Source organism: Jatropha curcas, chromosome 9 (assembly GCF_041381405.1).
Source record: "Jatropha curcas cultivar XTBG-Jc1 chromosome 9, XTBG_Jcur_1.0, whole genome shotgun sequence".
Classification (NCBI taxonomy): Eukaryota; Viridiplantae; Streptophyta; class Magnoliopsida; order Malpighiales; family Euphorbiaceae; genus Jatropha; species Jatropha curcas.
The window spans coordinates 9,872,509-9,944,597 of NC_143159.1; the positions used below are offsets into that span (position 1 = coordinate 9,872,509).

Sequence of the window (72,089 nt, forward strand, 5' to 3'; positions counted from 1 at the left end):
TATAATTCAATGGCAGTTTCTACGACTAGATTCATTAATTAGTTACTAATTTGCTTGGTTGAGTGAAATTTTAGGCTAGAAATAATTAAAAACACACAAGCTTAATCCATGATAGCTTGCTCTAGTGGTTGAAGTGCATTAAATTTCACCTGATGATCGCATTATCGAGTTGTGGAGTAAACTCCTTAGAGAGTTAGATTCACTTAAGACATGACAATTTAATGTATTATAATCTTAACAAGATAAGAAAAATAAAGCTCAATCAATTTAAGCAACATACTATTTGCTCAAAAATCACTTTTTATACCATTTATTAAAGCTTATCTTTTTTTTTAAAATAATTTTTAAGAACGTATTTAAGAACTTTAAAATTAGGAAAGAAAAATTATTTAAAAATAAATAATAATTATAACAAATTATAATGGATTGTCTTTGATTTAAAAAATAAATTAAAGAAATATGTGGTTTAAAAAATTGTAAAATTAGGAAAATCTTTTATATTGAATAATCAAAAAATATTTATTTTTTTGTTTAATTACTTTCAATTAAATATTTGATTTAAATCAAATGTTTTAATTATTTTTTATTTAAATCAAATTTTTATTTTTTTAGTAAAAAGTTGGTTTTTCTTTCTCTTTTTTTTTTTTTTTGGCAAGTTCATACATAAATTATGTAAAAAATTAATTTTTGGGCAAATTATATACTATTACTTTTAAGTTTAATGGAAAATTGAGTTTGATTTCAGTAATATATAAAGAAAGCTGACTGTGTAATGTTCTATCTGCCGTATATTTTACCATTTTGAAGTGTTATTATTTATTATGAAGTTCAAAAAAAATTGAAGTTACTGCATAACTATTTTTGAAGAAGTCATCATTTGAGGTTATTTTGGAATATCAACAACAATATAAACTTATAAATCTCATGATTAACTTTTGAAAAAAAAAAAAATTACGCTCCCTTTATCTTTAATTATATTCCTGCTCTGCGGCTGAATCTATGTTTGAATCTCCCTCCCAATATTTAAAACAGAAAAAATTACAGCAGTTTATTTATCAAATGATTAATTTAATCATGCTAGACTCTATCACTTTGGATTAAAAACTTAACAAGAGTAAATAATTATTTAGTCTCTAGATTTCGTTATAAGTACAATCTTGTCTCTTTTATTTGAAAAATGCATTGATTAGTTCATTTTATTATCAATATCATTCACGTTAGAATTAAATATTACTGATATTAGAATTGAATTGAGAAATTTATGGGAAAAAAAATCTACTTTATAATTTAATTTAAATAAATTTTAATTTTAATCAATAAATTAGATAAAAAAAAACCTCATAAAACATCTACTTCAATCTCGTTACTCTTTTATCTCCATGTCATTTCCTGGTAACTTCTCACCAGTCACCGTAAAAAATTTAAGGTGAATTTGACGAAAGGATAAATTTTTTTACAAGCGTTCACATGTCGGTTTAATTATGAGGTAAGAGAATTCATTAACGAGCTTTGCCTTCTCGTGAAAGGAACACCTTTTTTGTATACTACCACAAAAATCTTACAAAATGGTCCCACAAATTTATGTTATCAAATAGCAGAGCTTCCTGTAATTTTCGTACCTGAACCTGATCATCTTCTTGGGTACCAAGTTCCAAAAAGTCTTTGGATAATGCCTAGTCTTTTCGTTTCTTTTTTATTTTGAAAAAAAGAAAAACTTAATATAATTCCTTCAAATCTTTAAATTGTTTGTTATTGATTCTTGTAATTAAAATATTTAACTTTTAAATTTTATTTCATATCTTGTAATTAAGTAATCGAGTGTTTGTATTAAAATGTATGGTGTTATGAATTTTAATTTTGATAACCACTATTTTTATAATTCACAATATATATATATATATCAGTATATAACAATCTGCATCGTATTGTTCTTTCTAATTGTAAGTACTTATTATTTAATTTATAATTATTTTATTATTTATCAAGAATAATTTTCATTATTATTTTGTTTTCAATAAAAAAACAATTGAACACGATAAATTAATAAAAAAATAAATATAAATTAAAAATAATTGATAAATAGATAAAATATTTATCTAAATGTACTTATAAATCTAGAAGCTGGGGAGGGGGAGCCTGAGCCTCCCAAACTCAAAAATTTTAAACATTATACTCGTAACTAGTGCAAAGAAATTGTTTTTCTTTGATATGGCCCCTTAATTAAAATTTTCTTTTGGCCCAATTTTGAAATCTAGCTCCTCCCTGCATAAATCTAAACATAGAAAGAAGATTCATAATAATTTATAAAATTTTAATTTTATTATAAAACAAAAAAATATTATTCAATAATATAAAATAATAATAATAATGATTTTTTATTAAAAATGTACAATAGTAATTAAAAATTCATAATATATGACAACTTCTACAATTATAATTTCTTTTTTTTATATAAAAAAAATCAAACTATAAATTTCATTATGAGAGAACTAAGAGGAAACTGTATATAGATGTGGGGCACAAATTAATATATTTCTATATTTTTGTACAGAAAATCTAGTAATAAATTCCTTATACAAATAATAAAAAAAACACAATTTTGATTTGGAGTATCTGATCGAGTTGACATAACATAATATTTGTGGGCAATTGCTTGCTCCACTTAATAGCTATTTATGACCACTGTTCGACTTCATGATCTTTTAACAAGTTTGATCTGATCACTTTCAAATTTCTTCATTCTATTAGAGAGGAGATATGCACTTCTTTTTACATAACTGCCCAAATATCAAAATACCTTAGGCAAAATCATCATATTGGTGACAACAATAACTCAAAACTAAATCTGAGAATAAAATTTTAAGATATAAGCAAAGACAAATCCCTATATTTGGACAACGATAAATCCCTATATTTGGACAACAATAACTCCGAACTATATCAAAATACAAATCTGAGGATTATTTAAACAAAATAACAAAAAAAAGAAAAAATATGACCATAGGTGAAAGCTTAGCTGTGGCTGTCCATAGAAGAAGAAAATAAACAAGAAAGTGTTTTTAGGTTTTGTGAGAGGTAGAATAATAATTTTACGTAATCCTTCTTTATTAACAATAATAATTTCTAATTAGTATAAAAATTTTCAATTAGTGTTTTACCGATAGAATTTAAATTTGAATAAAAAAATAAAATGACCAATTCAATGAAATTACTTTTATTTTTTAACCAATAAATTAAAACTTTTAAAGATATTATTAATCTATAAATCTAATTTAGTAGGTTTTTTTTTTCCTATCCCAATATATATATAGCTATTCTTTTATATAATAGCTATGTTACATAATTAAGTTCCATTTGTTCATGAGAAACACAAATATTTATCTATTTTGAACTTTTTTGATGTTTGAACTTACGAAAAATAATTTTTTCATATCAAAAGAAAACAAATCATTCCCCTTTTTCATAGGGAAAATATTTTCTATCATCGTTAGTAACGAACAGCATCGATTACCGGATAGTGCCAATCACCATAACAGGTTATTGATCATCATCGGCTATTATTGTCAGTCAGTGACGATTATCATACGATTATCATTTTTTAATTATTTTTTTCATATTTAATAATAAAATTTTAAAATATGAAATTAATGTAATTCTAAATATTCTTATGATTTTATAAATTAAAAAATTTTAGTATCTTTTAACTAATTTTTGATATGACAATCTAATAATAAAAAATTAATTTTTTGGAAAATATTTTTGCAAAGATATTTTTTTTACACGAATAGAACCTAATTCCATTCCTATAAAAATCAATGGATTGGAGAATTTAATAAAGAGATGGACTTATCCTTTTGATAGCATTTGTATGACTTTTAACCATTTGTCTTGTCATGCAAGATGATAGAGATGTGAGCACGCGTTTGCTCACGCGCTTTTTTCCTTGCTACTTTATGTCGTTTCATTTAGAAAACAAGATTCATCTAACTAACATAAATTTTCAAAAAAAAAAAAAAAAAAAAAAAAAAAAAAAATTCTAACATAAAAGTGTTTTTAGTAATTCAAATATTTAATCGTAAATTTTTGTATTTAATGTGAAAATATAAAAAATTTAGATATTACAAATATAATTAGCCAAATTAATTGATTTTCTTGTTAGCTCAAAATTTATTAACTTATAATTTAGAGGGTAGTATATGGGTACACATTTTTGCACCTCATAGGAAGGGGAAAATTTTTATTTGACAATTATAATTTTATTTCCTTTTCATAATTCATTGGAACAAAATTAATTTCATTTATTTATTATTTATTTTAAGGTTTCCAAAATCATAAAAAGTAATATTTTTCCCCCTTATTTCCATCATCTTTTTTTCTGATAAATAAACTTTTCACCTTATTCACTGTAGCACTTATGCCCAAGCTACTGTGTTTCAAAAATTCAACTATTCCCCAAAGTCAATAGTTATGCATTATTTTTGTGTGAAATAATAAAAGACTAAGCAATTGACACTTTCAAAAGCAAAAATTACATGTGGGGTTATAAATACACATCCTTCTAATCTCCTCAAGCCACAAAACCAAACCAGTCATGGCTACCAAAAAGTCCTCCACTTCTCTGCTTTTGATGCTTTCTTTCTTTGTTGGTTCTTTCTTTTGTGCCATCAAAGCACAAAGCTCATCACCTCCTATAGCAAATGGTCTCGCATGGACATTCTACAAGTCTAGCTGTCCCAAAGTTGAATCCATCATCAGAAAACAACTCAAGAAAGTGTTCAAGAATGACATTGGCCAAGCTGCTGGCTTGCTCCGTCTCCACTTCCATGATTGCTTTGTTCAGGTAGCTATACGGATATGTTAACTGACAAAGCTAGACTTGTAGTTGAGCTAATTAAAGATTATTACTTTGTTTTTTTTTTTTTTGTTTTTTTTTTTTTTTTGTTTTTTTGAGCAAATGAAGGATAAATCGAATTGGTTCAGTTAAGCTCAGTTCAACCAAGTTTTAACATATTCAGTTTTATAGTGATTGTGTGTTTGTGTTGGATTGTGGCAGGGGTGCGATGCGTCAGTGTTGCTAGATGGATCGACGAGTGGACCGAGCGAGCAGGATGCGCCTCCCAACTTGACCTTGAGAAAGAAGGCATTTGAGATCATTGATGACTTGCGCGAGCGGGTGCAGGACCAATGTGGCCGTGTTGTTTCTTGTGCTGATATTGTCGCCATTGCTGCTCGCGATTCCGTTGTCTTGGTAATCAACCTTCTCTCTTCTCATTTTCTTTTCTTTTCTTATATTTTCTGCTCAATCAAATTAGTACCGTGTGCTATTTCTTATTCAGACTAATTTTTTTTAGAGCGAATAGAAAAATACTTGCTCCGTCCTATTTTGTTTGCATAATTCGACAAAATATATATTGTTAAGAATTTAATCAACAAAAATTATTTTGTCCTTTTTTATCATTAACTCATTATTAAGATATTAATAAAAATAATTCATTTAATGAATAATAATCATAAAAGTTATCATGAAAAAAAAAAAAATAGATATACAAATTTAGAAATCTTACAAACATAAAAAAAAAAAAGAAATAACAAACAAAAGCAGTGGCATTAAATTCTCAGCTGATGAACTATTAAGTCTTTAGATTATTCGTTACGTTTATGACTTTTTTGCTACTGCTAAAAGCGGTGACATTGAACAGGTGATCAACATCTTACCGTTAGGTTTAATAAGTCACGTAATATGATATAATTAGATGCATTTCTAGTATAATAGTATTATACTACAAATATATTACGTTCCATTATAGTAACTGAATTTTGTTAATTGCCAACTAACTTAATTTTGGTGGTAATTAGGGTGTGAAAATTAAGTATATTTGACTTGTGACCTGCTGGTGAAAGCTACAGAACTTTCAAAGCGGTTGCCAAACATTCAAAGCTCAGCTTTTAGGAGCCAGTAGTTTCAAGTTTGAACATTTATTAGCAGGAAAATCGCGTTCGCATCCTCTTGAATTTTGTCCATTTTGGTAATTCAACGGTTACAAGTATAGTTTTCCATATCGGGAACTTTTTGTTTTTTTTTTTTAAACAATACTACTAAGGACTTAGTTGACACCCATACCCTTAGTTGCCGGAGTTAAAATCTAGTTTGGCAATGCATTTTTTCCTTACTAGTATTAGCAATATCCCAATTCATGGCCATGATTTAAAAATAGGCAACAACATAAATTTATACTTTTGAATTTTGCAATTTTACCTCTATGATATTTTAAACTTTATGAATGATCGATCATCCACTTAAATCTGTAAATTGTATTTTTCACCTTTTTACACTAACAATGATAGTCTTTAGGATTTTTAGCTTTTATATGCAAAATATTGATTTGATATTTAGTTAGCATAATTTTTACATTTTTCAATTATTTGATATGTTTAATTGATCTAATTTTGCAAGTTGAAGTGTTTAATATGTGTTATATTATAAAAGTGTTTCATTGGTCAAAATACAAATTCAAAGTCTCATAAAATTAAAATTAATAGAGTTGTTGGGCGAATTAATGTATTCGCGTCTAAAGATGATTTAATTCACATTCATTTTACTGTGTTCTGCACCACATGGTATTCACCTAATCAAAGACTTTTTGGCAATGGCAGTACAAAATAAATTTTCTATTAAATCTTGACTGACTACAAATTTTATATCATCACAAGTCATGAATAGACTATTCTAATTGACATTCAGTTGTGCAAATGGTTGCATATTTTACCTAGAATATATAATATATCGTTTATTTGTTTTTCTAATTTTTGTAATAAAAGAGAATAGCATTTCCAATAAAAGTAACAAAACTGTCAAAATGTCCAATCCATGCTTTCAAATAACAAAACTGTATTTTTCTCAAAGTTCAAAGTTATATTTAAGGTCAACTTTATGGTCTAGTAGGACTTCTCCTTAATGTAAGAAATGGAAGTCTGGAGTGTTTTCGACTTGTGAGTTAAGGGAAAAACTACTCGTCTTATATAGTCCATCAAGTTATATTCAAGACTTGTTAAAGAACAAATGAATAGATAACCCTAAGCTCACCAACCTAACAGCCACCAAACAATTAGACTCAACAACAATCTTATAGAAATCACGGTCCCAAGCAAGAATAAGCCCTGTCCGAATAGAGGACAACTCACCAACTAAAATAGTAGAGTGACCAATATTAAGAGAATAGCCTCTAAGCTACCTCTCCCAAGAATCATGGAACACACCACCACCACTAGTCAACCTCGGATTAGTAAGACTACTACCATCACAATTTAACTTCACCCAACTCTCTTGAGGCTTAACCTAAGCCACACAAAATTGCCTACTAACTCTAGCTGAAGCAACAAAAGGAGTAGAAGAATTCACAATATCCAAAGGTACTTTAAAAACACAACGGTTTAAAGTAGAAACAACAACAAGTTCATTCTGAAAAACATACAAGTTCCTCGCTTTCTAAACCCACCACATAGCCGCTAAAAACTAATGATGCTAGGAGATACCGAAGGGACCAGACATATACAAGAATAAATTTAAACGCAACCACAACACAACATCATCCACCTCAAAAAAATTAGGAGGCAAACTCCACTGCTGCCACCATGCCTGCACCACAACACAATCACCAAAAAGATGCAACAGAGACTCCTCCTTCATAGAACATAAACTACATAAACTAGAAAGAGTCACATCTCTCTGAAACCGAAAAGAATTAGTCGGCAAACGGCTATGTAAAACCAGCCAAATGAAATGTCTCAATTTAAGCAAACCATCAACACCGAATCCATGAGAAAGAAACAAAATCAATACCAACATGCACCTCCTCCAATAATAAATATAAATAGGCTGCTTTAATAGAAAACTTACCATTAAAAGTAAAATTTCACAAAAATGGAATCATGAACAAAAGCAACCAAAGGAAGAGCAACCGCATAAATTAAGCACTTAATATCATAAGAAAGATAGGTACGTAACACAGAAAGATTTCAAGAACCATTATGAATAAGATTGCCCACCCGAAGATGCTCCTTATCCCTAGAAATAAATAGACCCTATTGAATCCACCAAAGGACCCACAAGCAACAAGGAATCATACCATAACTAATTAGTCGACCATCCCCTACCTGCCAAGAAACATGAGACTGACGATGCTGGAAACTACGAACAATCCCCTACCAAGTACAAGAATCACAACCCCGTAAGACCAGAGGAAAAGAGTGACCATGACAATATTATGAGTCAAAACCTGGACCCAAAGAGCCGAATCATGCATAAAAACCTTCCAACCCAACTTACCCAACATAGCAAAATTAAACAATCGGGCACTTCGGAAACCTAAGCCCCCAAACTTCTTAGGCTTAATAAGCCAATTCCACCTAACCAAATTCATCTTACGACACTCCACCGTAAACCCAAATAAAAATTATGAGACAACTTATCAATAGTCCCATAAATAGAAGAAGGTAACCACACAGTTTGCGTAGTATAAACAGGTAAAGGAATGATTCTTTTACCACACACACACACACACACACACACACACACACACACACACACACACACACACACATATATATATATATATATATATATATAAAGCAAGCTTTTTTTCCCAAGAAGTTGACATGTGACACTTCTTAAATGAATGTTTTTTCCTTACTCTTGCCACATAAGATTCTTGGTGATGACACATGGGATTATAATGTCACATAGGACTCTTAAATTTTGATAGTGCCACATAGAATTTAATTAATTTAATTATTAGTTATTTTGTTATATAAATATTGATATTAATTATCAGTCAATTATCATAATTAATACATATTAGTAAATAATTATAATGTTGTAATTTATCTTTCTCAATTAAAATTACATAATATTGGTCTTAATTGTTATTCAATAATTCAATTACTTATACAATTTCAGTAAGATCAATTTTTTTTTTTTTTTGTGATTTCAATAATTCTTATACAATTTCTTTTCGACATGATATATTGTTTTCTCTTCTAATTCTATTACTCTATCAAATTAGGAAAAATTATGATTTATTAGGAAAAATTTGATAAATCATAAGAGAAAGTGGTTTATATGAAATTATCATTAAGAATAATATATTTATGTCTATGATTGAATTTTTATTGCCATTTTATTTTATTATTTTTAATATCATCTAAGAAAGTTTATTAATTCAAAAATAAATTAAAATCAATGATTTTTAATATATATTTCCTTTTCTTTCAATTTTATTATAGACATTAATTTTTATATAATTAATCTAATGTTTTGAATTTGAAATAGATGTTCTTTAATTTAAGTAATTTTCAACAAAATTAACAAATATAAAATTAAAAATAATTTAAATTAAATATTTTTTCTTAATTAAATCTTATATTTAAAATATTATCACAATATCTCTAAGATTATAAATACAGATATTTATTGTGCATAGCACATGCATGTTGCTAGTTATTAATAAGGGTGAGCAATATTTAGAAAAAGATCGATTGAGTTTTTATTAAACTGAAAAAACAAATATAAGTTTTGCCAAGGTAATTAAAATTTAATTAAAAAATCAATTTGGTTCAATTTTGATTTAATTTTAGATATTATTTGATTTGTTTTATCTGATATTATTTAGTCTATTTAGTTCAGTCTAGTAGAGTGATTTATTTCAATTTAATTAAAAAATTTTAAGATAAAAATTTATAACTCTTTTTTTGGTTTTGACCATCTGGTGTCCAAGTCCACTGGCCCGACTAATCCGAATTCGTGCCAGACAGATCTGTAAAGGGAGCAAAGCGCTCCCTCCCAAGTCATATTCACAGAATTTATAAGTCTTTTTTTACTTATGTAACCTCAGTTAGGCCATTCTGTTTCTAGATGAGATTTTACTTACACTTTATTATTATTACCTTTTTTTTTTGGAAAAGGAGATTTTAATTACACTTAACATTCTATAATATTCTGTAAAAAGAAAAATGCTATAATATATTTTTATGCTAACATTTTTTATTTTTTATTTTTTGATTTATTTAGTCAGGAGGCCCTGATTATGATGTCCCATTAGGGAGGCGAGACGGACTAACCTTCGCAACTCTAAATGTAACCTTAGCCAACTTGCCAGCCCCTACTTCTAACACTACTACACTTCTTACTTCACTAGCCACCAAAAACTTCGATCCCACCGACGTTGTAGCTCTCTCCGGCGGCCATACTATCGGTCTTGGCCACTGCACTTCTTTCACAGAACGCCTTTATCCAACCCAAGATCCTACCATGGATAAAACATTTGCTAATAATCTCAAAGAAATCTGTCCCACATCAAATTCCACAAACACTACTGTGTTGGATATTCGATCTCCCGATACATTTGACAATAAATATTACGTTGATCTTATGAATCGCCAAGGTTTATTTACCTCGGACCAAGATTTGTACACAGACAAAAGGACAAGAGACATTGTTAAGAGCTTCGCTGTTAATGAATCTTTGTTCTTTGAGCAGTTTGTGCTTTCAATGATAAAAATGGGGCAGCTGAATGTGTTGACAGGTAATCAAGGGGAAATTCGTGCGAATTGCTCGGTGAGAAACTCAGATAATCAGTATTTGGTGACTGTTGTTGAAGAAGATTTGGAGACATTAGCTGAATTAAGATAATTCTGAATTAGTATTTGGCAAATTCAAGTTTGGGTTATTAAGGTTTTACGTGAACCCTTTTTTTTTTTTTTTTTTTTTTGAGTATTGGGGAATGTTATCGGAACTTCATTTATTACCAGGTCATATATGTATTTTTCACTACGCTATGTGTTGATATGCAAGTTCAATAGGTTATGTGTTGGTGTGCAAGTTTAGGTAAGTGTGCTTTGCTCGTTTTGTCACTTCTTTTACGTGCACTAACTTTCTTTAGAGTTTGCTGTGCCTTTGGCTAATAAATCAATAGTCTCTTGGTTTTGTTTTGATAGGAGTTTGTATAATTTGTACGTGGATTCATAGTTTATATTAATTAAATTCTTAATTTAAATTTTATATTTTAAATAACAAGAAAGGAGATGAGACACTGGATGAATACTAGGATTAACTTTACGGTAAGATTCAATGTCAGTAAAATGATTAGAACCGGTCAATTGAACAGTTACCATCCGACACTTATTTCTCCTTAATAATCTACTGTTTATAATTTATATTATTGTAATTTTTTTAGAAGAATTTTATATTATTATAATCTATCTATATCTATAATAATATATATAAATATGAGAATGAGGATAAATAATGAGGTCTTCTAAAATATCCTTAGCAAATATGTGAGGACGATGATAAATAATGGGGTTTTCTAAAAAGATAAATTTTATATATAGCTCACAATATCTTTAATTATGACTAATTAAAAATTCTAAAAAAATAGTAATAATAGTAATGATAATAGTAGTCATAACAAAAATTAGCTATAACACATATTAAAATGGGACTGACTTAAATACCAATATTACATTCAAAGATGGACAAATATATCTTCATGGGTTTTGAATTTTATTTTTTGAAAAATAAAGAAACAACATTCCTTAATTGAATAAACTATTAATTGAATAGGAAATATAATTTTAATATTTTTAGTAAATTTATTTTTATTATATGCACGCTTTATCTAAAAAAGAAATTATGAATATTAAACCCATAGTCCAAATACTAACATGCCGCATGATACAAAAGATTTCCTCATCATGTTTTTCTCAAAATTTAATGAAATAACCTCTAGAAAAAGAAAATTCCTTTTTCTTTTAAAAACTTATTAACAGTAATAGATGCAAAAATTTCATATGGACAGATTTCTAAAGCATTAACTATAGATCCTTTAGCCCCCTTTTTGCACAAAAGTACTTTTTTGAGTCCTAAAATTTGTCTGCCATCATTATTACATCATTATTACTTATCCTGTAATTCACCTCCACATTGGCTTATAGCCTACAACTATATTTTTATGACTTTTCACTATCACTCCATTAGCTCCTTTAGATTGAAACTATTCATTTCCTTTCTCAATTTCTTCTTTCCTAGTCACCATTCATGAATTTCTAATTTCATTTTATCATTAATATATGATCAGCAAAGACGTACCTAAATTAAAAAATAACCGTTCTTTTCAAACAATTCAATTTCTCCAATTACCTTATAAACATCTAATCAATTGTTTTACTTTATTTATCTCCATACAATTAATATTTCACTCCAATAATCCTATTCTTTCTCTTTTTTTTTTTTTTTTTTTTTTTTTTTTTTTTTTTTGTATATATTCATATATAATACCTATTGTTTGATCATTTTTCATTACCATTCCTATATTCCAAATTTTTTCATCCTTTTTCGAATCTTTAATATAATATAGAACTAGCAGACTACCTCATTTCACACATCCCTTATCAAATCCTTTCCTATCGGCTCAACTTATTTAAATCAAAATTTTCTTTTCTTATTGGTCACCTCACCACATTGACCTTTCTATTCAATCCTTCCACTTCATTTACTTTATTTAGTTGAACTTAATAAATTTTGTTTTTGTCTAACCACTTATATCTCATTCATCAAGTTTCTGTACTCTTTTCTTTTCTCCAAATTTTAATTGCATCTCTGTAATCCACAAGCAATGTTTATAAAAAATGGGATTATTAAAAATACTTAGACTTTAGGAACCAGAGTAATAGTAATCTTTATGCACATGCATTCCATAATATACTGTATTTATAACACATTCCAGAGAACTTATCACGAAACTAAGTTGACAATATCATATTTTTATTTGAAAATTTGACACAAGTGAAAAGAATTTACAATTAGTTAAAACAAAATCTTATGAAATTTCATAATGAAAATAACAAAATAATTGCATGCTTATCAAATTTTATCATATCTTTTCAAAACCAGAATTCAAGGGAAATCCCATTAAACAACTCCCAGAATATGTACAGCCCAGCTTAATTTATATGTTATTTTTTGAGCCTTTCACTATTCAAGCTCATTCCTACTGCTTTTCTTCCTCACTTAAGTAATCAAGAGCTTATACTCTATATAGTTGTAACCTATCTTCTATATCAAAACTGTCTTTTCAAATCACTCCAATATCCATACCTTTAGCTTATCATTAAGCTCCAACTACGCTTATGTTCATTTCATCCAATTGTCTTATTCAACTTGCCCCGTACGTGATACGTATAGACAACTTCCCATATACAGTTATCTTCACACTATTTTATAATATATTTCCTTTATATGAATAAGTACCCAAATTATTATTCACAGTGTGATTTAAATTCAAAATCAAATTGAATTCAAATTGAAATAGCAAGTAAATGTTATAACAAAAGTTAATACTTTTGGAATTTCAGTAACAAGCCTTATTGCTTGTACACAAGTGCCTCTTTATGATGACATCGTCTATTCTCTTCATCTCCAAACAGCTCGTTAAGTATTCAATTTATAACCTTATTTAATTCGGAATCCTTAACAGTCATCAACTTAGACTAGACTAAGGTACTAGTTTCTTCTTGTTAAATATGTATGTTAAAGCAATACAATCATAACCCAATTTATGGGCAACCAATAACAATGATTCTTCATTCACCATTCTTAGTACTTTTACAATTATAATATCAATATCTCTCAATATATATTCGATATCTATTCTGACTTCCAACTCCAAGGCAACCATAATCAATATTTAATTTGATGATAGTTCTCGTACAAACAGCTAAGTCTCTCATTATTGCTACTGATACTATAACTATCTCTATTCATATTGCCACATAATAAACATTTCCATTTATTTCCTAACATTTTTCTATTCACCACAGAAATAAATTTCATATAAAAAGTAATGCATCAAATAATCAAATTAATCCATTATCATCCAAAGTTTCTCTTTTAGCAGGTCTAAGAAATAATTCCTACTTTAGCACCTGCAATTTTTGTAATATTTTATTATCTATTTGCCACACTCATCTTTAATTCCTTTAACTTATTATTTACCATTTTATACAATAAGTATGAGTTTTCCTACCTCACAAGGTCTAATGCGTCCACCATCCCTTGGGAGGAAAATCACCAAGTTTCTCTCCTTATGTTGGTTACGATTGATCCCAACATAAAGAAATTCTTGGTCCATACCTATTTCATAATGGTTACAATAACCTTTATTCTATCCAATCTAATCATAACAACAAGAGAGATATTGAAATAGAAGCAAAAGATACTGAGAAAGACGAGATGAAATTCCCAATGCTCCGCAGTTACTTATACAACAATGATCTTATGCTCTGATATCAACTTTGTCACGATCCACAACTGTGGGCCGGACCGACACTAGGGCCTAAGTAAGTTTAAGGTCCCCGAGACCCTTAGTAAGCCTTGACTCACGAAATCCATTTCTTTGGACCGTCTCTAGGAATAAGCCCATAGTATGATGTTATTAAATCATTCCGTCAATTCATATCTCCAGCCCAGCTTCCACATTTCAATTAATTCATAGCTCGGGCCTATAACTTTTCTTTTAAACCGTTAACATCATTCGCAATATGGGCAAACTGGTACGTTCATACTTTTAGAGAGTTAACTAGAAAATTCCATAGGTTTATTGAACAACACACTGATAACTTTTACATGATCAATTGTAATACATGACTCTCTATCTATGGAGCTCAGTATAAAGATGGATACATTTTTATACATAATACTATATTTTTAAATATCACCAAAAATAATCAGAGTCTATTTGAACCAGCAATTTGTCTACCTCTTTAAGAAGGGGGGTGAGTTTCACAAACTCAGTGAATAATAATAAATAATGCATAGCCCATACAATCATATAGGATGCTTTCCATATTTATATAATGAACACACTTTCAGTCAAACGCATGTCACAACATCAGCATCCATAAATAATATCACCTTCAAGAAATCACATTAAATGGAGATTGGTTAGTGGCATCATAAAACCCTCGACAAGCCGTCATCACACATGGCCTGTCCTCTCATATGTGTGCACTAAGGAGTTGATCCCCATACCTGGCCAACTGGTCTATTTCTTACTCGATCAATCCTCACACTGTTTTTCCATTCTCTCTTTCTTTTCCATTTCCAATAGGAGGCTAAGGTGGTTTTTCAATATCATTCATATCATATTTCAATAGGTGCCTACAGGGGCGCCGATCTCCCATACCTAGTAAACGGTCCTAGACCATCATCACAAACCCATAGTGACCTACTTCATCCTAATTCCACCCTGAAAAAAGGCACAGTATAGTCACATTGCAAGTAATTCAATCAACTCATATAATATAATGAATCACATAGGAGATCATTATGCACATATGAGTATAATTATGGAATGTATATAAGTATATAATTCTCATGCGCTTATATTATTATAATTTATACGATGATCATAATGTAAATAATGTTACTTTCATAATATAGTATTAAAATAATGAAGACTGAGTATCATATATATATATATATATATATATATATATATATATATATATATATATGATGCGAAATGGTCGATGCATGTGCAAATGATGGTATACATCATTTACTATTACTCACAGTGATAAAAGAATGAGTAAGCCTTCATTTGGATTTTGACTAGCATGAGTGGTAGACAAACTCGGACGATCTAGATGAAACATAAATATAAAGAAAAGACTGCGTTAAATAGATAACTTTCCTTAAATAAGAAATTACATAATTAATCTAAATTGTATCGATATTCTTGACATCATTTTCCCCTTAAGTAGGACTTTCTAGATGTTCAAGTATCAACCATTTAGTATTCTTATCGATTACTACTCACACAGCTTATCCTTCGGGCAATTAATAAACTCTAATATCTAACCGTCATAAACAATAATTTTATATTCAATTCATAGCTCATAGATTAAAATAACCTTCGATCTAATCCCAATACATCCTCATATATTCTTACTTCATCTCATTATAATTTACTTCCTTAACCAGTCACTAAATAATAAAACTTTTTTATAAACAATTCCTTATTTGATCATTTTAATCTAATATATGAAATGACCTAGAAAATCATTTTCAAAATTATTCATTTAAAAATTTAATTTTAAATTTCAACCAATGAAATTCAGCGAAAAATATTTATTTATTGCTATACTGGACCCGTAAACCATTTTGAATTTTTTCGAAAACGAAGTGAAAAACTAGTAAACCAAGCAAAATCGACTCAAATCACTGAATTTGACCAAATCTATTCGAATCGAACCAGAATGACCCATAAAACTCTAAAAACCCGTTTTTTCCCTCCTATCTGTCCTTCTTTCTGCGGCCTAGTGACAGCCTCGCCATTTTTCTTCCTCCCTCCCTGTTTTCGACCACTGCTCGACGAGAGTGAGGTGGCGGTCGACTCGTCTGGTGCTGCTGGTTACGTTTTCGACCACCTCTCATACAAAAAGGGCCTATATTGATGCGAATCGGACCCATTTTCATTGACAATCCATGCTTTTCAATCTCCAGCGATTTCTCGCCATTTTTGACAATTTCAACGTGAAGGATGAGAACCGATTGACTCCCCTCACTTATGCGATCATTTCCCCTCTGTCAATTCCGACAACGAAGCTCGAATGGTTAAATCACCATTAATGGCGGCACCAAGCGATTATCGATGCCTATTCCGGACTAGCCACTGGCTCAACAAATGGACGACAAAATCGAGCTCCCTGTGAAAATTCAAGTCTAAGGATGTATGAATTATATAGTTCTAGGCAGAATCGATTTTTCAGCCACCGTGAACGGAGGTTGGCGATCGACTGGCAAGTCTCCGGTGAGGCCTCAAAAAGGCAAAATCATCCCTTCCTTGCGCTGATCATGCAATCGTCGTCCGATTTTCGACTGGTTCGTTCTAAGACCCAGTTCCTAATTTTTGGTATAAATTCCAAATTTGAAAATTTTACTTAAATAAGTAGGCTTCGAATAAATAGTTAATTAAAAAGCAATCATAGGATTTTGGAATGCATATATATAATTTCCTTTATTAATAGATGTGATTGATCCATATATAAATTGAAATGGTATATTGATGAAGATGGTTTGGCAGAATACTTCAAGAACAATTATTATTCATTTTAATATTTCTAATATTAGTTAATCACATAGGTTCTTTATGATTAATCCTGCGAACCATTAAGTATGATAACTTGTAAACATTCATGAATTCGATTACTTAATTAAAATTGCTTGCAAAGGTGCTAAAAGAATATTATTTCAAAGCAAAATTATTGAATGATAATATAGTTGATCTATAAACCAAATAAAATCGTGAATTAAATTCCCAGTGCAGTGAGCATAGTATATAAGATTAAGCAAGGAAGAACCTAGTATTTGTTGGATAGTAGCTATTGCAGATAAATTATACCATTTTATATATAGACTAATGTAATAATGGACGTGCATATATTTTCAATGTTTTTATATGATTAGTGTTGTTTATATCTAGAAAGGGAATTTTTATGTCAAGACGGAGAAGAATACATGATGCTTTAATTGATACATAGTTAAGTTGTGAACTGGGTTACTTAGATGATGCTTTTATTAAATTATAATTTAATTGAACCATCAATTCTTAATAGCTAGTCTAGAATTTAATAAATGTTCAAGGACATTGTTGATATCTAAGTAAAGAATGGTTGAGAATATCATTGAGACAAGTTGTAAGTTACTTTAATTCATAAATTTATGATTTGATTGATTGTCTGACGGATGTGCTATGTGAATTGAGTAAATGATTAAATGAATGAATAATGGTTATGGCATATGGGACTAGTTATTGTGTGTTGCCTAATGGATGGGTTTTGAGAATTTATTACAGAATTATAAGTTTAGGCGGGTGGTTTAGCCCAATTCTAAGGAAGCTTTCTCTGAAATTTCAATAGAATCTAGGCTAATCATATATAGTAATTATTAATAGGTTTATTTAGATTAATTCTATACCTTGATATTTTTAAAATACAGTTCTTTATTTATTTTATTATTATTATTATATTATTATTTTATACTCTCATATTTATTTGAATTGGTATATGAATGTTTATATGAGCTCTTACATGTTAGTGTTTGATTACTTGATATGCTTGCATTTAATTGCAATATTTGATTACTTGTGTATTGACATTGCCATGCCTTGTTTGTGTGGAGTTGGGATGAAGTAGGTCACCGTGGGTTTGTGAGGACGGTACTAAAAACAATGAAAATATGAAATTTGACCGTCGGCCAGGTATGGGGAGATCGGCTCCCCCGAGTGCACTTGATGATATGATATGGATGATATGGAAAACCACAGGGTGGCCTCCTATTGGTATTGAAAAGAAAAGAGAGAATGGAAAAACAATGAGAGGGCTGGTCAAGTGAGGATTAGACCAGTCGAACATGTATGAGGATTTGGCTCCCTGGTGCACACGTTATGAAAGGATGAGCCATGTGGGAGGACAGCTTGTCGGGGGTTTCGATGACGCCACAGACCAATTTTCATGTAATGTGATTATGTGAAGTTGTTAATAAGTGTGAATGATGTTGTTATGCCATTTGTGTGACTGTTAGCGTAATCATATGAAAGAATATATATATAAAAGTTAAACTATTTGGAGTGAAAGTCGAATTTAAAATTCAAATATATATGTAAAAATTGAATTCTCAAATACTGAAAAGGATGTTTATGTTTACTCTTTTTTAATTCTTTTTTTCAATCCAGCTAACGTAGCTCTTTCTAATATATATATATAACCTCTTCTTTCCATTCTTGAAAAAGAAAGAAAGCATTATTTATTTATTATTATTATTAATTAGTAGCATGCCTTTGCTATACACAATAAATATCTTTATCTCTATTGCCTAGTAATATTTTAAAATATATAATTTAATTAAGAAAAATTTATAATTTAAATTATTTTTAGTTTTAAAAATTAAAGAACATCTTTTCAAATTCAAAATATTAGACTAATTATATAAAAATTAATGTCCATAAAAGCTATATAAAATTGAAAGAAAAGGAAATATATATTCAAAAATAATTGATCTAAGTTATTTTTGAATTAATAATTAATAATTTTTAATTTTTTAGTTAAAAATAGGTGATAATATTATAATAATTTTAATTATTTAATACATATTAATATGATAATTATATGACAATTAATACTTATATTATGTAATTTTAATTGGGAAAGATAGGTTATAATATTATATTAATTATAATTATTTACTAACATATATTTATTATGATAATTAAATGATAGTTAATATCAATATTTATATAACACCATAGCTAATAATTAATTCTATATGGCACTATCAAAATCTAAGAGTCCTATATGGCATCACCAAAATTTAGGCATGTGGTAGAAGCAAGGAAAATCATGCTATATATATATATATATATATATAAAAGATTTGTTATTTTTATGGTAAATGTAAAAGCTTTGTGAATTTATCATCATAAAATGAAGTTGGGATCAATTATATTTATTCAAACGCAATTAAATTAATAATGATAATATATTATATTTTTATTTCAAGGACATAGTTAATTAAATAAACTTTTATTTGACAAGGAATTGAAAGGCAACAATGTAAGTTCATGATGTTGTAGGGAATTATGAGACACTATTATTGATAGTTTCTAGCGTTATTTTCATTCTAAAAAAAAGATAATAAAATAAATAAAGACATATATATATATATATATATATATATATATATATATATATATATATATATAACTTTGAGTAGTAGTACTCACTAGAAGGATGAAGATGAAAAGAGGCCGCCATGTTATGACTGAGTTGAGTTTCATTGAACCTTTGAGTTGGAAATGGATAAATTATTTAAAGAAAATTACGAGAGAATTTATTTAAACTGTGTTTTGTTAGATTATTTAATAATCTATATGTGGCCCATGTGATTAAAGGGCTGGTTTTAATTAAGGTGGCCCAAGATGATGGTTATTGGGCTTAATGGATAAGAGCCAGTTAAGGTTTTAATACCCTTCCTCTGCCTTATAAAAGATAAAAAGGAATCAATAGATTAGGGTTAACACAGAAACAAGAGAGTGTGATGGCTCCCTCAAACACACACGGAGATAGTTTGTTTGAGAGAGCTCATAAAAGAAACTCCCGCAGCTGTTGATTATTCTCTGACCATTAAGAGAGCACTTACGGACAAATGGCCAGAGTGAAGAAATGTAGATCTGCTGTTACGGTGAGAATTGAATTGTCCCAACGAGGTAACCCATAATATAGATCTGCCGTTATGGATCAATAGGTACGCTTCTGATTATTGTGTATACTTGTCAAACAAATTCTATGAACAATAGATCTAGGCTATATTAAAGTTTATTCAACATGTGGTATCAGAGCCTCTACTTGTTCTAGATTTGTTTGATAGCGTTTTGTTTGACTTAATTAATGAAAATTAATTTCATATTGTGAAATTGATTTATATGGTATAAGCGAAGCGAAAATTATAGAAATTTGAAAACTGTTAGTTTTCTTTATGCTTTATAAATTATTTTATTGTTATTATAGAGAATGGTTATGACATATTATTGGGTTATGTCGTTAAAGTTTTGAGATCTTAATTTAATCTCATAAAAGTTTTGCATAAATCAATGTTTAATGAATGAAAAACTTGTTAGTCACCAAAGTGGCCTTGTTTGGATTGTTTTAGACATTGATTATGCAATTTTCAATTGTTCATATTTGTGTGATGCCGTTATATGATATGAAAGTTAAAATTGAATAATTGAGTTCGTTGATTATAATTTGTTAGGTTACCCAAAGGTAGACCATTAATTATAATCAATGGTATTAAAGAGACTTATCATTGTACTAATTAATATGAATGTATATCCAAAGATAACATGCATATTGTATGGAGCATTATTGAATAGTTGAATGGAATAAAAAAAAAAGTAACTGGATTCCAGAAAGGAGCACGGATGTGCTTCTCTCTGACTTGCATAAAGGCTCGCAAGTTGCTCCACAATGAAAGTCTATTAAAGTATTTTTCTTCCTGGCATCATTATTGATTAAAGCTATGCATTTAAATATTACCCAAATGTGAATCTAGATGCATAATTAAAGTTGTTATTGGTTTGAATCCATTTTTATGTTTACTCAAAGCATTAACGTATAAGTATATGTGTAATGTTGCAGCTTCTTTTAACATGTTTTGCTATGGACACTGGGTTGATTAAGTTCAATGGATTAAACTATGCTGATTGGTTCGAACAAATCCATTATCAGTTAGGAGTTCTGGACTTGGATTTGACATTAGTCTCTGAAAAGCCAGCAGCCATTACAGAGACCAGCACTAAAGCTGACAAGTCTCATTATAAGGCTTGGGAGCGGTCTAACAGGCTGAGCTTGAACTTAATAAGGATGATAATAGCTGAAAATGTTAAGCCATCAATGCCCATAGCAGATAATGCTAGAGAGTACATGCTGAAAATTAAGGAATACTCCCAATCGGACATAGCTGACAAGTCCATCGTAGGATCCTTGATGAGTGAGCTAACGACCAAGAAGTTTGATTGGTCACAATTCATTCATGATCATGTGACAGGCATGCAGAATTTGCAAGCCAAACTGAAATCAATGGGAATGGATGTGAGTGAATCCTTTTTAGTTCAATTTATTATTAACTCACTTCCTCTTGAGTTTGGTCAGTTCCAGGTGAATTACAACACCTTTAAGAAAAAATGGAACATTCAGGAAATCAAGGCCATGTTGATACAAGAGGAAGGGAGATTAAAGAAATTGAAGGAACACTCTATCAATCTCACATTTCATAATGGAGCTAGTAACAGCAACAACAAATTAGGGAAGAAAGGCAAGAAAAGGGACAGTGCCCCAATGAAGGTTAATGAGGGCCAAATCCGTAAGGAATTAAAGTGCTACTTCTGTAGGAAGAATGGTCACTTCAAGAAGGACTGTCCTAAAAGGAAGATTTGGTTTGAAAAGAAAGGTATACTTTATGTTTCAGTATGTTTTGAATCAAATCTTATTGAAGTGCCTAATAATACCTGGTGGTTAGATTCTAGTGCAACTACTCATGTGTCTCATATTATACAGGGATTTCTTTCGATCCAATCGATAAACGAAACTGAAAAGTTCCTATTCATGGGAAACAGAATGAAGGCACGAATAGAAGGAATTGGGACTTATAGATTGATCCTGGACACTGGTCATTATCTGGATCTTGAAAAGTGTCTCTATGTTCCTGAATGTGCTAGAAATCTAGTTTCTGTAGGGAGGTTGGATAATGTTGGTTTCAGTTTTAAGATTTGTAATGGGGTTTTTTCATTATACAAACTTAAGTACTATTATGGTTCTGGTACTTTGATTGATAGTTTGTATCGTTTTAATCTTGATGTTGAATTTATTGAATCCCTGTTTAATGTTGAACACAATATAGGTATTAAACGTAGTGCACATAATAAATGTTCTGCTTTCTTGTGCCATCAAAGGTTAGGTCACATATCGAAAGAAAGGATTTTGAGGTTAGTGAAAGGTGGAATCATACCTCAATTGGATTTCACTGACTGGGACGTGTGTATAGATTGCATTAAAGGTAGCAAACTAAGCACACATTAAAGACTCCAGCCACAAGAAGCAGTGAATTGCTTGAACTTATACACACTGATATTTGTGGCCCTTTTGATGTTCCCTCTTGGGGTGGTGAAAAATATTTTATTACCTTTATCGATAATTTCTCACGGTACGGTTATGTATATTTACTGCATGAAAAGACTCAATCAGTGGATATCCTTGAGATATTCATTAATGAGGTAGAAAGGCAGTTAAATAGAAAAGTTAAAGTGGTGAGATCTGATAGAGGTGGGGAATATTATGGTAAATTTAATGAAAATGGACAATGTCTAGGTCCATTTGCAAAGTTTCTTGAAAGTCGTGGCATTTGTGCGCAATACACAATGTCAGGTACACCTCAACAGAATGGTGTAGCTGAAAGGCGGAATCGTATTCTTATGGAAATGGTTAGAAGTATGCTAAATAATTGTACTGTACCTTTATCATTATGGATGCATGCATCAAAGACTGCTGCATATTTACTTAATAGGGTTCCTAGTAAGGCAGTTCCTAAGACCCCTTATGAACTGTGGACGGGAAGGAAACCTAGTATGAGGCATCTTCATGTTTGGGGTTGCCCAGCAGAAGTAAGGATATATAATCCACATGAAAAGAAGCTTGATGCTAGAACGGTTAGTGGATTTTTCATAGGATATCCTGAAAAATCAAAAGGGTACAGATTTTATTGTCCTAACCATAGTACGAGAATTGTTGAGTCTGGTAATGCTCGGTTTATTGAAAATGGCCAAATTACTGGGAGTAGTGAACCACGTAAGGTTAATGTGCAAGAGATTCAGATTGAAAATCCAACTCAGATGGATTTTCCTAATGTCTCTTCTTCGGTTGTTGTTTCACTTGTTGTATCACAGTTTAACAACATGGTTGAACAACAAAACAACATTTCGAACCCACAAAATGACCATATAAATGATGAACCAACAAATAATGAACAATTCACGAATAATCAAGTGGTTTCACAAGAAATAGCATTACGGAGGTCACAAAGGCAAAGAAGGCCAGCTATTTCTAGTGATTATGTTGTTTACTCACTTGAGCATGAATGTGAATTGAGCATTGATAAGGATCCAGTCTCTTTCCAAAAAGCCATGGAATGTGATAATTTTGAAAAGTGGTTTAATGCCATGAAGGAAGAAATGCAATCAATGAGTGACAATCAAGTCTGGGATTTAGTCGAGTTACCTGAGGGGTCAAAACAAGTTGGTTGTAAATGGGTTTTTAAGACCAAACGGGACTCTAAGGGCAACATTGAAAGATATAAGGTCAGACTTGTGGCTAAAGGTTACACTCAGAAGGATGTCATTGATTATAAAGAGGCCTTTTCTCCAGTCTCCAAAAAGGACTCTTTAAGAATTATTTTGGCTTTGGTGGCTCATTATGATCTAGAGCTTCACCAAATGGATGTAAAGATAGCCTTTCTTAATGGTGACTAAGAGGAGGAAGTATATATGGACCAACCAGAGGGGTTTGTGGTCATAGGAAAGGAAAACTTGGTGTGTAAGTTAAAGAAGTCAATATATGGACTGAAGCAAGCTTCCCGTCAGTGGTATCTTAAGTTCAATAATACCATCACTTCATATGGTTTTATAGAAAACACTGTTGATCGGTGTATTTATATGAAGGTCAGTGGGAGCAAGCTCATTATGTTAGTCCTATATGTTGATGACATTCTTCTTGCTGCGAATGATGTTGGGTTGTTGCATGATGTAAAGGGTTTTCTCTCTAAGAACTTTGAAATGAAAGATATGGGAGAGGCATCCTTTGTGATTGGAATAGAAATATTCCGTGATAGATCACGAGGACTGTTAGGATTGTCTCAAAGAGCTTACATTGATAAGGTATTAGAGAGATTCAAAATGGAAAAATGCTCCGCAGGAATAGTTCCAATTCAGAAAGGAGATAGGTTCAGCGAAATGCAATGTCCTAAAAATGATTTGGAACATAAAGAGATGGAGTTTATTCCATATGCGTCAGTGGTTGGGAGCTTAATGTATGTTCAGACATGTACTCGACCGGATATAAGTTTCGCCGTAGGAATGTTAGGGCGATATCAAAGTAATCCCGGGATGGATCATTGGAAAGCTACAAAGAAAGTACTTAGGTATTTACAAGGCACTAAGGATCATATACTCACTTATAGAAAGTCCAGCCATCTAGAAGTGGTGGGATACTCGGATTCAAACTATGCCGGTTGTGTAGATTCGAGAAAGTCTACATTTGGCTACTTGTTTCTCATAGCTGGAGGAGCAGTATCATGGAAAAGTGGAAAGCAGTCTGTCATTGCTACTTCCACAATGGAGGCTAAATTTGTGGCATGCTTTGAGGCCACTGTTCATGCATTGTGGTTGCGGAACTTTATCTCAGGTCTAGGCATTGTCGACAGTATAGCTAGACCGTTGAGAATTTACTGTGATAATTCCGCAGCTGTCTTCTTCTCTAAAAATGATAGGTACTCTAAAGGTGCAAAGCACATGGATTTGAAGTACCTATCTGCGAAAGAAGAAGTGCAAAAACACAAAGTGTCAATTGAGCATATCGGTACTGATCTGATGATAGCGGATCCGCTAAATAAAGGCTTACCGCCCAAAATCTTCACTGGCCATGTTGATAGCATGGACATTATAGATAAGTCCTTGTTAGCATGATGTTTAAACTTGTATATATATATACATATGGTTGTTTTGCTCATATTATTATGACACTTGGGAATTCAATTAAAGATGTATTTTGCTTATTTATGTGTTATCCACATTATAGATGTATACAATAATGGTTTGAGTGAGATAACAATAATAGTTGATTGTAACAATGTATTGTTTGTTGAATAGTTTCTCCATTAAAGTTTTATGAATTGAAGTAGACATGGCCATATTACGGTTCCGGGAACCGGAACCGTCGGTCCGGAACCGTAACCGGAACCGATGAGAACCAGAACCGGGCCGAACCGGAACCGGAACCGGAGAATTCTGGTTCAATTTCGATTCCAAATTTTCTGGAACCGGAACCGGAACCGGCGGTTCTAGAGAACCGGTCGGAACCGGACTGGAACTGCTAGTTCCCCGGCTGACGGCGGTTCTAGCCGTTGTAAACCGTTAGACCTGTTTTTTTTTTTTTAAATTTTGTTGTGAAATCTCTTAATTACCCCTCCCAACAGCCATAAACGGCTACATAATGGCTAGTTTCAAGGGTATTTTTGGAAAAATGAATTTTTGGATTTATTATAAATACCTCATTTTATTTACAAATTCATTACAAAAAAATCTCAACTCTCTTTACTTACTCTCTGTACAATATACTACACTCTCTACTTACTCTCTCTACAATATACTACACTCTACGCTATATTATTCATTTATTCTTCTCTACTCTACAATCTCTCTTATTAAGTTACTATCCTCTCTAATTTTTTTTTATTCAATTTTCCAAATTATATCTTATTATCATATAATGGCAAGTGGATGAAACTCAAATTCTGGTAAAGGCAAGGGAAAGATTGGAGAAACACAATATTCATCTATCCCTACAAACGACATCTATGATATCACTCCCAACCAATTTAATTTTGAGGGTTATCCAAATGAAAATTTGGAAATTCTAACTCAAAAATCTGAATTTAATGAGCAATTACAAGAAGATGAAGAGCAAGAGCAAGAGCAACGAGCACAAATTGTTGCAAGAGCAAGATAAAGTTCCTACATATTCGCCATTCATTTCACGAAAAAATTCAAAGGTGAGAAAATGTACGATGTACTTTGCAATTATTGTGGAAAATCTTATAAATTTAAACAAGCGGGCGGCTATGGATCATTTTGGAAGCATTTGGAGACAAAACATTCAACAAAAATAGGAGTTGATCGGTCTCAAACACAAATTTTCGGGTACGCTTCTAACCTTTCTTTATTTAAATATTCTGAAAAAATACAAAAAGAAGAATTAGCAAAAATGATTTCTATGGAACATTTATCTTTCAGTTTTGGTGAAAAAGTAGGTTTTAATAATTATTGTCAAAAAGCTTTAAATCCTTCTGCTAAAAAAGTACCAAGAAATACTGTAAAACGAACTATTATTTCTTTATATAATAAAGGAAAAAAAGAGTTAGAGATTTTATTTTCTCAAATGAAAATTCGTGTTTCAATTTGTTGTGATATTTGGAGTGATCATTGGCAAAGCCATTCTTATATGGGTATTACATGTCATTGGATTAATGATGATTGGAAAATTCAAAAAAGAATTATTGCTTTTCGTATTTTTGATGATAAACATACTGCAAATAATATTTATAGAATAATTGTTTCAATTTTAGATGAATATAAGTTGGCAAAAAAATTTTTTTCAATTTCATTTGATAATGCTTCTGCAAATACTAAATCAATTATTGAACTTAAAAAAATTTGTGAACCAAATATTGGTGGAAAATTTTTTCATATAAGATGTGCATGCCATGTTTTAAATTTATGTGTACAAGATGGTTTAAAAATTCTTGAATATTTTATTTCTTCAATTAAAAAAGCTATTTCACATTTATGGGGACATCCCCAAGTGATGAAAAGTTGGGCTAAATTTTGTAAAGAAAATAATAAAAGACCAAAACGTTTTCCAAGGGATGTCCTAACTCGTTGGAATTCAATATATGAATTACTAAACGAGTCTTTTTCTTATAAAGAATTATTATGCTTTTTTGTTAATAATAATATTGAGGATATTAATTTATATCCACAAAATTGGGAGATTTGTGCAAAAATTTTAGATATTTTAAAAATTTTTAATGATGCTACCTATAAATTTAGTGGGGTTTATTATCCCACATCTCATTTATTTTTACTTATGTGTATTAATATTGTTATTGCACTCCAAGAATTTAAAAATGATAATTTATTAAAAGATTGTATTTTTTCAATGAAAAAAAATGGTTATCTTATTTTAAAAATATACCACCCCTTTATCTTGTTGCTATTGTATTTGATCCTAGATGTAAAATGGATGTTTTATGTGATTATTTGACTATTTATTATGAAGTATTAAATCTTGATGTAGAAGATAATGTTAATATAAATGTAGTAATGCATGAAGTTAAACAAAATATTATGCAATTATATAATGAATTTGTTCAAGTTTCTAGTTCATCTACTTCTACTTCTATTTCTTCTCAATCTAATATTCAACAATTTCCAACACAAAGGGTAAGTGGTGTTGGTGTTGCTCAACAAGTTTTACTACAAAGACAAAAAAGAACAAGGGAATCCAGTTCTTTTTCTGAATTTGATAATTATATAACCACTTCTTTTGAGTTTGGTAATGATTATGCAGATACTGATTTTTCAATTTTAGATTGGTGGAGTCGTCACGCAAATACTTTTCTAATTCTTCCTTTACTTGCAAAACAAATTTTAGCAGCTCCGGTCTCCACTGTTGCGGTTGAACAAGCTTTTAGTCAAGAAGGAAACATACTTGATGAAACACGATCTCGTATGACATCCGATCCATTAGAAGCATAATCATGCGTGGATGATTGAACCAAGGCCGAGCTAAGAGCCCAAGAAAATCCAAAAGAAAATGAAGATTTATATGATTTATACGATGGGTCCTCAACGGAAACATCAACCGGTGGTGTAAATAGCGATTAAGGTAAAAGGCGTGAAATTGGTATAAGGTAAGTAAGAACTACGTGGGCTTTGATTCCTCTAAATCCCAAGAGGATACGTAGGCAACTTAGTTTTTTCTTAAAACAAAACAAAAAAAAAGTTCAAGCCCTTTTTTTTTTTTTTAATTATGTTCAAACTTTTTTAAACAAAAAATAAATTCAGTTGAAAATTTTTTTTAAAAAAAATAATTATGTTCAAGTCTTTAAAAAAATAAATTTAATTGAAGTATTTTTTAATTTTTTAGGTGTATTTTTTAATTTTTTATGTTCAAATAATTTTTTTTTAAACCGGTCTTCAAAATTTAAAATTTAAAATTATGCGATTCGCCGAAAAATCGATCAGAACCGTCGGTTTTGTAACCGGACCGGAACCGAAACCGGAACCTGAATCGGACCTTTTCGGTTCGATTCCGGTTCCAGAAAAATTGGAACCGGAACTGCCGGTTCCGGTTCCAGAAAAACTGGAACCGGAACCGCCGGTTCCGGAACCGTGGCCATGGCTAAATTGAAGTGGTCTGTGATATATGGAAGGAATCATGTCGATTAATGACTTGTGACCACCATAATCCGATCATCTTAATTCTAATTAAGGTAAATATGATAGATTCAAGAAATGCACATTGACCAAGTGGGAGATTGTTAGATTATTTAATAATCTATATGTGGCCCATGTGATTAAAGGGCTGGTTCTAATTAAGGTGGCCCAAGATGATGGTTATTTGGCTTAATGGATAAGAGCCAGTTAGGGTTTTAATACCCTTCCTCTGCCTTATAAAAGATAAAAAGGAATCAACAGATTAGGAGTAACACAGAAATAAGAGAGTGTGACGGCTTTCTCAAACACATACGGAGATAGTTTGTTTGAGAGAGCTCATAAAAGAAACTCCCGCAGCGGTTGATTATTCTCTGACCATCAAGAGAGCACTTACGGACAAAAGGTCAGAGTGAAGAAACGTAGATCAGATGTAACGGTGAGAATCGAATTGTCCCAACGAGGTAACCCATAACATAGATCTGCCGTTATGGATCAAGGTACGCTTCCGATTATTGTATATTTTTGTCAAACAAATTTTATGAACAATAGATCTGGGCTATATTAAAGTTTATTCAACAAGTTTCTATATAGAAAAGTCAAAATCTAATTACCATTTTTTTATTACAATTTTATTTAGAGAAGTCAAATATATATATATATATATATATATATATATATATATATATATATGAGTTTCATTGAACCTTTGAGTTGGAAACAAATAAATTAAGGTTGATCTATCTTCTTCGTTTGTTTCTTCCTTTTTTTTTTTTAGAGGAAATTACGAGAGAATTTATTTAAACTATGTTTCCATTTTTTTTATAATTTTATTTAGAGAAGTGTATATATATATATGCATAAAATTACGAATAGAGAAGAGTCGTTGGGTTCCTAAAACGCCTCTATGTACTCTAATTTTATTGGTTGATTGAAAATAACAATCCTATTCTAATTATGATATCAATTTTATATTATTATTATATTAATATTATAAATTTAATTTTATTCTAATTAGAAATTTATTCTTTAATACTATTCTAATTAGAAATTTGTTCTATCATACTAATATGTCTGTATTTAATTTAAATTCTTTTTAACTATCAAAAATTTTGTTGCTTTTAACTATAAAAAATTATTGAATTTGTTGTTATGCCTTCTTCTTGTGGTAAATATAATCTTATTTTATGAATTGATACCGTGATCTTTTTAACTCTTTAGTATTGTATGTATTGTTGATCATGCATTAATTTTATATTTTAACTCTTTCTATTTTCAAATTAATAGAATATAAAATTTACATACCCATATGATAAATTGAAAGTTTGAAGGTGATTATGGTGTGTCTAGACGACCTTAATGGTACGACTGAATGTGTCCCTGCTGCATGCTTCATTTTAAATTACATGGTTAAGCATTATTTAGTGTCTTGTTTGGTTCATGAAATAGGGTCAAATAAGTACAGTGAATAATTATTCCATATGAATTCTTCGTAAGTGTCACAAATTTATAACATCAAGTTAATTAATATTAATATAGATAAAAGTACGAATGAGGAACATTAGTTTCCTAAAATGCTCCTAAGGACTTTTAATTTTGATAGTTAATTAAAAATATCATTAAGGATAATTTAATCTTATTCTAATTAGAAACTTTTTAATTTTATTGGTATTTTATTGGTTGAATACTAATTTCCTATTTAAATCCAACTATTTTATTAAGAATATTAATTCATTAGGAATATTAGATTAATTGGAAGTCCTGTTTTATAAGGTATACTAGAAAACCAAAAATAAAAATAAAAATCTTTTAATTTCTTTATGCTAATCCTAATTGTTAAAGTATACTAGAAATTATATTAATAAATCATACCATGTATGTTATAAAGAAATCAGCATAAATGCCTTATATTATAATTTAATATTATTAATATTTACGTATTATGTAGTAAAAACTAAATTTTATAAAACGCATATAATTACATACTGCACATTTTTCGTATTAAAAGTTATAATTAATATTAAGAATCTTTACGTATTTTGTTATTAATATTACGTAAGTTATATTAAAATATGTAAAATTCATATATATACTTTACAACATATTAATTCTTATGAATACATAAAATAACAAAATAGATTTCGTATTTCACGTAAAATTATAACAAAATACGTACTTGGAACTCTATTACTGTGAGAGTATATAGAACGAGTACACGTGCAATGTACGTTCATAAACACTAGCATATATATAAGTTAAACTATCTAGAGTAGAAGATGAATTCAAAATTTAAATATATATGTAAAATAATTGAATTCTCCAAAAGAATGTTCATGTTTACTATTTTTCAGCCCACCTAACCTAGCTCTTTCTAATATATATATATATATATATATATATATATATATATATATATATATATATATATATAACCTCTTCTTTCCATTCTTGAAAAAGAAAGGAAGCAATATTTATTTATTATTATTATTAATTTGTTATTGTTATCTTTCTAACTTCAATTTTGCTTGTATCGAGAATAGAGTTCAAAAAACCTGAGCCAAAAAAATTATTTAGTATTATGAGCTGTTACCTATTAGTCCTGATATAGAAATTTTATTCTTTAACAATTTTGTTTGTCGATTAGGCTCTAACTATAATTAATTGGCAGTGAGCTTACTTACGAGGTCTTTTGCATAGTCATTCATTTGTTGTAAATTCATCTCTAAATCAGAACCTGGAGACACTTCTTCATAACTAATCTGTATCAACCCAGTAATGCCTGCTAGGGCAGCACAAATATCGTGGCTTGCACAAGCAAAGGCAAGAAATTTATTCATACTCTTTCTCTCTACTTGTTAAGTTGCTTCAATTTGTTTTATTGTTTATGTGTTCCATGTATGACCTAACATGTGTCATAAACCATCTGAGGTCGAAGCTTGATCACTAAATCTCCGAATCGGGATATTTGTTAGAGTTTTATACATTTAGAGCCCCTGAGTTGGAGGGTTGTGCGTCATAGGAAACTATGGCGTCAACCCCATGTTTATGGCGCACGCCACACGTAGTGGCGCAGGGCCTTTCCCATATCAGAAAGGCTTCTGTGTTTATTGGATAAAAACAGGGGGGCTCTGGGTAAAACCACATACTATCCCTTTGCGGAGAAAAAGAAAAACTGAGTGGATGGTGACCACAGGATCCACATTGAAAGCAAAACCACATACTGTGGTTATAACTGGCCAAGTCTCTAATCAATCTGAGGAAGAAGACCTTGATGTAGTGATGGTTCGCCGTTTCACTTTTGAAGATATGGATCAAGACCAAACTCCTAGTGAAGAAAATGCTGTGGATACTCCTTTTGCTTTGGAAAGGAAGAAGCTACCAAAGCTTTAGAAGAGGCACATTCAGGTGTTTTATGGTGCACATCAATCTGGACCACAGCTGCACTTTTAGATTAAAAGGATAAGGTACTATTGGCCTACGATGGTGACAAATTGCATGAATTACGCCAAAAGATGTTAAAAGTGTCAATTACATGCAAACTTAATTCATCAGCCGCCTGAACCACTTCACCCAACAGTAGCATCATGGCCTTTCGAAGCTTGGGGATTGGATGTTGTAGGACCACTTCCAAAAAGTTCAAGTGGCCACCTATACATTCTTATTGCTACTGATTACTTCTCAAAATGGGCTGAAGTCACTTTATATAAAGAAATCAAGAAGGAGACTATAGTGAGCTTTATTAGATCGAACATCATTTATCGTTTTGGTGTGCCTCGATAAATCATAACTGATAATGGAAGGTAGTTCTACAATAAAGCCATGGAGAAATTTGTGAGTTTATTCAAATTTAAGCAGTATAATTCATCCAGTTATAATGCACCAGCAAATGGTCTTGCAGAGGCATTCAACAAGAGTTTGGTCAAACCTCTCAAGAAGATAATTAATCAATCAAAAAAGGATTGGCATGAAAGACTAGGGGAAGCCTCAGGGGCTTATCGAGCTACATATAGAACATCAACTCAATCAACTCCATATTTGCTTGTTTATGGTGTAAAAGTTGTTCTTCCTCTAGAACAACAAATTTCATCCTTGAGAATTGTCATTCAAAAATGTCTTGCAAATGAAGACAACGCTCAACTTTGCCTGTAAGAGTTAAAAGCACTGGATGAAAAATGACTTGAAGCACAACAATGTTTGAAGTGTTATCAAGCTCGAATGTGCAAAGCTTTCAACAAAAAAGGTGGGAATTTGCTCTTTTCAAGTTGGTGATCTGGTTCTAGCAGTAAGAAGGCCAATAATCATGTCACGGTATATGGGCAACAGGTTCCTCTTAAATTGGGACGGACCATATGTAGTTCAAAAAGTCTACTCAAATGAAGCATACAAGATAATTGATCAAGATGGAGTGTGAATCGGGCCAATCAACGGCTAGTTTTTAAAGAGATACTATGTCTAGAAGCTCAACATCGCTCCTGGCCGGCACGAGCTAAAACTGTGAATGGCTAATAAAAAAGAAGACAAAAAAAAAATAAAAAATCTTATAGTTGAACGACGTTATGACTTGATCCTTTCAAAAGAGGGTACATAGGCAGCTTAGTACTACACTAAGTTTAGTCACATAAAAAAATCTCAAAAAAAAAAAAAAAAAATCAGTTGAACTATGTTATAACTTATTCCTTCTACAAGAGGGTATGTAGGCAGCTTAGTATTATACTAAGTTTAATCACACATAAAAAAAAAAATCTCAAACAAAAAGTTTAGCTGAACTACTTTATAACTTTATCCTCCCAAAAGAAGGTACGTAGGCAGCTTAATATTATACTAAGTTTCGTCACACATAAAAAAATTTCAAACAAAGTTTAGCTGAACTACGTTATGATTTTATCCTTCCAAAAGAGGATATGTAGGCAGCTTAGTATTATTCTAAGTTCAGCCACGCATAAAAAAAATCTCAAAAAAAAAATTTATTTGAACTACATTATGACTTGAACATTCCAAAAAGAAGGTACGTAGGCAGCTTAGTATTTTACTAAAGTACAATCGTGCAAAAAAAGATTCAAGATTGAGCAAGAAGTTTGAACAAAAATTGATGAAGTGCTCCGCTTGATGCTTGTAACTTTGAAGGTGCTCAGATGAGCAAGATTCAAAGGATCATGTGAAAGTACAAACTTGCATAGCCAATAAAAATCAAAACAGCCAAGTAAACTTCTTCCCGTAGATCACCTTTTAAGTTCAAGATTTTAAAAGGCTTTTGCCAGTTCGCATCTCATGATAATTTGTTGCTAATAACAACTGAAAAATCCTGAGGGTGTTAAAAAAAATTAATTAGCCTATTAAATTGGAGTTGGTAAAAGAAATTTAACTTGAAAATTCAAGTTAAAAAAATTCGGTCAATTAAAATTAAATTGCTGAGAGTGTTAAAAAAAATTTTGAAATTCATTCCAAAAAAAAAAAAAAAGGGGAGGGCATGGGTTAAATTTTATAAAAAATTTGCCTTCTTCAAATCTTCGAGACCTATTCAAACAAGTTCATGAACAAGTCTCGAAGGGGCATCTGTAGACACCAAAATTTTATTAAGTTAATTTAATTATTAACTTAATTATTTAATTAGCTAATTAAATTATTAATTAGTTAAATTAAATAATTTATTTTAATAACCAATTAAAATATTTAAATGTTATTAAAATAAAATTATTGGATAAATATTATTTACTGCATAAATAAATAATGTAGTAAAAGTCCAATAAAAATTAGCCAAGTAGACCAATTAAATTAAATCTTGGTGAATAAGTCAGGCGTCTATATAAGATAAGTGACATCGTAGCATCCAACGAGAGCTTGCCAAGTTGACCAATCAAAATTACATACTTGGCAAGGAGAATCTCTCAAATCTCTATAAATAGGAGGCATCTCTTCACATATGAGGAATACAGACACATACGGAGAGAAAGACAAAAAAACTTAAAGCTCTGTCCAACTCTAGACTACAAAAAGTCTCTTCTAAGTCTAAAGAATCAAAGTTCTTTCAACTTCAATTCAATATCAAGTCTATTCGACTCTTGAATTGTGTATAAAATTCGTTTTACATCAAATTCAACATCAAGTCTTTTCGACCGTTGAACCGTATTCAAGATCAAATCTCCTCGACCCTTGGGTTTTTCAAAGTTTGTTCTATATCAATTCAACTTTAACTCTTTCCGACCGTTGAATCATATTCAAGATCAAGTCGTTTCGACCCTTTAACCATACTCGCGACAATAAAAAGAAGGATCAGAGGATAATCTTCATTGTAATAGGAGATTCCACATAGAGATTGTATCCACTTCTTTATAAATACAATTTGTATTTTTGTATTTTGTTTCTTAATTTTCAGGAACAAATTTTACGCATACAATACTAGTCTCAACAACTCTAATCATTTCCAATAATTAGGAGAACATTGTCTATTGAATATTTAGAGATATTACTTTAATGCAAATATAAAACTCATAATTATGACTGCATTATAATTTATTTCACAAATGAGTGTTGTCTCATGGACTTTATCTTTTATCGAGATTCAATAAATAAAATATAAAAGATAAATAAATGTCTTTTATTAATAATAAAATATTTATTACATGAAATATTATATCCAAAATATAACCAATCAAATTGGCCACGGCGCATATATATATATATATATATATATATATAATTTAAACAATCTAGAGTGAAAGTCAAGATATAAATTCTATAATTTATAATATATATAAAAGTTAAAAAATGGAAGTCATTGGGTTTCTAAAACGCCCCTAGATACTCTAATTTTATTGGTTGATTAAAAAAATCAATCCTATTCTATTTTTATTATATTAATGTTATAAATTTAATTTCATTCTAATTAGAAATTTGTTCTTTAATAATATTCCAATTATGAATTTGTACTATCATACTACTACATATATATTTAATTTTAATTGCTTTTGGCTATCAAGAATTTGTTGCTTTTGACTATCAAAAAATTATTACATCAAACTTTTGTTAATTTAAAATTATTGAGTTTGTTGTTATGTCTGTTTCTTTTGGTAAGTATAATTTTATTGTGTGAATTGATATCATAATCTATATATATTCTTTAGTGTTATATGTATTGTTAATCAAGTATTAATTTTATATTTTAATTCTCTCTATTTTCAAATTAATAGAATAGACAATTTATATATTCGTATAATGAATTGAAAGTTTGAAGGTTATTATAGCGTATGTAGATGGCGTTACTCATACTATTGAATCTGTGTCCCCATTGTATGCCTCATTTCAAAGTACATGGTTAAGTATTAGTTAGTGCCTTGTTTGGTTCTTGAAATAGGGTCAAATAAGGACAGTGAATAATTATTTCATATGAATTCTTCATAGGCATCACAAATTTATAACATTAAGTTAATTAATATTAATATATATAAAAATACAAATGGGGAACATTGGTTTCCTAAAATGCCTCTTTGGACTTTTAATTTTGATGATTGATTAAAAATATCATTAAGGATAATTTAGTCTTATACTAATTAGAAAATTTTTAATTTTATTGGTTGAATACTAATTTCCTATTTAAATCAAACTATTTTATTAAGAATATTAATTCACTAGGAATATTAGCTTAATTGGAAGTCCTAATTATTAAAGTACACTAGAAAACCACAAAAAAAAAATTTGAAATCTTATAATTTGTTTATGTTAATCCTAATTGTTGAAGTATACTAGAAATTATATTAATAAATTACACCATGTATGTTATAAAGAAATCAGCATAAATGCCTTATACTATGATTTAATATTATTAATATTTACGTACTATGGTGTAAAAACTAAAATTTTTAAAACACGTATAAAATTTACTGACTACACATTTTACGTATTAAAAGTTATATTAACATTACAAATCTTTACGTACTTTGTTATTAATATTATCTAAGTTATATTAAAATACGTAAAATTCATATTAATTCATATTTTATATACTTTATGACATATTAATTCTTACGAATGCATAAAATAATAAAATAGATTACGTATTTCAAGTAAAATTATAACAAAATATGCGTACTTGGAACTCTACTACTGTGCGAGTATATAAAATGAGTATGCGTGCAATGCACGCTCATATAAAAACTAGCATATATATAAGTTAAACTATCTAGAGTAAAAGACGAATTCAAAATTTAAATATATATGTAAAACAATTGAATTCTCCAATACCGAAAAGAATGTTGATGTTTACTCCTTTTAGTTTTTTTTCTTTTTTTTTTTTTTCAGTCCAGCTAACCTAGCTCTTTCTAATATATATATATATATATATATATATATATATATATATATATGAAAAAGAAAGGAAGCAATATTTATTTATATTATTATTAATTTGTTATTGTTATCGTATATGAACAAAACAATGTAAAAGCTTTGTGAATTTAGCACCATAAATCGAAATTGGAATCGGTTATATTTATTCAAATGCAATTAAATGAATAATGATAATAATATATTTTTTTATTTCAAGGACACATGTAAGTAAATAAACTTTTCTTTGACAAGGTATTGAAAAGCAATAAGGCATGTTCATAGTGTTGCAAGGAATTAAGCGATACTATTGTTGATAGTCTCTAGCTTTATCGTCCTTCTAAAAAAATAAAACAAAATTAAGTATATATATATATATATATATAAACAAACACAACTTTGAGTAGTATTACCGACCAGAAAGATGAAGATGAAAAGAGACCGTCATTTTACGACTGAGTTGAGCCTCGTTGAACCTTTGAATTGGAAACAAATAAATTAAGATTAATATAACTTCTTCATTTGTTTCTTGCTTCTTTTTTTTCTTTTTTGTTTTTTTTTTTTGGCTTTTAAAGGAGTTTATTTCTATAAAGGCTGGAAAGTCAAATATATAGAAAAGAATGTGTCTATATATAAGTTAAAATATTTGGAGTGAAAGTCGAATTCAAAATTCAAATATATACGCAAAAAATTGAGTTCCTCGATACGTTCATTTGCTCTTTTTTAGTTTTTTTTTTTTTCATCCAACTAACCTAGCTAGCTCTTTCTAATATATATATATATATATATATATATAAATTTATTATTTTTATTATATTAATATTATAAATTTAATTTCATTCTAATTAGGAATTTATCTTGTCATACTAATATATATATATATATATATATATATATATATATATAGTTTTAATTACTTTTGACTATCAAGAATTTGTTGCTATTATCAAGAATTTGTTCCTTTTGACTATCAAGAATTATTATATCAAGCTTTTGTTAATTTGAAATAATTGAATTTGTTGATATGTGTTCTTGTTGTGATAAGTATAATCTTATTGTATGAATTAATATCATAATCTATACTCTTTAGTTTGTATGCATTGTTAATTATGTATTAATTTTATATTTTAACTCTCTCTATTTTCAAATTAATATAATCGATAATTTACATATCCGTCTAATAAATTGGAAGTTTAAAGGTAATTATGGCGTATGTAGAGGACGACCGGTACTACTGAATCTATATCCCCGTTGCATGCCTCATTTGAAAGTACATGGTTAAGTATTAGTTAGTATCTTATTTTGATTCTTGAAATAGGATCAAATAAGGACAGTGTAGGCGACACAAATTTATGACATCAAGTTAATCAATGTTAAAATCACCATAAAAGATATATATATATATATATATATATATATAAGATTCTGTTTATGAAAATGATAAAAGATTTTTGAATAAATTATTCAAAAAAAGTATCTTTATTTAATCTTAGAAGAATATGAAATGTAGTTAATTTCTAACGATAAAACGCATGAATAAAAGATCAAAAGGAATATTTTATAAAAATTATTTCCAGATCCTTAAGTTTTTATAAAATTGATTAGTTCCTCTTCACTGTTTATATAGATTTTTTTATAGTTTCTGACGTATGCCTCTATCTAGTTCTTTAGTTTTTTCCATTGAAAAATGATATTTTGATTAATTTTACATTAAAAAACCCGAATATGCTTATTGGTAGACACATCCTCAAGAACCCCTTACTGGTAGACACCATAGTGCAAAAATCGGGAATCAAAATGTACCAATGTTATTCTCCAGATTGGTCCCGATACTAGGAATCTCGCCAAAAAGCTTCTAGAATTCTGAAAAATGATGACTGCTGTTGAGATCGACCCTCGTATGGTTCTCGAGCTGCAGTGCCGGTTTCAAGGCACCCCCTTTCTAATAGATTGAAGGTAATGATTTTTACTTTTTTTTTTTTTTTTTAAATGTTGCTCTATACATTGATTGCTTGCTGAGAAAATTCTTGAATTCGAATGGAAAAAAAATTAACTTTATTTATTTTCTTTTAACATATGAAAAAATTCTCTAGGTTACGTCATCTAGTTTTTTTCTAACTTTTGTTCAATTGTCTATTTAACATAAAATTTTAGTTATTCAGCAACCTTTTTTTTTTTTTTTTTTTTGTCTCTTATGGAAGTTGAGAGCTGAATTGGAATGCTTATAGTACTACAGTATAATTTTTTCTGTTAAAATGTGCTTTGATATTTAATCATAGTAATATATTGCTTCAAACATGTACATAGCATGCATTCTAAAGGGAAAGAGATTTCTGCATATATAATATAATTGAACAATGAATTAAAACTAATAATTTATCTGCAATCCTGATTTTGACAGGTTATTCAGGGTGATGTGCTTAAGATTGATCTTCCTTTTTTGATATATGTATGGCCAACATCCTTTTTCAAATCTCCTCTCCTCTTACTTTCAAATCAGTTGCAATTGCATATTCAGTTACAAGAACTCAAGAAGAATGACATGTATGTGTTAGCAAGACAAATTAGGCACAAAATCAGGAGATAATTAAGCAGAAAATATATTTCATTAATTGTAATAATTGTATAGATTCTTACCATGTATAGACTAGATAATATCCTATAATAGAGGTAATTTGTATACAGAAAGTAAGATGAATAACAAGTTTTTTCTATCTAATATAGTATCAGAGCAAAGTTACGATTCTGAAAAACCAAATCAGCTCATCACCTATCAAAACCTTACCAAACAGCTATAAACAACCCAGAAATGTCAGAAATTCCCACAATGTCGGAAACCTCTCAAAGCTCTGATGACCTGTCAAAACAGATAGCCACAATTATCAAAAACAGCATCAATCCAACCCAAACTCAATCACAAACACATAGTATTAATTTAACACTGAATATCAAACTGAATGAACATAATTATCCTCTATGGGCTAGGCTAATAAGGGTAGCCATCGGAGGACGTGGACGGACATCCCACATCACCTGGAATCCACCACCCCCAACAATCGATGATCCAACCTATTACAATTGGGAGCAGTGATAGGTGTTAATTTTATAGTATTTTTAATATAGTTTTTATTAGAATTTGAGTAAGTTTTTATTACTTTAAATCACTTTTAGTATAATTATGTTCAAAAGCTTCCTTGATCTTTAATCCGCTTGATCTAAGAGAAAATTGCAGAAATTTGGCGCAGAAAAGAACTCTATAATACCAGGCACTTAGCTTCTAGCACGCCCAGGCCTTGTTAAAAGGCACAATCGTGCTAGAAGCCAAGGAAACCAACGGAGAGACAGAAGAGAGCACGGTCAGGGTGTGTCAAAAGGCACGGCCGTGCTACAAGGGTACCAGGGCGTGTCAAGCATAGCACGCCCAAGGCAACTCTAGGCAGACTTCCAGAGAAAAGCACGCCCTACCCGTGCTAAGTGAACACGCCCGTGCCTCAGTGTTTCACTAGCCCGTGCTACCTAGCACGCCCCGTGCTTCACTGGCCAGACTTCCAGACTAAAGCACACCCAGCCCGTGCCATGAAGCACGCCCGTGCTGCACAGGCGGAACCAGCGTGAATTTAATACGCAAATCAAGTTTTTCTCACATGGGCCGACTTCAGGGAGTTTCCTAAACACACTAAACAAGACCTGGACCTATTCTTAGAAAAAAAAGGAGTCTTAATCAATAAGAAATCAAGAACCTAAACAGTCATGATCTCCTATAAAGGATTTTGCACTAAATAAGGATTCTATTTCCTAAAAAGAGTCAGACTTGCTTTCAGGAACTCTATATAAAGAGAGGAACTTCTCATAACAAGGGATCTCGTTTTTTTAGGCAATTTCTTTACATAATTCTTCCTCTCTCTCAAAGATTTCAAGCATCAAATAATTGTGCCAAGATTCAAGGAAGCCATCAACCTAGTTGTGATACAGTTTTTATTCTAAACTCTTCATCTTGTTTCTTTCTTTTATTATTGTCTTTAAATATGATGAATGTTCCAACCATGATTGAGTTTAATTTAATTACTATGTCCAGCTAAACTCCTATACTAGGGATTTGATGTAATTTAATTCGATTCCAGTTTATAATATTAGATTTGTTTTTCTTTGTTCTCGTTATAAATTATTATTGTGCTTAATGCTTCCAGGCAGAAAATTTCCCCTGGATTGAATTATTTCAATAATTACATTCGGAAGAAGGGTTACTGATATGAAAAAGATAATAATTTACTTGAGAATAATAACTTGATGCGGAAGCTATATGGTTTGACTCAAGGGAGGTTTTCATAAGTTAATAAATTATTAAGTTGTGAACTCGCAGAACAACCATAAAACCTAATAATCTGATTCATGTTTAATTTCACTATTAAAGATAGGTAATTAAACTGGATTAGAATAGCTAACAATAAATCGGGAGAGCTTGTTAGTAACTTTAGGGTTGTTTCTCCTACTTGAACAATTAAAGTTGATTAATGAACTAATAGAATAAGCTGGATAGAATTAAGTGAAATCAAATTCCCTAGTAGCTTAATCCTCTGATTTCTTTTCGCTTGAATTTTGTGTTTGATCTTTTCTATTTTTACTTTAAATTTTATTTACCTTACAGCGAATCTCTCTTATCGTCGTCTAAATAATAATAGGTTGACATAATTTTGGTAATTGATAAACAATCCCTGTGGATACGATACTCTCTTACTCTATATTACTTGTTGCGATTTCGTACACTTGCGAAAACCGCTGTCAAGCAGCACGACTTAAAACGTTTTTTCATGGATTATACAAAACATTGAGCCTGATTTGATCAACAACTTTGCTGAGTATCCAATAGCAAAAGAGTTATGGGATGCTCTTGCTGTCACATACGACAGTGGAAGCGACACACTCCAAATATTTGACCTACACACAAAAGCAAACCGGCAGCAACAAGGTACCTTGACACTTGAAAAATTTTACAGTGTAATGCAGGGGTTTTGGAGAGAAATAGATCGACGGCAGCCAAACCCCATGACGGCGGCCGCTGACATAGCTACCTTTGCCCGACTAAGACAGGAGACTCGTCTCCTCCAATTTCTAGCTAGCCTTGATGCTCGTTATGATGCTGTTAAACGAGATATTCTAAAAGACGAACCCTTACCCTCAATAGAAGCCGCTTATGCTACTGTCCGGCGAGAGGCGGCCAGATCGAGCATTCTGAATGGGGCAAAGTAGAGTGACAGCGATTTATCATCATCGGGTATAGGAGCTGGATTCGCGACAAAGGGACACGGATCTAGTGGTCCAGCATTGAGAGGGTAGAAATCATGGTTAGAACAGGCCGAAAAACCAGTGAGCTCATCCTCTCGAGAACGGATTGACAAATCAAAATTGTATTGCACCCACTGTGGGATGCAAAAGCACACCAAGGAGACATGTTTCAAGCTTGTCGGCTACCCGGAGTGGTGGGAAGACAACCACAAACACCCGACCGGAAATAAATCCACCAACAGTAAGGTTGCTGCCGCTGTGGGCATCTCGGAGGTCATCAACAGCAGCAGAGGCAGCTCTGAGGTAGGAACCAGCAAGGAAGGTAATGGGCAGCAGGGGTTTGTGGCGGTCTGCGAAGGGGCAACAACCACTGCCCTGAACCAGACGGCGCAAAGAGGTAACGGGTTTGAGAATTTCTCAAACCCTTCATTTATCAACCCAAATAATATTGGTAATTTACAGATTGATCCTTATTTTTTTAGTGGAAAACAGAACAGTCCTTGGGACTTGAGAAACAATGAAATGGGCCCTCAAATTTCTAAAAAATTAAACTTTGACCCCCAGAATATTCCCAAAGCCCAAAAGCCACCCAAGGCCTTTACAGTGAATCACAATATGGAAAAAATGACTGATTGGATACTTGATTGTGCGGCAACAGATATTATGACCCATGACCCAAAAGATATAATTAAACTGTCCTTATCCTAGAAAACTCATATCTAGACTGCGAATGGGGGTTTGTTAGTGGTCAAAGGAGCAGGGTCCATTGAAATTTCTCCAAAACTAAAATTATCCAATTGTCTGTATGTTCCATCATTGTCCTATAAACTACTGTCTATTAGTCATGTTACTAATGAACTCAATTGTGTGGTCTTACTATACCCGAATTTTTTCCTTTTGTAGGACATTCATATGCAGGAGATAATTGGGCGTGGCACTGAGCACGATGGTCTATACTATGTTAATGAGGTGGCTCACCAAGGAACTACCATGCTAACTCGCGGGACAGTTGACCGACAGATCTGGTTATAGCATCGTCGTTTAGGTCACCCATCCTCTAGTTATCTTCAGCTTTTATTTCCTGCATTATTTAAAAATATTGATCCTCATATTCCTTATGAGACATGTATTTTGGCAAAAAGTCATCGTGTGTCGTTTCGCCCAAGTAATACTCGGGTCAACTCTGTGTTTTCTTTAGTACATTCTGATGTGTGGGGTCCTGCCCCACATTCTAATAGTGCTATTTATTGATGATTGTACTCGTATGACTTGGGTCTATTTCTTAAAACATAAGTCTGAAGTGTCGGATAAGTTTGTTGATTTTTACAATATGGTTCAAACCCAGTTTAATCGTAAAATTCATATTCTAAGATTAGATAATGGTGGCGAATACATCAACCAGACCATGAAAACTTTTTTCCAAAAGAATGGGTTAGTTCATCAAACCACTTGCCCAAATACCCCCCAACAAAATGGTGTTGCAGAATGTAAGAACCGTATTATCCTATAAATGACACGAGCCTTGATGCTTGAATCAAAAGTCCCTAAAACTTTTTGGCCTGAGGCTGTTGCAACCGCCACTTATCTTCTCAATCGCTTGCCCACTAAAATCCTTTATCTAAGTACACCCCTTCAAACCCTAGCCACACATACAGATATTCCCTCTCCTTTGACCCTACCACCATGCATTTTTGGATGCTCTATTTTTGTCCACATTCCAAAGACAGAACGCTCAAAATTAGATCCTTGTGCCATCAAATGTGTTTTTGTAGGTTATGCTATTAATCAAAAAGGGTATCGATGTTATAATCCTATCACTCGTCACATCTATGTAACCATGGATTGTGATTTCATAGAGTCTGAGTTTTACTATTCTAGCCAACCTAGTGGTCAGGGGGAGAATAACAGCAGTGACCACCTAGGTTGGTTACATGGTTCTGCCTTACTAGATACTGTCCCAGATACTATCCCAAAAGAGCAAGTAAGTAGGACCACAGAGCCAACTTTTGATAATATTGGACAGACCAATGAGCCAGATGCACCGATCAGTGATGCTCCTCCGTCTAATGTCCAACAAGAGGTAAATGATCCACAAACTCAAATAGAATCTGAACATATTTCCGCTATGAGTGATTTTGATCATGACAGCTTAGTTTCTGAGATAGCAGCTTAAGAGACAGGGGGATATGTTCTACCACCCAGAAGTAATCGAGGTGTGCCTCCGAAACGGTATTCACCAGAACGTATTCCTCGAACATCAAGGTACCCAATGGGAAATATGGCCAGGGGAAGTCTCTCCAAAGTGGCAAGAGTGTTCACTACAACACTCTATACAGAACAGATCCTAACAACAGTACAAGAGGCCCAGCAGAAAAGGGAGTGGCGGCTGGCAATGCAGGTGGAAATGGATGCGCTTGAAAAAAATGGAACTTGGGAAAAGTGTCAGCTTCCTCTAGGAAAACGTCCGGTGGGTTGCAAATGGGTCTTTACGATAAAACACAAGGCTGATGGAACAGTGGAGAGGCATAAGGCTCGATTGGTAGCAAAAGGATATACACGGACGTATGGAATTGACTACTCAGAGACTTATTCACCAATGGCTAAGATTGATACAATCAGAGTTCTATTTTCTGTAGCAGCTAATCAGGATTGGCCGCTACACCAATTTGATGTGAAGAACGCGTTCCTTCATGGTGATCTAAAGGAGGAAGTGTACATGGAGCCCCCACTAGGATTTACGGATAATTTTTAGGAAAATGAAGTATGTCGTCTGAAGAAAGCATTATATGGGCTAAAACAATCTCCATGGGCTTGGTTCGGAAGGTTCACAGTGGCCATGAAGCGATAAGGGTACAAAAAAAGCAACTCAGATCATACATTGTTTCTCAAGAAACAGGGAAATCTTACAGCCTGCCTGATAATATATGTGGATGACATGATAATAACTGGAAGCAACACAAAAGAGATTATGCAGCTTAGGAGAAATCTATTCACAGAATTTGAGATGAAAGATCTAGGAGGACTGAAGTACTTCCTCAGCATTAAAGTGTTGAGATCAAATAAACGAGTGTTTATTTCTTAGAAAAAATACATCCTGGACTTATTAGCTGAAACAGGCTTAGTGGATTGTAAGCCTGTGGATACTCCAATGATAGTGAACCATGGTCTTCAGATAGTAGAGGAAGCGGAGTTGGCTGACCGAGAGAGATATCAGCATTTGGTTGGAAAGCTAATTTATCTTTCATATACTAGACCAGATATAGCCTATGTGGTAGGAGTTGTGAGTCAATACATGCATAGACTGCAAGTGGATCATATGGAAGCAGTATTGAGAATTATACGATATTTGAAGGGAATACCGGGAAGGGGAATTTTGTTCAAACGAAATGGCCACCTAAACATTGAAGGCTATACTGATGCAGATTGGGCAGCCTGTTGACAAAAGATCGACTTCAGGGTATTTTACCTTAGTCGAAGGAAATTTGGTGACTTGGAGGAGCAAGAAGCAGAAGGTTGTGGCTTTGTCAAGTGCCGAAGTAGAATTTTGGGGAATTGCAAAAGGACTAGCTGAGATATTATGGATTAAGAAACTAATGAGTGAAATAGGATTCGCGCCCCGACTTTCGTGCCAGTTAAAATGTGATAATAAGGCAGCAATAAGCATCTCTGAAAATCCGGTACAACATGAGAGAACCAAGCACGTTGAGGTGGACAGACATTTTATTAAGGAAAAGGTTGAAGGAGGTATAATTGATCTTCCTTTTATTAGATTAGAGGACCAGCTAGCAGATATTTTAACAAAGGCAGTAACTGGACGGACATTCAACTCAGTATTATGCAAGTTGGGTATTGGTGATCCCACTACTCAACTTGAGGGGGAGTGTTAGCAAGACAGATTAGGCACAAAATCAGGAGATAATTAGGCAGAAAATATATTTCATTAATTGTAATAATTGTATAGATTCTTACCATGTATAGACTAGATAATATCGCATATTAGAGGTGATTTGTATATAGAAAGTAAGATGAATAACAAGTTTTTTCTATCTAATAGTTTGTTTCTCAATTCTTAAACAAAGCTAAAGCTTTTTCTAACAAGCTTCGTGCTGCAGGTAAGCCATTGTCACCAACTGAATTTAATGCGATCATTTATCCAATATAGGGGCTAACTTTCTTAGTATTATCATTGTTCTAAACTTAAGAACTAAACCTGTAACCTTTTATGAGTTACATATTGCTAAAGGGCACTGACTTTCCACAAGCAGACATAGTTTTGAAGGGCTCAGATTCTTCATCACCTAACATCAATCGCGGTCGTAGCAATTGATACGGATCAAAGGAGCAAGATGAAGGATCCTCTAGCTCTACCTGCCGAGCCAATCACAAGAGCTCGTGTAACCAAGCTACGAGCAGCCTTGAATGCATTTGCTCAAGAAAAAATCACATTGAAGATTCAAGATCATAATTATGCAAGATGTGAGATTAAACTTGAAGAAGCACCAAAGCTTGTTATGGTGCTTGAGGCGTGCAAAGAGGCTACCAATTGATGCATTTTACATGATTCTATACTTAGGCAAATTTAGGAGGATGTTATTTTATTATAAGCTTAAGTATGGGTTGAGTAGGGCCTCCGGCCCATTTGCCCTATTTTGTTTAAATTCTTTTAGTGGACTTAATTAATTAGTGTAACGTTGGTTGGACTTATTTTCCAGAGTTGGGCCAGCCCTAGATTAGTTAATGTTTAAGTTAGGCTTGTTTTAATTAGTTAGCTTGGACTTGTATTTAATTAAGCCCATTTGAGCCACATTAGGTTTAGGCCTGGGCTAACTTAAGTTAATAGCTAAATTAGGTTTAGCTTAGGTTATTTATATTATGATGTAAGAGCTGCACGACAGCCAACTTGAAATTGAATCAAAACAAAGGTTTTCTTTGTTCTTCAAGAACAACCGCGTTCTTCATCATTGTATGAAGAGAACCGAAACATCCTTAGTCATTAAGATTGTGAGTTCTACAAGATTAATTGCGCCAAGAATTTCAGAGTTGTTTTCAAGAGTACTTGAAGGTAAGTTTCTGATTCTTGTTTTAAATTCCTTGCTTTCTCTCTTCAAGAGTACTTGGGGGTTTAAGGGATTGTCGGGTACTTCCGTGATTGTATGCTTTCCGCTAGATTTTCCTTGTTGATTTGCAAGAGTACTTGTTAATTAGCTAGGGTCGTATTAGCAACTCCCATGCCAAATATGTGGTTTTAAAAACCATACAGCCATCACATGTCGCCGTCGTTATCAACGATCTCCATAAAATCAAGGCTTTCTTAGTCATTCAGCCCCTCCACCATCAAATGATATGAGACTACATCAGCCTCAAGCAAATTATGTTATTGTGTCATAGCCTTAAGCAAATTATGTTATTGTGTCATAGCCTCAAGCAAATTATGTTGCTGTGTCGCAGCCTCAACCATGGTACCCGGACACTGCAGCAAATTACCATGTTACTCCAGACCTTCAAAGTCTCAACTCCATTCATGAATACAATGGTTGTGATAATCTCTATGTATCCCATACCGGTAAGGCTTCTCTCCCCACTACTAATGGTTCTCTTACTTTAAATAATGTTTTATGTATTCTGTCTATTGTGAAAAATTTACTTTCCATTCAATGTTTTACCAAAGATAACTCATGCTACTTTGAATTTTGGTCATCTTTCTTTCTTATCAAGGATCAACGCACGGGAGGATACTGATGCAAGGACCTAATGAAGCTGGAGTATACACCCTACGCACGCCAAACCAAGCCTTAACAGCTACCTTGCCGACCTTTGATGAGTGACATTTACGACTTGGGCATACCAATAGTCAGAAACTTTTAGATTTAGAGAGCAATAAATTAATTTTTGCATCTTCCAATAAATTGTCTCCTTGTTCTAGTTGCATGTTAGGGAAATTAGCTAGATTGTCGTTTGTCTCTATTGAGCATAAAACATCTGCACCTTTTCAAATTGTCCATTCAGATGTTTCGGGAACAACCCCTGTTTGATCTTTTAATGTTCATCGTTATTTTGTTCTTTTCATTAATGATTACACTAGATTTACTTAGGTTTATCTTTTGAAAAATAAAAGTGATGTTTACGATGTCTTCTTAAACTTTAAACAAATGGTTTTACACCAAGTCAGTGCTCATATTCATGCATTTCACTCTGACTAGGGCGAGGAATACCAAAAGTTGCACAAATATCTTAAAACTGTTGAAAACTGTTGGTATCAACACCGTATTGCCTGCTCCTACTCCCAGAACAAAACTGCACTGCCGAGAGGAAAATTTGACATCTTGTTGACACTACCGTCTCATTGTTGGCACATGCCAATTTACCCAAACATTTTTTTGAACTTTGCACTTGAACAAAGCACTTTAGTGATAAATGTTTTACTAAAGGAAAATAAGTCTCCTTTTCAAATGTTATTTAATCAGAATCCAAACTACTTACAATTTAAGCCTTTTGGATGTGCGGTATTTCCTCTAATCCGGCCATGTAATGCTAATAAATTTTCCTTTCGATCAACTTCAATTAATTTCAGAATTAGTCCAAATCACTGTGTATATTGTTGTTATCATAAAAGCACACGAAAAATATATCTTGCACGCCATGTCCGTTTTCATGAATCTATGTTTCCATATGCCGAGCCTAATGCCACTCCTTTAAAGGCCGGAGACACTGTTCCTTGGTTAACTGTTGGTAGAGTGGATCCTCAACAATCTGTGGTCTCTACTTCAGTGTCCAACTCGGGTATTGGATCTTTTCCTAATTCATCTCCTATTTTATCTTCTTCATTGTTATCTGACACATCAAATCTCCACAAAACTCTCCATCCCTATCTTTATCCCCCTCTTCTAGCTCATATTTACCTATAACAACTCCATCTAAAACACATTTATCCACTCATGAATCTAGATCCACCAACTCAAACACTTCTACTTCCTCTCAAATTCTTATAGAACTCCCCAATCACCACATACGGCAACACAAGGTCTCAACCTTGTGGTGGACTTAAATAACTCCAACGCAGGCCTAACCAATAAACTCATGCCAACTCGACCCATCCTATGCAATTAAAGCCTAATCCTAAACTTAAGAAACTAGCGAATATGGCACAACCTCAACCCAATTACCTAGAGATGAAACCAAAAACATTGAAGCAAGCCCAACCATTTGTAGAGTGGTGAGAGGCCATGCAAGATGAGATCAATGCACTCCTACACAACCACACATGGACACTTGTTCCATGACCTACTAATAAAAATGTTGTTGGAAATAAGTGGATTTATAGGATTAAAAGGAAGCCAAACGGGACAATTGATCGATACGACGCACGGCTTGTTGCCAAAGGCTATACACAACAATCAGGGGTGGATTATCAAGAGACATTCTCCCTAGTGACTAAATTCACCACTGTTCGCATTGTGCTATTCATTGCTACGGTCAATTGTTAGTTGATTCGCCAAATAGATATCTCAAATGCATTCTTGCATGGGTTTCTTGAGGATGAAATTTACATGGAGTAACCGATGGGCTATACAAATTTGACACTTCCTAATCATGTTTGTCATCTAAGGAGATCACTATATGGGCTAAAACAAGCTTCACGTCAATGGTTCACCAAACTATCAACATACCTACAATAATTAGGTTCACACCATCTAAAGTAGACACTTCCTTATTTATTATGAGCCATGGTAATCTTAAATTTTATATTTTAGTATATGTGGATGATATTTTACTCACATGCTCGGACCCGAAACAATTGGAATTCATCATCAGTTGCTTGAAGAAAACATTCGCAATTCAAGACATTGGTCCATTGCATTTCTTGGGTATTCAAGTATTACCTCAGTCTACAAACATTCTCTTAACACAGCAGAAATACTTGGAGGATTTATTAATTGAGACTAAAATGATGACCTTCAAGCCATGTACTACACTTATGCCAGTTTCTCCAAATTTAAGCAAAAATATGGGCTCTGCGTAAAACAATCAACACAATATCGACAGGTGATTGGTGCACTGCAATATTTGACCATGACTCGGCCTGATATTTCTTTCTCTATTAATAAGCTGGCACAGTTTATGCATTGCCCAACGGAGTGCACTGGCAAGCGGTAAAAAGATTGTTGGGTTACTTAAAAGGCGCACTACATCATGGTCTTTCTATTTCCCACCAATTAACCTTGGATCTTCACTGTTTTTCTGATAGTGACTGGGTAGGTTGTCTGGATGATAGGCGTTCCACGAGCAGATACCTCGTGTACTTGGGGCGCAATCTTGTTTCATGGTCTTCGAAAAAGCAACATACCGTGGAAAGGTCATCAACAGAAAGTGATTATAAGGGGATAGCTAATGTCTCTGTAGAAGCCATGTGGATTAGCTATATGCTTCGTGAGCTAGGATTTAATTGGTCTTCGCCGATTACTCTTTGATGTGACAATATTAGAGCTGTCTACTTATCTGCTAACCCAATTTTACACAAACGCACAAAGCATGTTGAGCTTGACTATCACTTTGTGCGTGAACAGGTCAAGCTTGGGCATATACATGTCAAGTTCATTACTTCTTTGGATCAGCTAGCTGATGTCTTAACGAAGCCATTGGGCTCTTGGCAGTTTCTGTTTCTTCGAGACAAGCTTGACTTCAATCCTCTCCGCCATCAGCTTAAGGGGGAGTGTTAGTGAAACTGCCAAGTACAGCTATATACCTATTATATTCGTATTTATCTTTATTTATCATATTGTCTATTTATCTTCATTAAATATTTGTATTTGTCATTAGTTTGTATAGCAGTTCTATAGGAGTATAAATACTTCCTGTTGTGGGGTCCCTCCGACATGTGGGACCCACACACATTTGAAAAGAAAAAAATATAAAACACATTTTTTGTTTTGGTGGCAGTCAAAGAGAGACTGCCGGATAAATAAGAAAGAAAAAAAAACACGTTCATTTTGTTATTCAAAGGACGGTGCCAAAGAAAGAAAGAAAAAAAGGAAAAGTGGACGCGTGATTAACGCGTCCACTGCGTCCCCTTCTCCTATAAAAAGGAGAAGGTCTTCCTTCATCAAGGCGTACAAAAACAAAAGCATAGAAATACATTGAGTGTATAGAAAATTTTAGGAAAAGGTTCCTAAAATTGGGAAAGAGAGAAAATAGTGAGGATTGAAATTTTGGGGTGTTTTTGGTTAAACACTTAAAGTACCACTATTTTTGTAATCTCTTTTGTACCTACTATTTTTAGTAGAAGAATTATTCAGAGTTTTTGTCCCGTGGACGTAGCCCATAACAGTTGAAGGGTGAACCACGTAAATCTCGGTGTTCTTATTTTTTCATCTAGCATTTACGGTAATTATTTAATTTTTACCGTGATTATTATTTCTAGTTGATTCGATCGTCAATATACAATACGAAATTATTGGAGGTATATGTGGTAATAGTAATTTTATTTTACTTTTACCACCGGTATTTTTTCGCGGGCCCCACTCGGGATCAGTTATAATCCTAACAACTGGTATCAGAGCCTGGTTGGTAAATTCTGTCAAAGTTACTATTCATGTGAATAGTGAATTTCGTGAATAGTGAAATTTTGTCAGATTCAGAATTCAGCATGGCTAACGACGGGGCAATGATCAAATTGACGGATTTGAACTATTCAATGTGGAAATCCAGAATGGAGGACTACCTCAATTGCAAAGATCTGTATGATCCAATTGAAGGTGACAGTGCAAAGCCAGAAGAAATGAAAGCAAGGCAGTGGGAGAAATTAAAAAAGCAAACATTGGGTACAATACGCCAATGGATAGATGCTAGCCTGTACAACCATGTGAGAAATGAAAAAGATCCCCAAGTTCTCTGGAAGAAATTAGAGAATATGTACAAGGCTACGAATGCTCAAGGAAAAGTCTTCATGATGCGTAAAGTCATGAACTTGAAGTTGTCAGAGGGACGATCAATTACACAACACCTGAATGATTTTGAAGGACTCGTAACTGAGTTAGCAGTTAGCGGTATGTCCTTAGAAGACGAGATGCAAGCATGCCTACTGTTGGGATCTCTACCGGATAGCTGGGATACTCTTGTGGTATCATTGAGTAACTCAACTCCAAATGGTGTGGTAACGATGTCTATGGTAAAGAATAGACTACTTAATGAAGAACTACGAAGAAGAGATGTTGCCAATACTAGTTCACAAGCCCTTATCACAGAGAATAGGGGCCAGAGCAAGAGTAGAGGTCCAAGGCATGTAAAGTCAGGTGGTAGATCCAAGTCCAGAGAGATGAGAAAATGTTACCATTGCGGTAAGGAGGGTCATCTCAAAAGAAATTGTCGTTTACTCAAACAGGATAATGTAGACCGAAGACAGGAGAATGACAGAAATACATCTGCTACAGTCTCAGGAGAAGATGGCGAGGTGACTTTAGTCACTCATGATGCAGATTGTTGTCATGTTGGAGATGCAGATACCGAGTGGATAGTAGACTTCGGTGCTTCATATCACTGTGTTCCAAAAAGGGAATACTTTTCCACTTATAAAGCATGAGACTTTGGCACCATTAAAATGGGAAATAATAGTGTCTCGCAAGTGGTGGGAATCGGTGATATCTGCATAAAGACAAGTGTCGGGTGCACATTAACACTTAAAAATGTGAGACATATTCCCGATCTTCAGTTGAACCTGTTGTCTGTGAGTGTACTGGACAAAGAAGGCTATCACTATCATATAGGCGACGGTAATTGGAAACTCACCAAAGGATCTTTGGTGGTGGCGAGAGGAAAATTATGTTACTCGCTGTACAAGACGCACGCAATAATATGTGCGGGTCAACTAAATACAGTTGCAGATGATGTTTCACCAAATTTGTGGCATAGGCGGCTGGCGCACGTTAGTGAGAAAGGGTTGAATATGTTGGCTAAGAAGTCCCTCATACCATTAGCCAAAGGTAAAATAAACCCTTGTGATCATTGTTTATTTGGGAAGCAACATCGGGTCTCATTTTTTAAAAGCTCTAGAATGAGAGACAACAAGTTGGAGTTGGTACACTCTGACGTATGTGGTCCCATGGAAGTAGAATCACTTGGAGGAAGTAGGTATTTTCTTACCTTCATTGATGATTTCTCGCGAAAAACATGGATATATTTATTGCGCACAAAAGACCAAGTATTCAAGCACTTTCAGCAATTCCATGCGATGGTGGAAAGGGAGACTGGAGTGGCATTGAAGTGCTTGCGCACGGATAATGGTGGTGAATATATCTCTAAGGAGTTTAGAGATTATTGTAGTCAGCACAGTATCAGGCATGAAAAGACAGTTCCTGGTACGCCTCAACACAACGGCGTTGCTGAACGAATGAATTGCACCATTATTGAAAGAGTCAGGTCCATGCTCAAAATGGCCAACTTACCTAAACCATTTTGGGGAGAAGCTGTCAATACTGCTGTCTACCTAATCAACCGACTACCTTCAGCACCATTGGTTTTTGATATCCCGGAGAAGGTCTGGACAGGTAGAAATATTTCATACTCTCATCTGAGGGTGTTTGGCTGCAAGGCATTTATGCATGTTCCGAATGAGCAGAGATCAAAGCTTGACGACAAGTCAGTTCCTTGCACTTTTGTTGGTTATGGAGACGAAGAGTTTGGCTACAGGTTGTGGGACCCAGTGAAAAAGAAAGTTGTCCGGAGCTGAGATGTAGTATTGCACGAGAATGAGATCGTGGCAAATTCAACTTGTGAAGAATCCACAAGTGATGGTGTTATTGATATTACACCAGGAAGCATTCCTACAGATGATACCACAGGAGGAGGAATGCCAGAATCAGAACAAGAAGAAGAAGAAGAGCCAGTTGTAGGGGATCAAGAGACAATTGTAGATAATAACAGTGATGCAGAGGGTGTTGAGCAGGGGGAGCCAGAGAACCCCATTACACCAGAAGGAGTTGAACTTCAGTTGAGAAGGTCAACCAGAGAGCGCCAACCATCTACAAGGTACCCTAGTTCTGATTACATTTTGATTACTGATGAGGGGGAGCCAGAGAGCTTCCAAGATATGCAATCTTGCAAAGATAGAGATTGCTGGACAAAGGCCATGGAAGAAGAGATGAATTCTTTGAAAAAGAATGACACGTATGAGCTGGTGAAACTTCCAAAAGGGAAGAGAACACTCAAGAACAAATGGGTGTACAAACTGAAGAAAGATGATGGCAACCTAGTGGGATACAAAGCTCGATTGGTCGTCAAAGGCTTTACTCAAAAGAAAGGTATTGACTTTGATGAGATTTTTTCACCAGTTGTGAAAATGAGTTCTATTCGAGTTGTACTAGGTCTTGTAGCCAATTTGAATCTTGAGTTAGAGCAGCTTGATGTAAAGACCGCATTCTTGCATGGGGATCTAGAGCAAGAAATCTATATGGAACAACCAGAAGGTTTCAAGGTCAAGGGAAAAGCGGACATGGTTTGTCGCTTGAAGAAGAGCTTGTACGGGTTGAAACAAGCACCGCGACAGTGGTATAAAAAGTTTGATTCTTTCATGATGAATCAAGGATACAAAAGGACAGATGCAGATCCTTGTGTATATGTTCAGAAATTCCCTGATGGTAAATTTATCATCCTTCTCTTATATGTTGATGATATGCTAATCGTTGGACCAGATGCACACATGATTAGCAAGTTAAAGAGTGATTTGTCAAAAGCATTTGACTTGAAGGATTTGGGATCGGCAAGGCAAATTCTCGGAATGGAGATTATTCGAGACAGAAAGTCCTACAGGTTATGGTTATCACAAGAAAAATATATTGAACGAGTTCTAGAGAGGTTCAATATGAAGAATGCTAAACCAGTTAGCACTCCGCTTGCCGCTCACTTCAAGTTGAGTAAGAAATCCTACCCATCAACAAAGAAAGAAAAAGGAGATATGACAAATGTTCCATATTCTTCAGCTGTCAGAAGTTTAATGTACGCAATGGTGTGTACAAGACCAGATATCGCTCATGTCGTTGGCGTTGTGAGTCGATTTCTGTCAAATCCCCAGAAGACACATTGGGAAGCAGTGAAGTGGATCTTCAGATACCTGAGAGGAACTTCAAAGTTATGTTTAACTTTTGGAGGTGAAAAGGCTGCACTTGTTGGTTACACAGATGCATATATGGCCGGTGATCTTGATGAAAGAAAATTTACATCAGGATACCTATTTACATTTTCAGGGGAAGCTATTTCATGGCAGTCAAGATTACAAAAATGTGTTTCGTTATCAACGACCGAAGCAAAGTACATTGCAGCAACAGAAGCAGGAAAGGAAATGCTTTGGTTAAAACGATTTTTTCAAGAATTGGGTGTGCAACAAGAAGAATATATAGTTTATTGTGATAGTCAAAGTGCGTTAGACTTGAGCAAAAATACTATGTATCATGCATGGACGAAGCACATTGATGTAAGATATCATTAGCTTAGACTTGCCATTGAAGAGAAGTAGTTTCAGTTGCGAAAGATCCACACAGACAGAAATGCTGTAGATATATTGACAAAGGTCGTTCCGAAGGAGAAGTTCGAGCTATGTGTCAAAGCAGCAGAGATGGAGAGTCCCACCATGTAGTCGGGAGGAGGAGAATTTTTGTGGGGTCCCTCCGACATGTGGGACCCACACACATTTGAAAAGAAAAAAAATATAAAACACGTTTTTTGTTTTGGTGGCAGTCAAAGAGAGACTGCCGAACAAATAAGAAAGAAAAAAAAAACACGTTCATTTTGTTATTCAAAGGACGGTGCCAAAGAAAGAAAGAAAAATAGGAAAAGTGGACGCGTGATTAACGCGTCCATTGCGTCCCCTTCTCCTATAAAAAGGAGAAGGTCTTCCTTCATCAAGGTGTACAAAAACAAAAGCATAGAAATACATAGAGTGTATAGAAAATTTTAGGAAAGAGTTCCTAAAATTGGGAAAGAGAGAAAATAGTGAGGATTGAAATTTTGGGGTGTTTTATGTTAAACACTCAGAGTACCACTATTTTTGTAATCTCTTTTGTACCTATTATTTTTAGTAGAAGAATTATTCGGAGTTTTTGTCCCGTGGACTTAGCCCATAACAGTTGAAGGGTGAACCACGTAAATCTCGGTATTCTTATTTTTTCATCTGGCATTTACGGTAATTATTTAATTTTTACCGTGATTATTATTTCTGGTGGATTCGATCGTCAATATCCAATACGAAATTATTGGAGGTATATGTGGTAATAGTAATTTTATTTTACTTTTACCACCGGTATTTTTTCGCGGGCCCACTCGGATCAGTTATAATCCTAACACTTCCCTCTGTGCTGCAATTTGCAAGATAGAAAACACAATTTCTCTTCAATTCTTTCTCTCTTTATTTCCTCTTCCTTTCTTATATTTTACACGGATTGAGCCTAGAAAACCACTCCCGAAAGTGAATCCCTTGTTTCATCCAAAAGAACAAGACTCTTGGTGCTATTTCAAGATGAAAAATGTCTTGTCTATGTTGGAAAAGAACTATAAGACTCTACGGGACCCTTTGGTTCAAGCCGAAGAAGCAATGTCACTCGATCATTATCAAACTAACTGCAATCTTTTTCTGTACGTGAGGATCCCACCAGAGTGCCTTTGACTTCTAATAGGCCATGAACTAGATCAGAACCATTCTCAACAAGTCCATAATAAGTGATCCCATTTTTTTCATCAGGCAATACAGATGGTTCTTTGGAAGGTACTGATGGATATTTCTGGACTGGGGGATCATAACAAAGATCATAGAATGGACTTGGATGATGGAACAGATGATGAAATGGAGGTGGAGGATGGTGATGCTGACGTTGAGGCGTCTGAGTTCAAAGAAAAAGTTATAGCTATGTTGAAAGAGAGAAACTTTTATGAGAAGAGGTCCTCTAAACTCACTCAAGAGGAGTTCTTATACCTGCTTTCTCGGTTCAATATAGCTGGCATACATTTTTCATGATCACTGAGGTCGAGTCTTAGCTATTACATTTGAGGTCGAGTCTTATACCTGCTTTCTCGGTTTACTTGATGAGTCTTGAATTGTTCCAAACTATCTACTTGGTTTACTTGAAGGGTCTTTGAAATTGGAATAAACGGTAAAAATAAAAGGCAATTGGAATTGCTAATATTTGGTAAAATCCTCTTGTGAGATTTTACTTTGTTGCAGGTGTCTTTATTGACATGTTATAGGCAAGAAATTGGTAGTTTTAAGTGGATGAATTTACTGACCCTCCAGGATGTATTAAAAAGGATGTGATGTGATGTGATTACAATTAGGCCATCGCCATTTGCGCTGCAATTGTAGTTTTATGCAGATGCTTTACACAGACTCTCTCTCTCTCTCTCTATATACCATAGCAGTCTAGTTTTCTGCAACTCTAGAACAATGCATAAAGAAAAAGGCACCAATATAGCGTCTCTTATATTAATCCTTTTAAAAATCAGTAAGTTGTATCCATTCAATTCATGGACTTGAATTGAGGGGAAAAACTTGCATAAAGTAGCATATGCTATACTACAAAACTTCTATAAGAGATTACTATGTATAGATGTTTTTTAACTAAAGACTACTCCTATAGCTAGGACAAGCAAACATAGCCCCGCTTTCCTGGGGCCTTGTATTGCCATCTTTTTTTTAATCATATCAATGAGTATACATCTTTTTTTATCATATCAATGAGTGTTAAATGCACAGGAGCAAATACATGCAGCTGTATCGTTAAAGATAATGATATATAGTTGAATTACAAAACCATAGCAAGTAATATGGCAAGGCTTTAAATGCCAACAACGACTATTGCAGCTAGAAACTTTGAATTAGCATTAGCATTTTTTATCAGCTTTTTCAAATTTCTTCTCTCTCTCCTCTACCTCTCTTATTATGATTTGTTTTCAAAAGCATTGATTTTGCTTCATCAATTCAGTCTTGCATTTCCAACCACCTTAGTGACCTGAGGATTACGAAAATGCAATTACAATGAAGACTGATGGCAAAATTCCAACAGCAAGCATTAGCCTCCAGCTAATTCAGATTTGACATGGTGCAATCAGCTTAAATGTTGCTTTGTCAGGAACTCTCAACCGGAATTTGAGGTTGAATCTTACATTATTCAGATTGAGCATCAGATTGTGTTCTCCCATAAAACACAATGTAATAATGCTTTTTATCAAGAATTTTACCATAGGAACACAAAATAAGTTGATGGTAAATGGCAAAGAAAATGCAAAAAATCATTATGACATTTCAAGTTGGTCACTAAAATAAATCTTTAAATCTTTTTAACATATCTATATTTTCCCTCAACTGTAAACAATATGCAACTTCAATTTTTTTTAACATAGCGAGGCATCAAGGGCAACGAACTTCTGTGGAATGCCCTCCACTGCATTAGAATTTACATAAACAGACAACAATATAAACAAACTATGTTTTAAGAATAAGAAATTGCAGAATATATTTCCATTTTAAGTTAGACTGCATCTCATGAGACAGCTGAAACGTAACAGACGTATTGTTCATTGGTTTGAAATTCTATCTGTTCAATCAGAACACAATTTTTTTTTTTTTTTTTTTTTTTTTTTTTGAAAAGAGAGGTTGGGTTTAGTAGATAATTGAGCTGCATTTTAATTCAGAACTTTAGAAAGACTATATTTAAATTCCTTAATTAGTATTTTGTCCTCATCACCAAATATTGTTATATGATTTAACTTCCTCCTCCTGAACTCCTAGCATTCAACGCATAAAAAATTCATATTGCTTACTCTCTAGTGACATTTCTTTTGTTCCTTTGTTAACTTGCATAATATCTCTCTGAACAGAATCTAATATCATTCCAGAATTGTTCATGAAGTTTTCAGTTTAGGAAACTGTCCTTTTCGAAATTACAACCGTTAACTCTTCATAACAGACATTTTATTAATGTAATTAGTAGTTCAATTACCCATTGAACTATATTACGGCAATTAACACCAAAGCTTTCATTTGGTATGGCTTCTTGACCAGACATGAGCTCAAGGAGGATGACACCAAACTATAAACATCACTCTTGTCCGTCAACTGCTGAGAGATATAATACCTGTGCACCAAAAGAAGCAAACTTAATAATTCAATTTGATAGAAAAGTTGTCAACATTGTTCCAGTACCAAACTAATACATAAAGAAAAATGGGTGAGTAATTAATAATGTCAACTTGACAAATTTTATTTAAAGTCCTTATATTTACCAAAAGAAAAAAAAATAAACATAATAAAAGCTGTGGCTAATACCAAGAAGCAGAATTCTAGACACCTATGACATGTCTCAAACTTACATCTAACCCACATGATTGTCTCTGTCATAACCACAATTCGAGAGGCTTAACAGAACATTCAAATAGAAGGCAATTAAAGCTTCTAATTAATCTGATAAGAGCAGCAGTAACATCGTAACAACAATCAACTCAACCAAAGATGGTTAACTTCAGGAGGAAGAGTAGAAAAAAAAAAAAAAAAAAAAACTTACTCAGGATCCAAATACCCAAGGTGCCCTGCACTATACTTGAGACGAGACATGTTAAACTCCATCTACTGCAAGTTTTGACACAGATGAGGATTTTTTTAGAAGGGAGAAGAAGTGTCCATACCAAGATTTTAGGGAGACTATTTACAATTATAAACGAAAATCAGTTTGGATAAGGTTTTGGGTCTTTTGACAAAATTGCTTGTCTTAAATTGCCATTACACTGTTCCTTGAACAGTGATTCCGGTTTCTTCTGTCAATTTATATCCCTTAAAAACTAAGGCACCAAAAAAGCCTCAACAAAGAAAACCATCTCAGATTATACAGGTACCAAACATACAAATCCACAAAATACCAGTAAAGCAAGGCCAAGACCATCAGACCCAACAGGGTGATTTGGCCAGCAGTACGAGGCAAAGGTAAACCCTCAAACTGATAAAAGTAAACAGCCCATGAAGAGTACCCAATAACCGCGAACAATACCGGACACACAATTCCTGACCTTCTACTACTCCTTTTAGAATCGAACTATTTCCATCTGCGACATTAGAAGTTTCTAGAGAAAAAAAGAGAGTGAAGTCGGTGAGATCATGGAAAAAGGTAAGAAGGTTAAAGTGGGAATTACATAACAACCTGGTTTAAGTGGAATTACACTGTTATAGGAAAAGTGTTTTTGGGCTTTGTTTTAGTACATATATAATATGCAAGAAGCAGAAATAAATAAATGAATGAATGAACACAAAACAGACCTAATAGTAATATGCACCAAAGGATGTCTTTATTTGTTATCTATGCATCTAATGGCTTCAAGCAATGATTCTCTCTCTAGTGGTTTGTGCAGACAAAAGTCCATTCCAGCATCCTTTGCCTTCTTGCCTTCATCACCTGAAGTATGTGCTGTTAATGCTATAATGGGAATGTGAATGTCATAAGATCTCTCCTCCTTTCTTATTTGTCTCGTTGCTTCATACCCATTCATTATTGGCATCTGTTAGAATAAGACAAAGAGGTTAGGAAACGATGTGTAGTTTTTATATTTAGTTTATTCAATAATGCATTTTCACTTGGAAAACCATTCATCATAGATGAGATGGCAATAATATATATAATCTCTACCTCACAGTCCACTAATATATAATCATATGGAGGCATGGAGTAAGTTGCATTTCTCCTTTGGCCTTGTAAACCGATAATGACTAGCTCCACAGCTTCCTCTCCATTTTGACAGAGCTCAACAGATGCACCAAGCCGTGAAAGATTAGTCATGGCTATCTTGCGTAAGAAGGGATTATCTTCAGCAACCAAGAATCTTAATCCACATAAGGGCTTCTTGCTGCTGCTTTGGTTACTGTATTTTTCTTCTATCTCTGAGGATCCGACAACATACTTCGATTTCTTGTATTTCTCCCTCCTCGAGCTACCTTCGGCAACCATGTTCCCTTTGCAGAGTGATTTTCCAGTAGACAGGGGAATCACTGCTCCTTTTTGGCTATGTGAATGCATTGCAGACGATGATGCAGGATATTCAGCAGATTTTTCACATCTAATGCTGCATTCTTTCTCAGGTTTAGCTAATGAAACCCCATTTTGCAAATTACCCCCAAATTCAGGTAGGAGTCTAATTACCTGAAACAAGCGAGAGCCATGAAATGGTTTTAGCAAAATGTCATCATCTTCAAGGCCTCCAGGGTTTATGTTCCGCATTGTTGGTTTATCTAACCAAACAACTTTGCAAGAAGCTCGGTGAAGTCCTCTTTTAAATTCAGTTACAGCTGCAAAGAGTTGTTGAAATGGTCCTGCACTAGCATCTATCACAACCAATATAAAATTTGAAGAACCTCTAACGATAATGCTCCTACTTCTATTAGAAGGCAGTCCTTGTTCTATCCCATCCAGAGCACTTAAAGGAATATCTTTCTGTCTACTGCTAGAAATTTCACTCCTCGAACCAGAATCTGATTTTCCTGAAGAGCTGTAAGGCGAAACATTCTGCTTCTGTTTTATCTTTGTCAGAGTAGAATGAAGGCTTTCCCATTTATTTACAGCTGATACTTTTATCCCTAACCTCTCCATATATTTCTGCACAATCTTTTGCCTCTCTGCATTTTGAATCAACAGAACAACATGAGATTCATCACTCTTGGGGCTAGAACCGAGAATGGATAATCGGGGACTAGAATTGCAGATAGGTAAGCTAGGAGTAAGAGCGTTAACAGTTAACCCTAAATCTTGATTTGTGCTATCAGATAGGGAAATATTTCTTATTTCAATGCCATCCCTTGTGTTACTAGCCAAAGAAGTACTCCCATCTGTTGTAATAAGAAAAATATTGAACCTGAAGCAAGTTCCCCTTCTGTTATTCTCTTTATCAATAATTGCTATCTCTCCACCCATTAAACGAACCTGAGACAGAATTAGAAACATTAGATCAATGTGCATTATTATGTGATTAAAATATAATAAAAAAGACGATACCAAGTGCATACCAAAGACTGAACAATGCCAAGCCCTAAGCCAGTGCCTTCTTGCCCAAAAGCTGTTTCTTTAACCTGAACAAAATTTTCAAAGACTGATTTTTGCTTCTCTTTAGGAATTCCTTTACCTGTATCCTCGACCTCAAACACAAACTCTAAACAGATTGGTTTTTTCTTCACTGAATTTATTTCTTCGACATCATTACTTTCTTTGTTCTCAGTAAACCAGCAACCAAAAAATTTCCACAAACCATTCCTATTAGAAGCAATTATCTTATTCTCTAAACTGGGTTTTTGTGCCCAAACTCGAACTGTTACGTGCCCTTCAGAAGTATACTTAACAGCATTGCTAAGTAAATTACAGAGAACCTGTTTCAGCTTTCCCCTATCGCCTTTTACGCGAGAAAATCTAATAAGAGATCCATCGCATGGATCCAACACAACTTCTACTCCTTTTCTCATTCCAACAGGATGAAACAAATCAACTGCATCTTCAATAAGGTTGGCTAAATCGAATTCTTCTGATTCGACTTGCATCTTTCCAGCTTCAATTTTGCTTGTATCGAGAATAGAGTTCAATAAACCTGAGCCAGAAAAATCATTTAGTATTATGAGCTGTTACCCATTAGTTCTGATATAGAACTTTTGTTCTTTGACAATTTTGTTTGTTGATTAGGCTCTGCTATAATTAATTGACAGAGAACTTACCTACTAGGTCTTTTGCACAGCCATCCATTTGTTGTAAATTCATCTTTAAATCGGAACCTGGAGACACTTCTTCGTAGCTGATCTGTATCAACCCAGTAATGCCTGCAAGGGCAGCACGAATATCGTGGCTCGCACCAGCAAAGGCAAGACTTTTATTCATACTCTTTCTCTCTGCTTGTTGAGTTGCTTCCATTTGTTTTATTAATGCCAAACACAGGCTTATCTCTCTAGTCGCAGCCCTAACCATTAACAACACAAAACTAAGAATAAAAATGAAGACTGAAGCAATCATTACCATCAATAGAATGAGAGCAATTTTTATACTCCTGTGAATGGTAGTCATTAATCCATCGTATGGGAAAGCCAATGCATATACCTGAAATTCAAATATAATTAAGGAAAACTTATTTAAAAATTAGACTAATTAGTGAATTGATTTGCTAATTTATTTACTAATCAGATCCATTCAATCAGTTTGGCCTAATAAAATCTAATTCAAATAACATCAAAAATTTTAGAATTATACCGATTGGACTCCCATAATTTCGAGTGGAGAACAGTAAATCCTATACTTTGCTTCTCCAATTCTCAAAATAGAAGATCTTGGCATGCTACTATTAGGCATGCATGAAACAACTCCAACATTATCTATTTTGTCAACACTTGGTTTGTTCCAGTTGAAAGAAACTGATTTTCCAATTACCACCATTTGAGTGTCTGGTAGACCTTCTTTAAGCACATCTCCATGTTGTGTAGCCAAGTACAGGCTCCCATCCAAAAGATCAATACCATCAAAGAAATGGATCAATTCTTTAACTGAAAACCCTAAAGAGAGAACCCCTTTTCCATGTATACTAACAGAATTTAGGAATAAAAGGTCTTCACTGCTGCTCCAGCCATTTCCTATGGAAGCATACCCATTAGCACTATTTAAGGCTTCTTGAACCCAACTTGCATTAGCCATGATATAAAAATGACATTCGATGGCATCTCCATATAGTTTTCCTGTGTCTTTGTCTGCAAGTTGCTTATACCAAATGTATTTCATGGACTCATTTGACTTGGAAGAATTTGTAGAATTAGAATACATAGCAAAAATCTGATTCTTATCGCGATAATAAGCGAAAAATGAACCTTCTAATCCAATATATGATACTTGCAGTACGTGTGGAATTGTTGAAAATGCTTGAAATAACATTGGAGCTAACTGCAAGACAGATTATTCTTAAATAATTAAATAAATCTTAATGATAATGAACTTTCAGAATAAGAGCCAGTTCTAAAATACTCTATCAATTCCTTAATTTGATACAGGAGGAATAACTAACCAACCTTAAAATTGATGTCAAACTGCGAGAGATCAGTTCCATTAAGGGATGAACTGAGAATTCTAGCCAAATTTGTTGCAGATGAGTTTATTGGATGTAGTAATTTAGCAGTATTATCAATTTCGGAAAGCAATCCAAGTCGAAAAGTGTGAGCATTATAATCAACCTTGAATTTCATATGTTGAATGGTCTTATACCACCATGTGATTGCTATACTGGGAAGCAGCAGAACTCCAATTGTCTACATGAAAGTTTATAAGCATGATTAAATTTATTAATAAAAGAAGTAATTGTTTCAAATGCAATTAAATATAACAAAAACAATATATATATATATATATATATATATATATATATATATATATATATCTGTGTGTGTGTGTGTGTGTGTGTGTGTGTCACGACCCGAAACCATGGGCCGGACCGGCACTAGGGCCAAGGTAAACTTAAGGCCCACCAAGGCCCGTAGTAAGTCTAAACCATACAACTCGTTCACGTTAAACGAATCCTGGGAACAGTAAGCCCATAAGACCTTACATATGACTCTTATAATCGCACCATATCCTGGCTCAATTTCAATATCCCAAATAATTTGTAGCTCAGGCCTATTGTAATATATATCATCCATAATATGAGCTAAGTGGTTCATATATGCACTTATTAAACTAAACCAGTTCATATCCTAACTAGTATGCACTACTAAGCCAAGATTTACATATTTTTACTCATTTCGGCTTAAAAAGCTAAATATAGATATCATGGCTTAGGAAATTCTGACATTAAAATCCTTATCTATTAATAATCTAACTAATAGTTAGCAATTGGTATATAGATAGCTGAAAGTATCCAGTCACGAGTTTACTTCAACTGAAATCACATAAAAACCTTAAAGTGGTAGCTGTCATTCTTTGCCAAAATCTACAATGTGTGCATTTATCAGTTCATTATCTACTAAGAAATAGGTTTGCGGCATCCATTCTACCTAAATTTAGCATAATCGCCTTTACAATCCTTAAACTTCCATAACTTAACAAGGCAAGCAAGTAATTCAAAATCAATTGAGGGAACTTGTAATAAAGGAACGCTAAAATCGATCTTAACTCCCTAACAGTCTAAAGCTGTCGGAAACACGCTTGTTTCCAGAGGATTGCTGGTGATTCTTAACAAAATTGCAAATATAAGCAATCATCTACCTATTTCTATACATATGTCAATTATATTTGTAATAGGAATTCAATTCATATAACAACTAGAAGGTAAGATCAAAATTTCCATCAAGAGTTAGCATATAATATGTATCTCCTACATAACTTATATACAACTCAGATTATAGCTTCCAATGACAATTTTAAGAACTGTCTACGCTAATCTGCAGAAATAGTAGCTAGGAGTTTCAATTTCTACACCAACCCAATTTATGCCTCAAATCCTTCAACTAAAATCAAAGAACTCCTGAAATAAACTTAAGAGGGTCTAAATTTGGCTTACCCAGTTGTAAAATACGCCGGAAATCAAAATTTTCCGGTTAGGAAGATCGGAAAAGCGCTGCTCTCCGCTTAACTCTCTACTTCTCGCTACAGCGCCACAATCAGACCGGAAATGGGAACGGGATCTGTCGGAGAAGGACCGATGACGAGGTGGGGTGCCTAGACCAGCCGGTCCTGGCCGGTCGCGCTGGAAAATCGAGGGACAGGGGGGAGCGAGCTGCGTCAATCGAAATCGCAGCTATTCTATCTCGCTCGCGACGCAATAACAGGAGGCGGAATGGAGAAGCCGGTGGAGCTCTTAGCGAGGAGAGGTGGTCCATTTGGCGGTTAAGGACGGTGAACGGAAAACGCAGGCGGTGGAGGAGCTGTGTCGGCGTAATCGGGAAGGAGAGAATTTTTGGGTTAGGATTGATTGGGTATTTTCCCATATTCTAGGGATTTCTAATTGGTCCTAAGTCGGTTTAGGTTCAATTAGAATCTGGTTTGGCCCAAATCATGAGTTTTAATTGGTTTTCAATTCATTTATGGATTTCTAATGGGTTTAACATAGTTTTAGGTTTGGTTTAACTATATAAAATATATTTACATTAGATTTTGTTAAATAAATTCATATGGTGTGACGTCCGTTAATTTTAAATATAATAATGATCTATAATATCATTGATTTAGAATTAATAATTAAATTTTAAATTAAAAATTTTTGAAAAAAATTTTCAGGCCATTTCAACGTATATAGACAAAAACAACTTTTAAGTAGTGGTACTCACCAGAAGGATGAAGATGAAAAGAGGCCGCCAGGCTACGACTGAGCTGAGCGTCATTGAATCTTTGAGTTGGAAACAAATAAATTAAGATTAATATATCTTCCTCTTTTTTTGCTTTTAAAGGAAAGTATTTCTTTGAAGATATGATATTAAATTTTACGAGAAAATTATTTAAATTGTGTTTCTATATAGGAAAGTCAAATCGAATTGCGATTTTTATCTTACAATTTTATTTAGAAAACTCACATATATAGAATATTTTATAAATTGGAGATTCTTTTGGAGATTTTGCATGTCTTTTTTTGATTTATTTGTATTGCATAATGGAATATATATCTTGATGATGTTCATGCAAATATTATTATCGTGATATTTTTATATTTAGAAATCAATATTTAAGAAAGAAAATTAATAATTAAGCAAAATTAAAACGGGTTTAGTGACAGTTGAGAATTGGATTCAAATTCCTAGCAAATCTCAAGAATTACACTGTCGGTGGGATCTTTTTCTCTTATATGGTCTGCTACCAACTCTACATTGTAACATGATTTTAATTAATTCTTCCTTTCAAAAAAAAAAAAATAATGATTTTAATTAATTGTATCTTATGTCTCTTCTTATCTTAAATACTTTGAAGCTTTATGTTTATGATAAAATAATTATATAGTTAGACATTGAACACACGTTGATAACTTTTGGGAAAAAAAAATTATTTATTTTCAATCAATCAACGATGAATTTTTTAATTTAATATTTATAAAATATTATATATATTTGACCTCTCTAAATAAAATTTTAAGATACAAATGGCAATTAGATTTGGCTTTCCTATATAGAAACACAATTTAAATAATATTAATATATATATATATATATATATATATATATACTAGTATTTTCTATGACGTATGTTGCAAGTTGACACAATGCTCGTTATATTTTCATTTTTGTACTCTTATAATTTTTTATCTATAAAATATTAAAATATAAGTTTTCATTTAAATTAAAATAAATACAATTGATTAATTTGTTTAGACTTTACCATATAGGCTACTTGCAATACTATTTCTTATGTATTTGATTTTATTTTTATAAAATGAAGTGGTCATAAAATAAAGTTTAATCTAATTTCTATACATAATTCTCTGGTCCCTAATTTATAAATGCAGATTCTTAAACTTGATAGGTGTCCAAAAAGAAAATTAAGTTATCACTTAATTCCCAACCCCTTGCCCTCAATCTCAAATCAATATCTATATACAGCTATAATGAGAAAAAGAGAAAAAAATGAGAAAATGATTTGAATTGATAATGTTAATTATTTTGGCTATAGTAATAGTATTACTTATCCATTGCATTAGAGAAAGGAATATATGAACATACACACAAATTTTTGAAACCCAAAAAATGATCCAAAACAGAAATATATAGTTCTAATTTTTTCAATTTCATAAACATTATTTTCTTCCAAGTCAAACAGATTTAGGATATAAAAAGAAAAAATATCAAAAAAATAAAAAATGCTTAATCAGGAGATCATCTGTTTATTGCAGGGGAGATATATAAATCTCTTAATAAATTAAAGTGATAGAGGTTATAAATTAATTCACTAATGAAAAAAATTAAAACAAAATTATTATTAAAAATAAAATTCCTTTAAGAACTCAACATATAACAAGAAATAAATTATATTAAAAAAATTACCAATTTAAATTTGAAAAATCAAAAAAACGCTATAATTTAATGAAATTTGATGTTAATTGATCAAAATAAATAAATAAAGTCAAGTTAATAAATGAAAATTACAAAGCAAAATATGCTAAGATCTAGTATTGGTCAGTTAATGAATTGTTTCAAGTATTTTATTTTTCTATTGTTCTAAGTTGAAAATTTAAAATAAATAAATAAGTTAATTAAGTAATAAAAAAAAAGATTACATAAAAGAAACGTTATATGCTCTCTAAATAAACCCTCAATTTTCTCTATAACCATATATAAACAAAAATAATATATTTGATCTTTTTATCTCTCTCCTAAATAAAATATTATTTATATTTATTTTTTAGAAAATACATCCAATCAAATCACATATATAAACATAAAAAAGTGTGTATATATATATATATTTTTATCTCCTCCTAAATAAAATTAAATTATAATCAATTAAGAATCGAATATTTAAAAAATAAAATATAAAAATTTTTAAATCTCATATATATATATATCAAAAAATAAATTTAAAAAAAAATAAAATTTTGAAATATTGAATTATTTATATGTATTTATATGAAAATAATTTCTATAAATTATATCCAATCAATTAATAAAATATAATTTTTTAATTGAGTACGCCTGCGATTATGTTAGGTTTTTCTAAATTTCATAGATAGATAAACTATCTATAGATATAGAAAATATTTTATTGAATTTTATTTTCTATTTTATATCAAATGATAAATTTTATATGTATCCTCAATAAATAATAATAAATTACCTTTGTTTATCAACCACTATTATTAAAATCTTAAAGATATTATATTCTTTTACCACATTTAATAGATACCTTATTTAAGCAAATTACTTTTATTTTTATAACTGATATTATTAAAAATATTATATTCTTTTACCACATTCAATAGATACCTTATTTAGTATATAATATAGTTTTTTAGTTTATCCAATACAATTTGGATTTGAATAGTAATTTTTTGGAATAGAAAATCTTCATTTGGAATTTTTTGATGTTGCCCCCCTAATAATGGATACGTATTATATTTTTGTTCTTTTTTTTTAAAATATACATTAAAATAGGAGAGAATTATTATTTCATCCTTCTATTTTGTTAAAATTATTCAAACAAAAAATTAGGACCATATAATTAGGAACAAAAAAGTAATTAGGACCATATAAATTTTTTAATACTTTATTAATAACATTTAATAACATAATATTATGACTTGTTTTTCAACATCATTAAAGGACTTAAATTTAATAGCAAAATTTTTGTTAAATTTTATAGTTATTTATTAGTTAAACAAATAAAATATTATAAATCCACATAATAGCATAAACATCAAAAGAAAAAAAAAAAGATGAAAATAGTAGTATACAAATTTTTCGATTAAGATTTTACATAACATATAATATTGGTGTTATATTTTTAAGGTAACATACTAAATTATATATAATATATTTTAAAATTTTTTCACATTACACAACTGAATTTTTTTAATAAAATTATTTATGTATACAATATACCTTTTTTCTTTTTTTTTTTTATCTCATTCCTAAATAAAATAATTTAAATTATAATCAAAATAGAATCCAATATTTAGTAAATGAAATATAAAAACTTTCAAATATCTCATTATTATATATATTTATTACAAAATAAATTTAGAAAAGAAAAAACTTAAAATTTTGAAATGCTTAAATATCTATATATATTTATTAACCAATTTTTATAAATATATTCAATCAACTAATAAAATAAAATAATCTAATTGGTTATGATTGTGGTTATTTTAGAATATTTTAAATTTTATCAAGGACAATATCAAAAATCTCATTATTTTTTCTATTGCCACATTTATATATAGTATAGTAAATAGATAAATATAAAAGTACAGATATAATAGTTTTTTATGAAGTGCCTTGCACTTTTTCATTGTTTATTTTATACTCGTTATTTTTTATACAATAATAAGTATTGATTATAATTTTCTTCGGTTTGGTCTGGTTTTCAGTTAGTAATGGCATATTTGCTGACGGCTATAAGCATATCTGAAATATTATCCATTAATGAAAGCGTAATTTTGCTTAAAGAATAAAGTTTGGCATTAATGCTTCCTGCTCTAGAAATAACACCACTCTTACTGTATTATTTATTATTTCTTATTTATTTTTCTAGATTGTTATCTTTCTTTCTTATTTCTATTTCTCTCTATTTTTTTCATTTTATGTTCGAATAATAAATAAAAAGGAATTTTTTAGACTTCCTTTTTAGAAGGGAGGTACAAAATAATATTTTTTTTTTTTTAAAATACAGATGAAATAAATAGATATTTATATTTGAAAATCATTTATTCGGTAAAATGGTCCAATTTAATTTTTCGGCAAAATAATCTTGATAAATGCACTTCATCATAAATCTTTTAGTAGTTTAGACATTTAACAAATTTTTTCCGCTCAAACACAAAACAGAAAAAGTACATAAGCTAGAATAATACCATGTTTCTGAAAATCGCACCGGACCGACAGGTTCAACCGGTTTAACCGGAATCGCACAGTGTTCCAGTCCGGATAACATAAAAAACCAGGAGCTTAAAAACTGATATAAACCAATAAGAACCGGATGAAAACCGGCCAAAAATCAGTCAATTGGACGGTTAAAAATCGGTTTGATTTAAATTATGGGTTTTATCTCTAATTGTAGGCCTTTTAAAATTTGGGCCTCTTAAAAGTTGTGTCCAGTGATTTTTTAATTTTTGACCTGTTTATTTTTAAATCCAAGGTCCTACTATATTAATTAGAAAAATTAAATTTCGCAACTTTAAATTCAAATGTGAAAAATAATATTATATTTTATTATAATTAATTGATTTTTTTAGTATTAAAATTTAAAAATATTTTGTTATTTTCGTTTAAAATTATTTACTAATTTTTTCTTTTTTTTATAAAAGCCAAATTTGAGAATTTTTTTTATTTTATATCAAAATTTTTTTATCCTATACCTTGAATTTTATTTGATAAATATATTTAAAAATATTATATATAAAAATCGGTTTGAACCATATTAAACCTGGTTGAACCCCTCGATTTATTAAACTCCTACCTTCACCGGTTCACTGACCGGTCCTATTCTCCAAACACTGAATAATACTATATTTTCTTTACTTGTTACTTTTGAATTATACCATGCAAGTACATGTATTAATTAACAAAAAAACATTCACAAATAAATATAAATATTATTCCAAAAAAACATTCACAAATAAATATAACATAATAACGATTTAAATGAAGTGTGAAAGAAAAAAATATAAAAAATTATTAATTAAAATTAATTAATAAAATATTTTTTGGAATTAAAAGTAATAACATCTTATTTTAAAAGTCAATATTCCCTCAATTAATTCTCAAAAAGAAAAGAAATTACAATCTTAAAGTACTAATAGTAGTAGGAGCATAATATGTTATCTATCAATATACTCTGAACGTTTTTGGAAATTACAAAGTTCTAAAATGTAATTATTTAATTATACATTTAACAAAATCAACTTTAAATTTCCTTATTTTACCTTTCCTGCCAT

The 72,089-nt window shown here is 32.1% G+C and overlaps 3 protein-coding genes across 6 annotated transcripts; 2 read left to right on the forward strand and 1 right to left on the reverse strand.

Moving 5' to 3' along the window:
• The first annotated feature begins 4,543 nt into the window (after window positions 1–4,543).
• Window positions 4,544–10,989, forward strand: LOC105635490 (peroxidase 12). Its single transcript, XM_012218562.4, has 3 exons — window positions 4,544–4,840; window positions 5,054–5,248; window positions 10,067–10,989. Exons 1-3 carry the CDS (start codon window positions 4,592–4,594, stop codon window positions 10,685–10,687), a joined length of 1,065 nt encoding a protein of 354 aa, XP_012073952.1. The 5' UTR covers window positions 4,544–4,591; the 3' UTR covers window positions 10,688–10,989.
• Window positions 10,990–32,696: 21,707 nt separating this feature from the next.
• Window positions 32,697–33,026, forward strand: LOC149493606 (uncharacterized). Its single transcript, XM_089725951.1, has one exon. It carries the CDS (start codon window positions 32,697–32,699, stop codon window positions 33,024–33,026), a length of 330 nt encoding a protein of 109 aa, XP_089582077.1.
• A 26,297-nt stretch (window positions 33,027–59,323) lies between these two features.
• On the reverse strand, window positions 59,324–66,441 carry LOC105635489 (histidine kinase CKI1). Of its 4 annotated transcripts, XR_016322594.1 has the most exons (9): window positions 66,015–66,440; window positions 64,531–64,767; window positions 63,725–64,405; window positions 63,199–63,574; window positions 62,503–63,074; window positions 61,133–62,419; window positions 60,766–61,004; window positions 60,020–60,084; window positions 59,324–59,593 (listed from the first exon to the last, which is right to left on the reverse strand). XR_016322594.1 is itself a non-coding variant. In XM_012218561.4 (8 exons), the coding sequence occupies exons 2-7, from the start codon at window positions 64,702–64,704 to the stop codon at window positions 60,795–60,797; spliced, it is 3,300 nt and encodes a 1,099-aa protein (XP_012073951.1). In that variant the 5' UTR covers window positions 64,705–64,767; window positions 66,015–66,440; the 3' UTR covers window positions 59,324–59,593; window positions 60,766–60,794. The 4 variants fall into 4 exon arrangements, 3 of the variants coding, with proteins under 3 accessions (XP_012073951.1, XP_089582214.1, XP_089582215.1); XM_012218561.4 differs by lacking the exon at window positions 60,020–60,084; XM_089726088.1 differs by lacking the exons at window positions 59,324–59,593; window positions 60,020–60,084 and having other exon boundaries at window positions 60,618–61,004.
• Between the last annotated feature and the right edge of the window lie 5,648 nt (window positions 66,442–72,089).

Coding starts and splice junctions, on each gene's coding strand:
- LOC105635490 (XM_012218562.4), top strand. CDS start 4,592: ATGGCTACCAAAAAGTCCTCCACTTCTCTGCTTTTGATGCTTTCTTTC. Junction 4,841..5,053: donor TCCATGATTGCTTTGTTCAG/GTAGCTATACGG, acceptor GGATTGTGGCAG/GGGTGCGATGCGTCAGTGTT. Junction 5,249..10,066: donor CTCGCGATTCCGTTGTCTTG/GTAATCAACCTT, acceptor TGATTTATTTAG/TCAGGAGGCCCTGATTATGA.
- LOC149493606 (XM_089725951.1), top strand. CDS start 32,697: ATGGAGAAATTTGTGAGTTTATTCAAATTTAAGCAGTATAATTCATCC.
- LOC105635489 (XM_012218561.4), bottom strand. CDS start 64,704: ATGAAATTCAAGGTTGATTATAATGCTCACACTTTTCGACTTGGATTG. Junction 64,406..64,530: donor AGTTTGACATCAATTTTAAG/GTTGGTTAGTTA, acceptor TCTGTCTTGCAG/TTAGCTCCAATGTTATTTCA. Junction 63,575..63,724: donor AAATTATGGGAGTCCAATCG/GTATAATTCTAA, acceptor TTTGAATTTCAG/GTATATGCATTGGCTTTCCC.